This window comes from Setaria viridis, chromosome 3 (assembly GCF_005286985.2).
Source record: "Setaria viridis chromosome 3, Setaria_viridis_v4.0, whole genome shotgun sequence".
NCBI lineage: Eukaryota > Viridiplantae > Streptophyta > Magnoliopsida > Poales > Poaceae > Setaria > Setaria viridis.
Genome location: NC_048265.2, coordinates 11,309,147 through 11,371,838, shown reverse-complemented (window position 1 = coordinate 11,371,838; position 62,692 = coordinate 11,309,147). Strand labels below are relative to the sequence as shown.

The following is a 62,692-nucleotide window of genomic DNA, read 5'->3' as shown; positions in this document are numbered from 1 at the left end:
TCCTTTGTTAGGCTGTGGTAAATCTTGTGGTTAGCTGACCTCGAGCTGTCCTTTAAGAGAACAAAGAGAACGATGAACATGGTGTGGAAGATATAGAAACACAGAGCAATCTAGGAGCACCCGGCTCGGTCTCTCTTCGTGGTTCCTTTTGCCTCTTACAAGTTGCCATCGTTTGTGTGTAAGGTGCGATGCTGTATTAGCGCACTGGTATGGTACCGGTGGAAGTAAGAGGCCATGGCAATGGGACAGAGTATACAAAAGGATCTGAATAAACAGCAAGCTAGGAGCTGTTCATCGCTGCAGTACTGGTGGAAATAAGAATCCATGGCAATGAGACAGAGTATGCAAGACGAACTTAATAAACAGCAAGTGACATGGATGTGACTGTAACCTATAAGTTTTGGGTAATGTTTACCCCTGCTTGTGGGGTTTGTACAGCTGAATAATGTTGAGATTGTTGTTTTGCTTTGTACTGTAAGATGTATCTGTATGTATGCATTGGGATTGTGAACAGACTGGATCAGTACAAATTGTTGCTTGTATCATTATTATATATATGCCAGACAAACTCAAGGCTCTAACTCTATGAGCAGCCAGCTGGAACATAATTTTGTTCAGCGATATCACCATGCTGCTCATACAGTGGGCACGGACAGCGATGGCGGGAAGCCGAAGTACTGCCAGCAACACTACCCAGCGCACTGTGCCTGGCAGATCTTCTCCAGCTGGAAGCTTTTGACGTCGATTTTGAACAGCTCGGCGTCCCTGACACGGTAGCTCGCCATGAACGCCGGCTTCTCCTCGCTGACCTCGAGGATTAAGCACCCGTTGGTGGTTGGCCGTGCCCCGGAGGCAGAACGGCCGGTGGTACGCCGCCAGCCACGACAGCGGGATCGTGTTCTCCAGCCACCACCACGGCCTGTCGGCGTCCTGCACGATCGTGTAGTAGTGGAGATCGGCTTTGCCGCCGGGGTGGTGGAAGTCATGCGCGAACACGCCGACGTACCCGTCGGGGGCCTCAACGACGGCAACGTGCTCCTCCAGTAGCCGGTCGACAAGGGGATGATGGAGAGGGCGAGCTCCATAGCACGCGTGTCGAGCACGAGCCACCGATTGGTGAGGCAGTCCACCCAGTAGAAGCGGTCGTGCGTGTAGTGTCGCCGGTTCCAGACGGTGTGCATCGGGCAGCCGAACGGTGACCTGTGCCGGCGCCAGATGAAGCAGTTCGGCGACGGGAGCGCGCGCCACCGCCCGTCGCTCGAGGAGAAGGCGAAGGCGGCGACCTTCCACTGGCATCGGGCCGACCAGAACACGGTGAAGGGCGGCGCCGCGTCGGGGTCGTCATAGCAGGCCTCGGCGAGGGCGAGGAAAGGCTCGCACGCACGCCGACCGCCGAAGACGTTTAGCACATCGTCGACGATCGCGGCGAGGTCCTCAGAGATGGGCGGGAGCAGGGCGTAGCGGCGGGAGAGGGGGTCGCAGACGGCGAGCTCGGTGAACACGGTGCCCCTCTCGGTCCCTGACGCCACGCGGTCGAGGAGAAAGCGGCCGTCGCGGTAGTCCCGGACCATCCACCCCTCGGCTTCGGCTTCGGCTCCATCTCCGTCCGCGGCGGAGGGATTCGCCGGGAGGAACCCGAAGGAGAAGTCCGTGGCGCCGGCGATGGTGGGTGCGACAGCTCCGCGGGGTGGAAGCCCGTGCCGTTGCCACCGTCGCTGCTGAGGGAGAAGGTGAAGACCCCGAGGAGCGCGCCGGGGTCCCGTTGCAGCGCGCGGTGGTGGCGGAGGAAGCGCGGGGAGGCGACGAGCGCGCGGAAGTCGCCGCTTGCGGCGGCGGCGCGCGCCAGCGCGGAGCGGGAGGGCAGGCGGAGCAGGATCTCGTCCATGATCTCGTCAGGGATCTCGCGGCGGGCACGAGGAGCGCCGAACAGAGGAGTGGAGCACTGCCACCGATGCCTTCTTCCCCCGCCTGCCCGCTCGACCCCGCCCCACCGACGCCGGCGAGCGCCGCCTACCCCCTCCCCATCCCCCTCCTCCTTTCTCTCCGACCTCCGCCCCCGCCGTCGGCTGCTCCCACCGACCATGCTCGGCGGCGACTTCGCCGCCGACCACATCGCCCACCGATCGCCCCACCGCCTCCACGCCGCTCTTCCTGTCAACTCCGGCGTCCTCCACCTCCCCTGCCAGCTGCTCTCACCGCCCAAGCCTTAGCGGCCCCACCCTCCTCCCCTTCTCCACGGCCGTGATCGAGCCCAAGACGCCGGTCGTCCAAGATTTTCCCCCTTTAACCCCCTCTCTTCTCTCCTTTTTCCACCCGAGCTCCCCTTTCTTCAAAAGTTGGACTGCGGGTTGATTACCAAAACCTTGAGGGGCTTTTTTGCAAAAAAACCACGACGGTTGAAGGATTGAAAGAAACATCCTCTCTTTAATATTAGGTATAGATAGATTCGTCTCGCGAATTAGACTCCATCTGTGCAATTAGTTTTGTAATTAACCTATGTTTAATACTCCTATTTAGCATTCAAACATCCGATGTGACATGTGCTAAATTTTAGTGGGGTGTATCCAAACACCCCCTAAAGGGAGCAATTTCGAAGTAAAGCTTCTCCGAGACTTTCTCCGTCACTTACTTAAATGGGCAATTTCAAGACGGCTCCATCACCGAAGCTAGGAAGAAGCCGCGCCAATTTCTCCTCCCTCTCCAAGCATTAAACTGACTGTAAAATTACTCATATTGTCATTAATAAGCCATTTTACCAATACATTTTCAAAATAGCTTTAGCTCCACTAGATAAGCCGCTCCATCGGAGAAGAGCTAACCTAAGATTTGACTGTCTTTGTTACTGCAAAATCGCGTACTCCAATTTTCAGATGATTTTCTTATTGGAATCATCATCAGTAACAATCCTCGTCGTCCTCCTACTTTCGGAGCAGGTCCAGGCCTTCTAAATTTTGGCCCAAGAGTAGCAGGCCTTGTTGGGCCAAATTGATTTCGCAACGGTTCGGGAATTCGGCCCATCCAAACAAATCCTCGACCTGAATTTTTTCCTTCTTCCACCAAAGTATGCATTTCCAAAAAAAGAACAAAGCTTGCATTGCATACATGTCCATTTTCTCAATAAAATAAAAGGAAAGGAAAAGGAAGCTTGGATACATATCTATTATTTTGTCAAAGTTGTTTCTTTATGCAACTGAAAATTGAAGTTTTAGGCTCCTGATTCGTGAGCCACCGTTCTTGAATTTCTTTTGAGGGCCACTCTTAAGTATGGAACACTGATAATTTTGTCTGCGTTCGGTGCCTGACGCGGGTGAAACAAATTAAAATCGGCAGTTCCTAATCAGAACTTTGGTAATTTTAACTTTGGTTCGTACTTTCTAATCAGAACTTTGGTATGGAAGTGCGAACCAAATTAAGCATTGCACTTTGGTTCGCTAACACGGCATAAGCACGCCACAAAGAAAGGCCACCCAAATGTGAGCCCCATGAGTGATGAGCCCATGGACTCTAATAGCCACAGTGAACCCAGAGCCAGCGAGTCCGTGTTGCCCCCTTGCCCAACCCAGCACCTGACGGTTGAATTGACTCGTTTGCACATCCACGCGGCCAGTCAGTCTCTAATAGCATCTCACCAACGATCACTTGTCTCTAATATTCGTCGGTCCATAACGCACGAGCTTATAGTATACCATCTTCCTAACATGCGTTCGTTACGTTCGTTGCCTGTGTGGCTGTGTGGCGCAGAATGGTCTGAAGTCTGAACCCGTCTCTCGCAGTCCATAATTAAAAAGAGCACAGTCACGGCATCTCGTTTTGCCTTGCTCGCTCGTCAGGAACAGTCAGTCCGCCGTTCAACCTTCGCCGGCGGAGCCTCACCCGCTGATCCGCACCCGCACCTGCCGAGAATGACTTGGAAAGTTCTGAAACGAGAAGGGATTGACTCGGAAAGCTGCCAAAGGAGGAGACGGCCACGGGCGACGAAGACGACACGCACCTGCAGCAGCAGGCACCCGGCTTCTTCTTCTTGTGCGTCACGGCCAGCGTCAACTGCAGGGATGCTAGTTAACCGCTGACGACGCACCAGTCACGCAGGGAAAATACGGGACCTCCATGCCGTGGTTCCAAGAACTCTCGCCCGGGCTGACCTGAAAACTTGCTGACCTCGCATGGTGACGCGACGCCTGACGCAGGTCTTACGACTGATTGGCCTGATGGTTCAGATTCCGGGGACTCAACCACCTTCTAAAAAGTCAGATTACATTAGGTGATAATCTTCGTCAACCAGGGCAAAGAGCATCGTTTGCGACTGCAGCGTGGCGCCTACATGGGACCATGGATGCGGTTGCAAATATTTGCACGCTGTGGATACAGTTTGTTTGGTGGCCCTGCGCTGGTGCCTTTTGTCTGTCTGGTCCCTCTGGGATCGTTGTACACCTGGACAGGTCTCTAGATGCAGCAAGGCCACGGCCACCATTGCTAGCTCCCAAAAAAAGAGAGGGACTCCGATCTCCCTTGAGGAGCAAGGAACTGGTTCACACGAAAAGCTCTTTCCAAGAATTCAAGCGCAAGGCAGGCGGATCGATCAAAGCGCAAAGGCGACGAGGGGAAGTGACACTGACACATGCATGCCAAGGTTGTTGACAGTTCGACCTGGCACTCTTGACTTGCTCCATAAGAAGCACTCGTTCCTTGAGGTCCACTCTGGAACGGCACATGAGCAGTGCCAATGGGAATGTGTGCGATGTGAACGCAAGACTTGAACTGCTCCCGTCTAGCCGGTGCGTTTTCTAACATTTACCCCGGCAGGTCAACTGACCTCTCGAAAAACGTTGGGTTTACTAGTAAATGGCATCTAGATACTACGGTATACAACACATTGTCATCAGTAAACGGTTAGTCCAAGATCGTAGAAAGTTAAACGGTGCCAACAAAAAGGAGATCACTGGCTCGACAGAAATCGGTCTAGAAACGAGCACATACAGAAGCTCCAGACAACAAAGACCTTTGTTTTCACACACATGTCACGCGTGAGCTCATCCAGAGCACATGGACAAGTGTCGCCGTGGATCACACACACAGCTAGCTTTCCTGCTTCCAAGTTCCAACAACCTAGCAAACGTGTACGACTGCTGCCGTGTTCCTGGGCTAATCCCCACTCTCGCCGTCTCGTTGCAGGCTATAGGGGAGTGCCCACCATCACACGAGCGCGCGCCACTTGGACGGCGTCGCGCGAAGACAGGTCGTCACGCGGCCCCGCGCGTCCACAGCGCCGGCGTTTTCTTGCCGTGGGAAAAAGAAGAATCTCTAGAAGCTGGGCCGGGCACCGATCGAGCGACGACGCCATGTCGCCACATGACACGATGGCCAGGGGTTCGTTCGAGCGAGCGTGTTTCTGGAGCTGATGGATGGATCATGGATGGATGGAGCTGTGGTTGCAGCGTACACCTGTGATGAGATGATGAGGGCCGCGAGCGTGTGTTTGCTTGCCACATTTGTCGGCAACGCCCAAAGTTGCCGCGAGATTGTCCAAACTCTTTGGGTGTTGCTTTGGGTTTGGGATATGAGACTGGATTAGATGTGTGGTTGGGTTGGATTTCTGAGTTGTCGAGCTGGGTGTTGATCGGGGTCACGGTTGCTGTCACTTCGTGTGTTTCAGAGGATAGGACGTTTCATGGTTTTCACTCAAACGGTTACTACTGCATGGAGGGCTCATCGTTCTTCTACTGGACAGTGATGCCGCATCAAGTTCACGACACGAATCTTTGGTTCAATTTCACGTGGCTACGAAATTGTTAGATTCTCGCGGGATTCAATGAAAAGCTCCTGTACTCAATCTCAATGGTTCCTAGGGGGTGTTTGATCTTTAGCCCGGATTAAAATTCATGTCGCATCGAATATTTGGAGGCTAATTAGGAGAACTAAATATGAGCTAATTATAAATCTAATTACACAGATGGAGGCTAATTCACGATATGAATCTATTAAGTCTAATTAATCCATCATTAGCGCATGTTTACTGTAGCACCATATTATCAAATCAGGGACTAATTAGGTTTAATAAATTTGTCTCGCAAATTAGCTTCCATCTGTTCAATTGGTTTTGTAATTAGTGTATGTTTAATACTCTCAATTAGTATTTAAACATTCGATGTGATAGAAATTTTAGGAGCTCCTAAAGAAACAAACAAGTCTTAACTCTGTCAGTTTGGAGTTAGTAGGGGGCAAAATTAGAAGACGAAAGGAGGAGAAAAGGGGGCAATTTGACCATGAAAAGGACTTTTTCCTATTTCTTCATCAGAAATATCAGAGTGAAGTAGTACAACTGAATCACTTGCGAAATTCGCATACACATCTTGCTGTTGCCGATGAGCATAAGCATCTGCAGCTCCTACATTGTGCACAGGACCATCGCCGACATCCAAGTCAGCGTCAACAAGCTCGGCCTCCAGTTCTGCTTCCGGTTCTTCCCCCCAGAAATTTTCGTAGCTCCTCGTCTCCGCTTCCGGGGCAGCCATGGGTGGAAGAACATCAGGAACTTCACTGCGCAACTGCTCCGATGATGCCGCCACCGCCGTGCTAGGAATTTTGCATTCCGTGGCCGGAAAGTTCACTTCTTGGGCAGCGGCCGCTGTGTCCGAAACTTCAGAGCAACCGCCGCACACTTCGATCCAATCGTCGTCGGATTCCCACTCCGGCAAGGCCGAGCATGGACCTGCCAATGCCCTGATCCTGTCGGCTGCGCTCTCTGGCATCTCGTCGTCCTCGTCGTCGGCGTCAGACTCCCAGAATGCGGCATCCAGCGTGCTCTTGGGGGACACCCACATGGGCTTTGCATCCTCTGCTTTGACGCCGCAGCCGGCGGTTGCCAGGAACGGGTGCTCCAGAAGCTGAGCCGCCGTCCACCGCTCGCTGGCGTCACGCCTCAGGCACTTGTCCAGGAAATCCTTCGCCTCCGCCGATAGCCACGCCGGCGCCTCCGGCACGGCGTCCGTGTACCCGATCAGGTGCACCACCGCGACCACGTCGTCGAGGTCCAGGTCGGTCCACGGGGCGCGGCCGGTGGCCATCTCGATGACGGTGCACCCCAGCGCCCAGACATCGGCCGCGGGGCCCTGCTCCTCCCCGCGCGACACCTCCGGCGCCATGAACGCCGGCGTGCCGCCGATCGGGCCCTTGGATCCCACGCGCCTCGCGCACCCGAAGTCGGCGAGCTTGGCGCGCCCGTCGGCCCCGATCACCACGTTCCTCGCCTTGACGTCCCCGTGCACCACGGACTCCTCCCCGTGGAGGTACGCGATGCCCCGGGCCACGTCCGCCGCGTACGCCCGCACGGCGGCCTCCCCCAGGCGGCCGCCATTCCTCCCCACCTCGTCGGCCAGCGAGCCGCCGGGCGCGAACTCGAGGAGCAGCTGGAACTCCCCGCCCGCGGTGGCGCGGAAGCCCAGACAGGGGAGCACGTGCGGCGAGCGGAGGGAGGCCATGATCCCGCCCTCGCGCAGAAGCTGCGCCGCCCCCGCGGCGCCGCCCGCCGACTTGACGGCCAGGAGCTCGCCCTCCTCGCCCACCGCGAAGAGCGACACGACGGCGCCCGACGCGCCGCGGCCGAGCGTCCGGAGCCGCGTCAGGCGGCGGCCGCCGATCTCCGCATCCATCGCCATCATCGGTGAACTCGTGATCCCACTGGATTTCTTTCGGTTTCGTTGGGGGGCTAGGTCTCGGGAATTCGCTTCCGATCTGCGTGGCGCGATGCCTTGCCGCCGATCCGGCCGCGGCCGCGTATTTATAGGCGTGGGTGGGAGGAGGAGGTCGAGACGAGTTCGGTGGCGTGCCCGACTCGGTGGCGGGTTCTGGTTCGGTGGCGCGCTCGCGAGAGCACGTGAGGAATGCGGTGACGCGGGGGTGGGGGAAGCGTCGGGCGGCTCGGGCGCTCCGCTTCCCTAGCCTGTGGGCCGCGCGGGGCGGGTCCCGATCGGTCGAGATATTTGGCCACGTGGGGCGCACGGAACGTGGGTTTTGCGGGCAGGGCAAGTGGAAAACGAGGGCTGAATGCCTATTTCGGACTGGATGCGGTGACTATTCGTGTCGATTTGGAAAGGAAGCTTCATGGGTTCTATTTCCGGATGGCGTCAATCCGAGAATGAAAAAAAATATTTCTTGAAATAAAAAACCGAACTATGAAGATGCTACAATATTTATTTAATTTTAATTTTATGGATGATGCTACAACATTTAGTTCGATAGCTATAAGATTTTGTTAGTTGATAAGATGAGACTAGTAAGGCACTGCCAAAGACGTAGAGGGTGCTGGCTGTAGAGATAAGTTAATAGCTATAAGATTTGTGGTCACGACTTACAAGAGAAGATGTCGTGCACTCTAGTACCCGGTATCATCGGCTTTTCTCTAAGAGCAACAATTGACGTGTAAATTATTCATAGGAAAAACAATGTACTAGTTGTTTTTTCTTTATATGGAGCATGAAATGCCAAAATAATTGTTAAGTAGATGACGTTGTACAACCAGTTTTACAAACTCTTATGTAACGTCGCTTGTTGTGTAATTGTTCACGCTAAAAGCATATTCAAATAGATACAATCAGCATCAGAATCCTTTACCAGTGTTGTTCATATTCGGAATATACTTTAATTAAGAAATTCCAAAGTAATCTTATTTTTAGTAAACATAAGGTGTTGAAGTTATCTGTCGGCATAAGATAAAAGTCTAGTCATCAAATTATATTCCTCCACAGTTAGTAAGGAATCAATATTCACATAGAAGTATAAAACTTAAGACGATCACGATTGGTTAAACGTGCACAAAATACTGGAGACACACCGAAACATGTACGAGGATATGATTTGGTCAAGTCCCACCACCGTCTCGATCATGCTACGGAAGGAGAAGCAAAACCATGGCAGAGTCGTGTATCGAAATTTCTGAAGATGAGCTGATCTGGACGCCGTGTTAGGCAGCCGCGTGATGATCAGCTCTCATCAGACTGTATGCTACTATGCTTTACCACGAACTCGATCTCACCAGTCGCCACGTCTATTAGGTGATGCAAGCCATGCCCGCAGCAGCCAGCACCCGTGGTCGATCCAACCTCGCTACCGCTCAGCCCCTGCAGCCTCGCTCTCTAGTCTCTAGCATCTCTCGGCTGCAGCCGGCCGGGCGTGGTGCCATCTGTTGGCGCACCTGGTACCCGAAGAGTTGGCCGAGTACAGGTTGGGTAGGTTCATCCGGACAGTGGCGTGCTTGCCGGTTTGACAGGTGTGAAGCGGAGCCAGTGTTTGTTGCCGCTCGCTCTCCTCCTTTCTTGTTGTGGAAAGCACACTTGTCCCTCTCTCAGATCGTTGCGTCGTTGGTGAGCTGGTGAACGTGTGAACAGCGGTATTGCCATGGGATCGCAGCCCACCCTACTCTGCATTCGTATGTTGTCAGCTTGACTCAGAAGCTGTGAATGCTTTGTTTATGAACGCATCGCTGGAAACTGGAACTCTGGAAGCGAGTTCAGGACCGGCAAGGTACTCAGCACGCCTCAGAGCAGGAAGTGGGGGGAATGGATGAATAACGTTGACTGATCGAGTCCACGCGACTCGACCGAGTACGGCTGTTGCTAACTGCAATAGCAGGTAAGAGTATATCTGCAAAATGTTATTAAACAGTCGTCGGTGTGTGATCTTCGCTGACGTCTGGTGGCCTTTTTGATCTTTTGACCAAACTAATGAAGTGGGCATTAAGTTTTGCGTGCCAAATCGATGCCGCGGCCCGTGGCAATCCCTACTACGCACGGCACCACCACCACCTCTTCTCTGCTCAAGCGAATGCGAGGTGATGAAGTCAGCTGGTGTCGGTCGTTGTTTATCCCCGTGCAGGTCCATCCCCCAACAAACAGCCAAAACAATACAGCAACAACAACAAAAAAAACATGTGGGCAGCGCGACGCGCAGCCATGTGGCTCACGAGCCGAACCGGAGCGAAGCGGAGACGTGGTGCGGAACACGTAAACCGAGCAGCAGGCGACGCCTATCCAGTTGGCACGGCGCCGGTGGCCTAACGATACGATATCGGGGGCGATCCAGGAGATACGGCACACGCCAAAAAAATAAAACAAATGCGCGGTTCGGTCTCGGTGGGCTGCACGCCACCGCAGCACATGCTGCGGCGTGCCGAACGGTTCGCCGCCTCATGATTGGCAGCGCGAGACCTCGTTGGGGTACGGTGTGGTCGATACGGCAGCCGCAGCCGCAGGCTTGTTTTGACGCCAACCGGTCGAGGCCCGCTGAGGTGGTCAATCTCTCGCAGGATCCAAGCCCCCGTCGGTAAGCAGCAGGAGTACGCGATTAGTTGCTTGTTTTGTTTATTCGAGCTCATCACTAGCTATAATATCGGCTTGGGATCATGGGTCCTCATGATTGTCCTGCATGGGACGTTCATTTGGTATGGACTCGCTGGGTATTTTTATCGGGGTCAACTGTTGTTGTAAGGGGAAGCATTCAGATGTTCAGATGCCCTGTTCTTCAACAACACATAAACTAGCTTAATTTTTGAACAGTAGCTTTACTTAACTGGCTGCAAGATTTTTTTTAAAAGTTATCTGGCTGCAAGATTCATTGCAAGTTATGGTATGATGATGAAAGTTAATTTCTGCGACTCTTACACAAAAGCCTTATTACTAGTACGTACAGGCGCTTGACTGGCTATTAGTTACTAGTAGTACGGCGTTAACTCGTTAAGTAAGCTGCACCCTTCTATACTGGTCCTGAAGTTCGCCTATCACGTACCACCAGGTGTACTTGGCCTTGCTTGGCTCGCAAGAAGCATTCAGTTTAGCCGCACTCTATCTAGAACACAAAAATATCTGAACTAGTACTATTCCTAATCACGTCATGTCACGGGATCCGAGACTGCACACACTCTCTCCATGATCGCCGACGACGGGTGTTCTAAACGCGGCATCAGGGGTTCGAATTTCGATCAGGACACGCCGTGACAGCGATGCGGATTTAAGTTTTAACCGTCCGGATCTCTCCGGCCCTTGAAGATTCCTTCACCCGGCGGCCCCGTTGCTTGGAAGGGAGGGGAAAGGCGGCGAAAGCAACAGAAAGCACCCGGGGAAAGGCTCGGCGGAGTCAGCCTGGGGAGCACTCGAAGGAAGCCGAAAGCCGCGGGCTCTACTACTCCTCGGGGGATAGGACAATTCAGATCGGATGACAAGGAACGAACGAGGCGGCGGTGGCGGCCGATGCATATCAGCATATCGCCCCGGCCCGGGTCAGTCGTGGACGGTGGTGGACCGTGGATTCGCTTCGTGCTCCTTCCGGCCTGCCCGCCCACCGGTGCTGCTGCGGCTTGGCGACCATATCCAAACCCACCGTCCTCGCACGCTTTTGCCTAACTGTTTGGGGGTACGGTCCAGCGTGACGCAAGCTGAACACCTGGATCGCGTCGCTAATTTGTGTCTTGAGAGGAAGATCCGGGTAAGATTTCGCGAGGGAGAGTGAGGTGTCGAGGAGGAGGCGCAGAGGCAGAGCATATGGTTCCCTTGCGTGATGATCAGACGCGGCTGGCGACGCACTGTACGTGCCGTGTGGACCAAACCGAGCAGCGGATAACCTATGAGCCCTCTTTCACAGTCTGGAAACGTTGGAAAGCGCAGACAGCGGTGAACCTACAGCGCGGACCAGAGCCAGCCGGGCCAAGGTCCAGCTCCTCGTCATCCCGCACCGACACGCTACCGTTCCAGAAGGAAGCGCGCGCGACGAGTCCGTGGCCGGGTGGAAATGGAATGGAAGAGCCGGGCGCCCACGGCAGGATAATGGATATCCCTCGGCTCCTCCTCCCATCCCCTGGCGCCTGGCGGATCCCCACCGGAGGAAGCAACCGGAGGACCTCCGCTATGCTATACTAGCTCTTTTTTCTATCGCCGTCGCCCGTCGGGGCGGGCTCGCACGTGGCCTTTCCTGGCCCCCCGAGTTACGGAGTTTTAGACAGCGGGAGCGGGCGAAGTAAGTAAACTCCGGAATGGCAGAAACCCCTTTCTGCGTCCGCGCTGACGCTGCGCTTTTCCGTGTCGACGCGAGTGACTCGCTCCCTCCGCGTTGGAACCTTCGGCGCGTGCCGTGGCGGGGAAGCTCAAAGCTGGGCCGGGGATTGGCCGCTAGGTTCCTGCGCGCTTTTTTTCCTCGTCAGAGTCACAATCACGGCTGCGCGGGCGGCGCAACGTGCTGTCCAAAGCGAAGCAAGCGGCGAATTTTACAGCGCTCTGGAATTTAGGTGTGAACTCGTTCATGTGAGCGCTCCGAAGCGAGAAACAGAGCGCATTCGAAAGAACAGGAATTTCTGCATGTGGGAATGGGGATGAACAGAGCAAGATTTGGGCGAAAGCAAATTTCATTGTATTGTTTGTGTCGCGAAGTAATTTACATGGGACATCGTCATCATCACAGCCTGAATTCACACACGGATGACGCCTCTCGTGCTCAGCTGAAGAGTCAGCTTCTCCTACATTGTGGGCGCCGGCGCCGCTGTCCGCATCAATGTCGTGGGGCACGGCCTCCGCGCTCGCTTCCTCTTCGCTCCCGACACCGCCGTCGAGGCAAGTGGCCTCCACGGCGTCCGCTGCGGTCGCTGCCTCGGACGCTTCGGTTGGCGTGGAGAGCACATCGATCCAGCCCTCGTCGGAGTCCCAGTCCGGCAAGGCCGAAGCGGGGCAGGCCAACGCCCCGATCCTCTCGGCGGTGCTCTGCGACGACACGTCGTGGTCCTCGTCGTCGCTGTCGGACTCCCAGAATGCAGCGTCCAGCGTGCTCTTGGGCGACACCCATTCGCCCTTGGTGGCTTCGCAGCCGCCGGCGGAGGCGAGGAACGGGTGCTCGAGCAGCTGCGCCGCCGTGGGCCGGTCGCCCGGGCGCCGCTCCAGGCACCTGCCCAGGAAGTCCCTGGCCTCCGCGGACAACCACCGGGGCACCTCGGGCGCGGCGTCCGTGTACCCGATCAGGCGCACCGCGGCGAGCACGTCGCCGACCACGCCGCTCCACGGCGCGCGGCCCGTGGCCATCTCGATGACGGTGCACCCGAGCGCCCAGACGTCGGCGGCCGGGCCCTGATCCTCCCCGCGCGCCACCTCCGGCGCCATGAACACGGGCGTGCCGCCGATCGGCCGCGCGGCGGCGGCGGCGGCGCTGGCCCTCCGCGCGCACCCGAAGTCCGCGAGCTTGGCCCGGCCGTCCCCGCCGATCACGACGTTCCGCGGCTTGACGTCCCCGTGCACGAGGCCGGCCCCGTGGACGTAGGCCAGGCCCCTGGCGACGTCGGCCGCGTACGCGCGGACGTCGCGCTCCCCGAGCCGCCCGCCGCTCCTCGCCGCCGCGTCGGCGAGCGTCCCGCCCGGCGCGAACTCGAGGAAGAGCTGGTACGAGCCGTCCCGCCCGGCGCGGCCGCCGATGCAGGGGACGACGTGCGGCGAGCGGAGGCCCGCCATGACCCCCTGCTCCCGCTGTAGCGTGTCCGCGGCCGACGCCGGCGCGGCCTTCACCGCGAAGAGCTCCCCGGACGCCTCGTCGGCGGCCAGGAAGACCTCGGCCCCTGACGCGCCGCGGCCCAGCGTCCGCACCCGCGTCCACCTCCCGCTCACGGCCATCGCCGTCGCCGCCATGCCTTCCGCTTCTCCTTTCTTGCTGTTGCTTTGATGGTGGTGGTTTCTGTTGGGCCCGATGGCTCTTGACTTGTCCCGAGCTGGCTTTGCGTTGCTCTCGTGCTGAGTCTTTTTGTGGCGGGTGCCAGGTGAGGCGCGCGTTTATATATACACACTCCTGCTATAGGCGGGAGGGGAGGGAGGACGGCTTGTGCTTGGGGCCCGCGGGATTAGGGAGGATTGCAAGTTTAAAACATGGAAGGTGTTTGGCGTGTGGCAAAAGCGCAGGATCGATTAATTAGGAAATGGATGGCCAAAAGGCGTGGGAAGCAAGTCTTTTTTAGAGATTCCCTGCGTGGCACTCCATAATAAACTGATTCTCTATATTAGAAATTTTTGTCACCCTTATTTACCACCGGAATTTATTTTTCATTCTTTTTTAACACTTATATTCCTTATTTGGTACTAGGATTTATCTATTTTTATCTCCCTTATTTGACACCGAAATTTATTTTCCATTCTTTTTTAACACTTATATTCCTTATTTGGTACTAGGATTTATCTTTCGTTCCTTTCATGACACTTCGGTGCCATGACCATGAACTTTCATTAGAAACGGAACAGTTATTTAAGGAAACTTAACGGACAGTTATTGGAGGACTCGATTCGACATGTGAAATGGCACTTTTGCCTCTCAATCTACTTATCTGACGGGCCCACTTCGCGCGACCTTATCTTGATCGGCCGCGGCTCCCGTCGCTTTGGCCTGGCGGGGCACCGCTCTTCCGCATCGCAGGGCCGAGGGACAGCGCGCCCGCACCAGCCTGCTGGGAGCCCGCCTCCCCTTACTTAGAATTATTTCCATCTCCATTTATTTTGCTACGATATGAATCTGAAATGGCATGCAAGGAAAAATAGCCAAAAATTTGATGGCACACAAGAAAGTGATCTAAATTTCAATGGCACTAAGAGGATTGGCTCTATATCATTAGATAAGATGAGGGGTAAAAATGTCTTTTTAGGTGGACCTTACCATTCAAACTAATAGAAGTGCTAATAAAGGAATGAAAAATAAATCTTGATATCAAATAAGGAATAAATGTTAAGAAAGGAACGAAAAATAAATCCCAGTGTTAAATAAGGAAGGTATTTTGTTCGGTTTGCTTCAGCTTATCAGCCGGTTTATCAGCTATCGAACAGTATTTTTCTCTCACAACAAATCAGTCATTCCAATTTTTCCAGCGTCTGTCATCCATATTATTTTTCCGCCGCGTGCCGGGCACACCACGCGCTCGCTCGTGTGTTAATGCGGCGGGCCTGCGCCTCTGCGTCTCAGCGTCTGTGGTGTGGACGCCTGGACGGATAGGCGTAGACTTCTCCGTTCTCTCCTCGCGCGGTGGGAAGACGCGGGGGTCTGCCGGTCTGCGCTGCGGGTAATCAACGGAGGAACCTTCAGAGCCCGCGTCCGTCAACTCCCCTGCCCCAGATCAGGGCGGACGGCACTTTCACCGCCCGTTCCCCGCGCCGTCCTCGCCCTCGCGGACAAGTTCAGGCCAAGTTCTTGGATGCAGTCTGCTAGTGTGTAGAGGAGACACCGCGACAGTTCTACGAAACCGAGTAGCGGCATGCACAGTGCCGGGGCAGGTTTGGGTACTTGGGTGTACTTTGGACGGGCGAGCGATCAGCGTCGTCGTGCAGGAAAGAATCGATCGATGGTCGAGGTCAGCGCGGGCGCACCTGAAAGGGGCTGTGCCTGCCTGTGCGCTTTGGGGGGCCACGGTTGGTCCATCGACACTCTCTTGTCTGTAGCGTTGTAGAAGTCCACAGCAGAATTATGGTGTGTAGCCACCAAATCCTCTGTTACACCTACACATTCAAAGGGGGAAAAGGAGGCATTTTCGAAAGAAAAAAAATGACTCTCGCGTCTGGACTGGAGTGGACGACCTGTTCGCGGTCGTGTAACGCAAGCTCAGACGCAGCGCCGGCGTCAGCAGCAGCAGCAGCAGCCGCCCTGATGTGGAATGCGGATGGCGCGCGGTTGCTCCTGGTCCAAGCTCCAGTCGTGGTCAAATCCCCAATTGTACGGTGTCGTTCACGAACCCTACCCAAAACCCGTCGCGTGCATGCACTGGTGCATGTGGTCGTGAATCATGCCAGTCGTTCGGTCCACCTGAAACTTGCCGCCGATCCGGATCCATTCATCGGGTGGATAGCGCAACGCGGGCGGCCGTCGACGGCAGCGTCTCCTCCTCGGATTAAAAAGAAAAGGAAAAAAAAGACAGGAATCCGTTCCGATCGGATAGAATATCCCGTGGCCGTGGGTCTCATCGGCGTCAGGGGGCGACACGCATCCGCGCCGTCCCGTTCCGTCCCGCGGCGGAATATTCCCGTGCATATGCAGGATGCAGCGCGCCGCGGCGGCACGTTCGCCAGCGGCTGCATATGCTGCTGCTGCGCGCACCGGCGGGCCGCGCGCGTCTCGGCGGCGCGAAGCCTGCAGTGGCACGCGACGCGGGCGACGTGCGGCCGGCGCAGGCCACGCCGTGACGCCGAGGCCGAGCCGGCCGGCGCAACAAGTGGGGTCGCGTGAGGGCGCGGCCAGGAGTGTGCGGTGTGCGACGTGCGAGGGGCCCATGCCCCTGCGCCGACCGAAAGCGGCGAGGCGGATGCGTGCGCTTTGCGGCGCGGGCGGCCGAACCGGGTGGTCCTACCTGAAAAAACGGTGGATGGATCATGGATGGATGGCCGGCTCTCGTCGCGTGCGATGCGGTCGCGTCGAGTGCGTTGCTTCCTTGGCCAGCGTGGGCGCAGCTCCACTCGTCCGCCGGCCCCCGGCTGCCAGTGCGGCGTCGGCCCGCCCTCTCCCTCCCCCGGCCCCGCTTCGGTTCCGCCGGGTTGATTCTACGTCACTTCACGTACTCCCCCATTTCACCACTCACCCAAGTAAGAATCCGAGCTTTACTTCCAGTCTCGCATGGTAGGGGCTGTGCCGTTCCTGCCGTCTCGTCCATCAGATGAGACAACTCGGACGACCATTTTAAAGCGGACGGCACAGCAATAATGCTCGGGGATCGTACAATCATATACGTGCACGGCGAGTGATGGGATCCAACGGAAGGCATCGGTGTGTATCACGGCACACGGATTATGGCAGCACACTGGTTAATGGTTATGATGCTTCGCTTGAACTCGATTTCACCACGAGCTGGCGCTGCAGTGCCACTGAAGCCCGTGACGGTGCCCCGGCCGTGCCAGCCTCTGAACGACTGTAAACGCGTCGGTGAGATCTGGCGACGGCGGGGTTCAGGCGGCTTGTGCACATGAACTCGACCTTTTTGGAGATCCGGAAAACCTGCCTTTGCAACGCCGGACTCGTGATCCCGAAGGTCCACTCCTCTAATAAGTCAGACAGCCGGGATGCACACATACACAATGTCAACCGTAAGGTTCTCTTTAGGGTTTATAAGGCTTAGGAATGCCACCACCTCACCTAATGATTGCACTAACAAAGAATCTTCCATCATTGAGCTCTATACCGCTGTTCCATTGCACATTCCATTTCTTAATCCCTTTCGCACCAATTGGAATCAGGGCATCGCAAGGTGAAATAACACGGCGCCTTTTCGTTGCACCGGCTCCAGTTGTGAGGAGGCTGCTGCAGCAGGTCAACTGTTTTGACACCTCTCAATTGGTCTCTGTCCCAGAAAAGATGGCCATGTACTTGCAAAGTTTTAATTTGCCGGTTGACCGGAATCGCTGTTGACGATGTGCGAGCATGAAGGCGATGCGGTTGACGGAGCGACGCGGATATGGCGATACGGGGATCCGAGGTCGTGCGTCCGGTCCGATCTCGCCGGACCGATCGAGAAGATCTCTCCGTGCGAGCAGATAAGAAAGTGACGGACACGAACTCGGGGGGGGGGGGGGGGGGGGGGGGGGGGGGGGAATGCGTGCGTGCGTACGGACAGCGCGATAGAGTTGCATGAAGCCTACCTGGAAGCGTAGTGCTCGCAGAGTGCCCGTTTCGGTCGACGGATGCATCAGTGTCGTTTGACTTGGCGCGCCGTTGCGCCCAGCACCCAACTTGAAGCGACCGTCCTCTGTGACCTGCACTGCTGATTGGTCTCGTAGTCGCTTGCAGAGCAAGAGCACAAGTTCAGTGGATGCATCCATGTCGTTCGACACTGCATCCGAGTATTGAACGCGTAGATGTACTAGTATTCTCTGCACCTGTGGCCAATCTCCTAGTTGCTTGCAATAATTCGTGCATCATTTTGGGCTCAGATTTGATTTCTTTTCTTTGTTTGTATGGCTTTCAACAGCAGGAAGTATGAGGATTGTGCTGCACTCCAGTATTCGCCAAAGGTGAGGTGGAGCTGATCGGTGATGCTTTTCAGAGCTTCAGGAATGTCAACGTTGTTGTTGCTTGTGAATGGCGCAGCGCAGTCGACGAAAACTGTCCGCGTGCTTTACTTTGTGTTGCAGATACATAATAAGGTCAGCGGCCAAATTATTCTTCTAAAAGAAAGGGAGGTCAACGTCCTTACAAAAGTAGGAGGGGGTACAGAAAAGGGAGACTGGACTTTAGGCCTTTAGCCGAAGGATGTTGACTTGCTGAGGCTTGACGAATACTACTAGTTTATTCGATGAAGGGGTTGACGAACTGAAAAGGATGCCAATTTTTTTGTTGTTGTTAATTTCGTCGTCTCCTTTTAGTGACGAGCACTGTGTCGTCATCTATCTACAAGATGGAGGATATCTTCTTTGTGAAATGGTTAGAAATGAGACGGAGAGAAGTACAGCCTTTTTGGCCAACTCCACCGGAGCACATCCCAGTCTGAACCCTGAATTCGATTCCCTGCAATTGGCAGCTTGCCACTGGCCTTTGGCGCCGCGAACTGGTGTGTTGGATAAGGCTCATGGCAGGCAGTTAGCTAACCACTCGGGCATCTCAGCCTCGGGTGATCGAATAACGGGCCAGTGAGATGAGGCTTTTGTTTAGTTCCCGATTTGGGAGTGGCAAAGTTTGCATTTTGCTATAAATGCGCAACTGTAGCATTTCGTTTGTATTTGTAAATTATTATTCAAACATTGACTAATTAGGCTCAAAAGCTTCGTCTCGCAAAGTACAACAAAACTGTGCAATTAGTTTTTGATTTCGTCTACATTTAGTACTCCATACATGTACCGTAAGTTTGATGTGATGGAGAATCTTCTTTTTGCATAGTGCTAAAGTTGGAAATTTGGAGGAAAAGGGCCGAGGACTAAGCACTGGAGCGTCGCTGGTGGAGGCAGTTGTTGTCTGCACTGCACGGTCCTGGTCTAGACTCTATATGCTATTAGACTACAGTTGAGAACTCGCTTGACAAATCGATAAAAGGGGTGCTACATCCATTCCTCCAACAAATCTCTACGGGCACAATCTTCTTTCTTTTGAAACAAGACACCATGTTTTCTTTTTCTGTTTTTGGAAAACTCCATCTTTGCAGTTAGCAGTAACACCCCATAATTGCAATGTGTTGAGCTGGCAGTTTCAAACTTTTTTCTTGGGGTGTGAGTTTCAGTCGAACCACACCACCAAACAACAGAACCGAAAATGCCCGGTGAGGTCGTCGGTTCGATGAAAAGCCCAGCACGATGAATGGTCCAGACCTGGCTCACTCATAATTGGACCGCAATTAGGCCACATTTGAGCTTTAATTTGGTTTATGGGCCTTTCCTGTGGCATGGAGGTGGCCCATTTCTCTACTGTTGTGTTGGTGTGTTTGCAGTTGCAGTTGCTGAAGCGATCCGAGATGCACATGCGTTTGGACATCTCAGACAAACAGCGCATTGACCTTGCAGTGAGAACTGCAAGCACAGCTGAACGGTTCGATGTTTTAACTGAACCTCAACCCAAGGTTGCTGTATGTTTCTTACGAAAGTGACGACTGACGAGTTACTAGTTTACACAGGTACACTGTTCCTTTGCTTCGTGTGCAATTCTCCACTTGGATGACCATCATTTGGTATTGACTGATGTTGGTCAATACAATGGAGGTCCTTGTATAACTGGTATCGCATCAGTTGACTTTGTAACCCAATACCCTCAGGTCCTGACGAGAGCTGCATGCTTGTCGCTTCTCCTGTCAAATGCATGGTTGCAGCCTCGCGGACTCATGAAATTCCCGACAAATAGAGGTTCCAACAACTTTGAGAGCGCATACAAAAGAAAATAGGAAGACGCATGGATGATTGGATGTTGGTTGCAGGTGTACGGATGCGTGATAGGGTATTTGGATATCAGGTGCTAAATTTTAGCAGTGTCGTATCGTATGTTCGGATGCTAATTAGGAGCACTAAACATGAGCTAATTATAAAACCAATTGCAGAACTCCTGTGCTAATTCGCGAAACGAATCTATTAAGCCTAATTAATACATCATTAGCAAATGGTTACTGTAGCACCATATTGTCAAATTATGGACTAATTAGGCTTAATAGATTCGCCTCGCGAATTAGACTCTATATGTGCAATTAGTTTTATAATTAGCCTATGTTTAATACTTCTAATTAGCATCCAAACATCCGATATAACAGGTGGTAACTTTAGCAAGGGGTATCCAAACGGGGTCTAATTTAACAAAAATGGTTCTTGCAGACTGCATTGTACTGATTTAAGTAGTGGTTCTTGCAGTCTTGGTTGTCAGTAGTATCGAACGGAGCCCGTCGAGAATGAAGAGTTGACTTGCCCACTGGCCGTCTTGCCGTCCTGTCCGCGTACAACCAAAGTAAGTAGGGGTACCGCTAAAAGGTAGCGGATACAGTTTGGACTTAACGATCGCTATTGTCCACTATTGTATGCTATTGCGGCCCCTTTTGCTCATATTAGTCTGCTATTCACTACATTTATGATTAAGTGACATATAAATATGAATCAAATGGTAATAATAATGTTCAAAATGATTATTTAGGTAGAGGCAAAGGATTATGGGATGAAAAATGATTTTTTTATTTATTGATATGAGAATTTAATGTTAATATATATCCATACATCTTAATTATATCTATTTATTTATGATTCTTACCCTGAAATGTAATGGCTAACTTAAAATTTAACTTTTTTTTAAGTAAACTTGATGTTAATATTCATATATGCTCTAAAATTATGAATATTTTTAAATTCCGCTATTTGGACGTAGCGTCCGCTATCCGCAATCCGCTACACTGACATTAATCCGCTACCATACCGCTAAACGCTATTGAGTACCTTGCATACAACCACTAATCCAGTGTATACATAAGCGCGCTACGCTGTCTGCAGGCACTCCTCAGAGCTCAGACCACAGCCAAGAAGTTCGCAAGAGAGATCATCCCTGCCATCAGCACCCCATCTCGGGCTCTCGCCCGCCAATCCGCCATAGAGAGACCATCCCAGTCAACGCCTCTTCTCACTCTCGTGCTCGTGCTGCTCCTGCTCGCACCGCTGTAGCATGAGAGCTCGGTGCGGGTACATGCACGCTGCAACCGTCCGTACGTTTTGCATATTTTTGTTTGATTACTCACTAACGAAATTATGTTTTCTTCTCTTGATCGCCAGGTTACGAGTTGCACGTCCGCACGCCGTTGATGTTGCCGAGTGTCGCCGACGGTGCGGTCGACCCTCCAGAGCTCGACGCGCTGCCCGACGGCGTGGGCAGGCCGGGAGGGCGCGCACCGCCGGCACCGAAGCCACTGAAGTTCCAGTTCTAGAGTTTTCAACTCGTCTCCACAAGACTAAAGCGGTTTCATAAAGCCACGACCACATCATTAGTCATTTTTACTCAAAAAGCACAAGTCGGACAAGTACTCAAGCTTAATCGCATCCTTTGCATTAACGAAACTCCAAAGAGTTACATTCGACTACCCAATAAAATCAGGATATACAAAATACAACACAATTGCACAACAACGACTGCAAGCAACTACCTACTAGCAGTTAGAACAGAAGTCCCAGGCTTTTTCTATATCACAAGGATACACAGGCCTGGCAACTGTCTGACTACCACAGTGCAAGCAGTGTCAAAAGGCAGGACCTGCACACGAGAAAACTGCGCAATACGTAGGCTTACCCTGGTCCTTTTCCCTTGATAGCACCACATACTCCTTCACCATCGCAACAATGAATCCTCGACACAGTATCTGGACGAAAAGTACCAGGAAGACAAAGTGCACTACCCAAGCTGTTCCCTGGACAGTTTCAGTGCATAGATCCTTACCGTACGCCACACCTCCACCTCTAATCAGGGAGCCGGATAAAGACCGCGGCACTCATCACCCCGCACCCGCGAGTTCCAACGCGTACCCAGTTGGATCGCGACTTGTAGGACAAAGCACGCGACAAATCCTCCTACAAGGATTCTTCTAGCATCGCGGCTATCCCTACGAGCGCTAGAGTCTGTGGAGGGAAGGTGTCTCTCATCTACGAGGAATCATCTAGCATCGGGGCACTCATTGAAAACTCTCTACTATCAAACAACAACAATATGAAGCAAGCCATCGCTATACTGAAGGGCATGCTCCTGGTCGAGTACCCAGGAGCCTATTTATAAGCCGAAGGGCTGCAACTACCAACCACTAGAAATTATTGCTTGCTTGTGACACAACTTGAAACACTGACAAGGGTCAGACAGATGTCTTTGACTCCACCTACGTGACGGTATTGAAGCACAACAGATAAAAGTACATAGTTCACCCGTGAGCCTTCTCAGAGTTCAAGGCAATAACAGTAGTAACAACAACAACACCAATGATTGACGACCGCAATAGATACTACGACTACTCGGTTACTTGGACTTGTTCTTCCCGACTACAAAGATCAGCCAGATAAGAGATCACCGATCACAATTCAGACTTCAATAAGTATAATTTACATAGAATTGTTTGAGTACTCCCATGAGTACTCGATAGATTACAACTCGAGTTCAACAAAACTAGGGTTCTTCTAAAGACATGAACTCGATCATCTTTGCGGCAATAGGTTCAGCCTCCTTAAGATACTGCGCATAAGCATCTTCCGTGCAGTTCCGGGCAACCCCATCACCAGCCACCGACAAGTCTGCCCTCGGGTAATATGATTTGATTACTGCAAGGATTTTCTTGTAGACAATCTTACAAAGTCCAGCAATTCTACCCAGGACAAATCTTAGTCTCTCACTAACGTGCGTGGCTCAGCATCGCCTTCGAGTGGAGCAAGGGCGTTTACTGCATCCTGGGCGGCACTAGTCAACTCTTGGAGCTCACCTTGAAGTCTCCCTATAGTTATACCGTGATCCCTACATGCCACCATTGCCATAGCAAACATTACTCCATCCTGATTCCTCCTGCTCCTCTGATGCTCATAGGCAGCCTGAGCCTCAGCCAGTGACGCCCTGAGATGGGCAGCCTCATCAGCTATCCGGTCATGAGCGTTTCTCCAATCAAGCAGTTGGCTACTCGCAGCAGCCTCTTTTCTCTTGAGCTCTGCGCCAAGCATCACAGATCAGAACCTATGACTACAGTCAAACATACTCAAAAGATCATGAGTACTCACCCTGATATATCCTATTCAAAGATTTATAGCGATTCTTCCAATTGCTCCTGGAGGACTTCATGATCATTCCGCTCAACTGCAAAAAACTTTGCAGCCTCCTCATGAACTCTCAAGGACTCTATATGGCGGCTATATTCTTGCTCCAGTTGCGCCACCTGTTGCATGGTTTCACTGCGCTCCTGGAGAGTTCGAGTATTTCTTTGGGCTTTGTCATACAGGTCCTGCAAGCAACACAAAACAAGTCATCAAGACTTATCAAAACATAATTAGTCAAAGAAAACAGCTCATACACATCTGAAAGCTTAGGATAGCTCTTCGAAACTTTGACTCTGATGCGAGTACCGAACCTTCAGTACTCTTATCAACTTGAGGCTCCAGATTTTCACCCACAACAACCCCTGATAACAAAAACTCATGGGTAAATATTGGATGCAAAGGAATTTCCCTTCAAAAGCATTCATACTCCAGCAACATACTTGATGCGCCGACTTCACCCACTTCAGTCGCATCAACCAAAGCCAAGGTGCCACCAGCAGTCGTTGAAGACGGCACATCTCCAGAACTCGAGGGAACCGATGGGCCCTCCACTGAGTGGATGACCTCTTGTAGCATGGATATAGTGGCACCAAGACGATTTGAGTCTTCAACCTCAGGTGCATCATCCATTGACAAATCGACTAACGGGCCAAAGAGCGTAGTCGGTAGACTAGCCTCCACCGTTGTCTTCATGGGAATAGTATCTTCAGCATCCCTGGATCAAAACATGAGATCATCATCTGTTTTCAGAATTCAAAAACAATCAAAAGGAAAGATTATATAAAATCTCACCAAGATGATCGCGGCGGCAATCGAACATGTTTTTTCTCGACTACCGCCGGTTGGATACTCGGCACTACAGGAGCCATGGGAGGAACGACCTCCACTCCTTCGCCGAGTCCTGAAAGAACCAAGGTTGAGACTATGTACGCATGACTACCAGAATGGATCGAGTACTCACCACTGGCGATAACATCAGACAACAAGGCACCAACAGCCACCACCGGTGTCTTCACGACATTTGCCAGCTTAGAAGACGTAACCTTATCAACTGATGACTCAGTAACCTGCTCGAGGGCTGCCGGCACAGACACTGCCGGAACGGGGGCTACTGACTTGGGGGCTGCCGACGCCGACGCTACCTGCTCGGAGGCTGTTGTTTTCGAGTTCAAAAATGGCACCCCCACAGGCAGCTCTTCAACAGCCGTGACATTGACAACTGCGTCTTTAGCAATCGCGACTACTTCATCAGAAGTAGCCTTATCGTCACCAAAAGTTAAGTCCGGGCCTTTTCAACACAGAGACTAATATCATCAGTATTCTGCAAAGTAATACGACTGTTAACAAGAAACTCAAGAGTACTTGATTGCAACGTGCAACTACGCACCTTGGTACCCTGTGACCCCTCAGGGGTCAAGCCCGAAGAAGTTACAACCTGGTGAGTAGTGGGTTTCTTCCGCACTGCTCGGCGTTTCTTAGCCGGAGGAGCAGAAGGAGAATCGTTAGCAGCAACTATGGCCGCCTCCTTACCCCCGGCAGTCGGGGGTAGGAAACCAAACAACACCCGAGACTACAATCCACAAAGACAACACCATTAGTCAGAAGGCAGTACTATATCTTCGACTACTCAAAATGTGCAAAGAGAAGCAAAAGTACCTCTGCTGGTGAATACCAACTATCAAACTGACGGAGGACTCCTAGGAGTATTGGTACTCCTTGATAGTTTCTGAACAACTTACCCAGCAATGCCTCCATATCACCATCAGATATGTCCTCAAGAGCCATACGCGACGGGTCATTAAAACCCGTATACTCGGAGCCTGAGTGAGCACACCGCTGCAGAGGCTGGACTCTGCGCTTAAGGAAACTGGCGGCCACATTAATCCCAGTCAAGCCCAAAGATCTTAACTCAAAAATCTGCGTCAGCAAATTCGTGATCTCAGGAGTATCCTCAGGTTCAGTCACCCAGTTATCAGTATGTTTGGGAGCATGGCCAGTGACTACAGGCAAGACAGGATCATGATTGCTAATGTAAAACCACCTCTTCTTTCAATCACCGTGGGAATCTGGCAAGTCATACTCGAGATATGCACTCGAGTTCCTCAATTGAAAACCGGCCCCCCAAAGACTTCTGTCCTAGTCGTGCTGGGTTGCAGTTTACAGCGAAATAGCTTCCTAAACAAATCCAGACTAGGCAAAACACCTAAGTACACCTCGCACAAGTGTACAAAGATAGACATGTGCAGCACGCCATTCGAATTCAAGTGGACTAACTGAAGATTATAGTACTCGAGGATACCTCTGAAGAAGTCAGAAGTAGGCACCGCCAGTCCTTTCTCAACAAAATGAGCAAGGATCACTGCCTCTTTAGGGTGCTCTTCAAATTGCCATGCATTCCCGTATGCGGGCCTCCACTCAAGTACAAGCCTTGGTTGAAGAAGCTTCGCGTCAACCAAAGCCTGTACCGCTGGTGCCATCATCACATAATGCTGCCAGGTAATCCCAGGCGGTGGCGGCGCAGTCTGATTTGTCGGCCCACATTTGGGTGCCGGCAACTCAGGCTCCTGACATTTCTTGGATCTGGATCTTAACTTGCTAGTAGCCACGGGCTCCCCTTGGATCTTCTCAGGCTTTTTGCCCATCTTCTTCACACGCATCAACAGATCTCGAAGAAAAGGGGGGGGAGGAAGAGGCCGCAGCAAATCCCTCTCCTAACGATTAGGAAGGGCAACAAGGGCGGCGACGGAGCAAGCAGGAGCAGTGGAGCTAGAGATGTGCTTAAACAAACGTATCAGTAATTAGCGCTGACCCCCCTATTATATCAGCAATATCTTCGGATTTCCTCCCGGTAATTAAGCAACGGTCAGATACGACTCAGATTTACCACAACAATATCCAACGGTTACCCCGACTAGACGATTGACCCCTTCATCGACTACAAGTAGTTGCCCAAGTGATCGGGAGCTACGTACACCGTACCCATTGGATAAAGTTTTCTTTTTTCTGAAAGATCAAGTTGAAGCCAAATTACAAGTCTAACCCTCAGCCCGATTCTTCAATTCAACCTAAGGCTCAGGGGCTACTCCATATGGAGTCCGATTGTCATCGCACTACCATATAGTCTTAAAGCAAAGATTACTCGAAGCAAACATCAGGGACTGCTAAGAGTACCTTTCAGTCATGCGACAACACCAGTACTCGAGGGTTCGTCGCATCGAGGAGCACTCAAGGAGCACCAAGAGGAACTCGGACGGCATCCTCAAGTACTCGGAGCTGTTTCTCTCGACTACAAAGTACTCGGGGGCTTGTCGGCTAGGCACCCCTCGGCCCACCAGAAGACTTTACAGATCCTCTCAAAGGGGACGTACCCGAAACCTACTCGGACATGAAGACTACTCTATAGGGCGTGTAGGCTTCATGGTTTTTCCTCGACTACTAGTCGGATAGGAAGGGGATTACTCTGCCGAGTAGGAGTAGGACTCTGTAATCGTGTTCGACTAGGACTCCACCATGTAATCCTGCTCCCCCGAGTATATAAGGACGGGCAGGGACCCCCTCCAAACAACGAAGTACAACTCAATACAATCTACACATAGGACGTAGGGTATTACATGATCTAGTGGTCCGAACCTATCTAAATCGTGTTCCTTGCATCACCATTGACTCCTTGATTCTCGACGACACCCACCGCACAAAAGACCACCTAGGGTACCCCCTAGGTAGGTTGCCGGTCTAAAACACCGACAACATCACCGTCGCACGGCCTCCGCTCGTCCCCTAGGCCTTGCTACGTGTCCAGCAGGCTGAGACACAAATTTACGTGGAAATTCCTTTGGAAGCAAGACATAGATACACAAAAGTGATCTTCATTATTCAATATATCTGGAGGTCTACAAATGCTAGGAATCTACAATGAGTGGATAACTTACAATAGGATTAGAAATGTGGAATGACTCTGCTAATTGTGTTACTCTCTATCGTACGACATTCAACTGGTTTATATAGGCCGGAGCATGCAGACAATCCAAATAACGAATGGCTGAAAAAGCTCATGCATGCAAGCATGCTACCACAAAATACCTCCCTAATTTAGCACAAGCTAAGTTAGATGTCCAACGGTTGGTGCATGTAGAAGGCTTTAGCAATTCGGAGCATATTCCAACAAACTCCACCTTGAGATGAATTTCCTTCTGCAATTGAGTGAAGTAACATTAATATAATGCCTTTAACGACAACGATAACCATACACCAAAAATTCATGGATTATAGACGGTAACACCAATCAAGTTTAAACAACTTAGTAGCAGAAACTGACTTTGTCATCATGTCTGTGGGATTGTCATGAGTACTAATCTTGCAAACTTGAGCATCTTAATAGTAGGAATTGACTTTGTCATCATGTCTGTGGGATTGTCATAAGTACTAATCTTGCAAACTTGAGCATCTTAATAGCAGGAACTAACTTTGTCATCATGTCTGTGGGATTGTCATGAGTACTAATCTTGCATACTTGATATCACCTTGAGCAATAACTCCTCGAATACAGTGATATCTAACATCAATATACTTTGTTCTCTCATGTAACATTTGATATTTTGTAAGGTATATAGCACTATGACTATCACAAAATATAGTGATACAAGAACTATCGCTACATAGTTCATTATATAAACCTCTCAACCAAACAGATTCTTTGCATGCAAACTTGCTTTTCAACTAACAGGGCATCCATCAATGGTGAATACGTAACATGTGAGTGATCTTCTTTTATCTAAATCACCAGCATAATTAGAGTCCACATAACCAACAAGTCCAATTTTAAACTTTCCAAATTGTAAATATGCATTTGAAGTTCCTCGCAGATATATGAAAATCCATTGGACCGCTTTCCAATGTTCTTTACCTGAATTAGCCATGTATCTACTGACAACACTCAATGCATGAGATAAATCAGGACGCGAACAGACCATGGCATACATAAGATAACCAACTGCGCTTGAATTGGAACTTTAGACATGTACTTGACATCTTCATCTAAAATGTACAGCTAATGGTGTACTCACTGGCTTAGCTTCATGCATGCTAAAACAACGAAGAACCTTTTTAATACACCCTTGTTGACTAATGTATGATTTTCCAGCATGTCTTTCTCTAATAATTTCCATACCTAGAATTTTGTTTACTACACCTAAGTCCTTCATCTCAAACTCACTACTCAATTGTGCTTTTAGTTTTGCTATTTCCTCTTTATCTTTTGCAGCAATCATCATGTCACCGACATACAAAAGCAAATAAATGGTTGGGCCTTTGATAGTTTTTAAATAAACGCAACTATCATAAAAAATCTCTTAAAGCTGTGAGAGATCATGAATGAGTCGAATCTTTTATACCACTATCTAGGAGTCTGTTTTAAACCATAAAGAGATTTCTTTAACCTGCAAACAAGGCCCTCTTTTCCATGAATAACAAAACCTTCTGGTTGATCCATATAGATGTCTTCTTCCAATTCCCCATGTAAGAATGCAGTTTTAACATCCAACTGCTCAAGCTCATAGTCATGCATGGCAACAATACTGAGCAATGTTCGAATAGAACTATGCTTAACAACAGGGGAAAATACATCATTGTAATCAATTCTTGGAATTTAGCTATAACTTTTAGCAACCAACCTCGCCTTGTATCTCACTTTGTCACTTGGAGAAATGCCTTCTTTCCTTTTGTAAATTCAGTTGCAGCGGATAGGCTTCTTTTCTTTTAGTAATTTTACCAAGTCCCAAGTGCCATTCTTTTCAAGTGACTCCATTTCATCATGCATGGCAGTCACCCAATTGTTGCAGTTGGTTGAATTAATAACCTCAGAGTAAGTTGAAGGTTCTGTATTACCTTCAATTTCTTCTGCCACACTCAAAGCATAAGCGGCAATATTGGTTTCATTAATCAATCTCTTTGGTTCTATAATTTGCATCCTAGGCCTATCAACGGCAATGAAACGCTGTCGCGGTGGTGGCTATGGTGAAACAATGGGAACATCCTCGATAGTAGAGGAATCCTCAACAATAGGTTCAACTGGAACACTATCAATTACTTTTCATGGTGCATCAACAAAATGCTCCACATGCACACTTGACTTCTGTTGATTCTCAACAGGAACATCAATAGGACTGTCATGTAGCATAGCAGATTTATTAAAGATAACATTTATAATGATCAAAACCTTTCTAGTTTCTGGATTCCACAATTTATATCCTTTGACTCCAGATTTATATCCTACAAAGATACACTTAACAGCTCTAGGCTCCAATTTTTCCATTATCGGAAAACTCTCAATTCTGAATAGTTTGTTGGGCATCCAGACCAAATCTTTATTGGAGTTTTCTTATTAATCGGAATGGAGGCTGATAGATTAATAAGATAGCAAGTGGTGGAAGCAGCTTCTGTCAAAAATGTCTATGCAATCCTGCATTAGACAACATGCAACGTGCCTTCGAGATGATTGTTCTGTTCATACGCTCAACTACACCATTTTACTGGGGTGTGTAAAGAATGGTGTAGTCTCTAACAATGCCTTCTGACTTGCAATATGATATGAATTCGTGAGAACATAATTCCATCCCATTATCAGTGTGAAGCTTCTTTACCTTCTTTTCGGTTTGCCTTTCAACCATTACCTTCCGCTCTTTAAAGGCTAAAAATACTTCTGATTTATGCTTCAAGAAATAAGGCCAAAATTTTCTAGAATAATCATCAATAATTGTCAACATATAACGAGTACCACCTAGTGATGTCTTATAAGATGCCCCCCATAAATCATAATGGACATAGTCTAGAATACCTTGAGTTGTATGTGTTGAGGTATTGAACTTCACCCTCCTGTATTTGCCAAACACACAATGCTCACAAAACTGCAGCTTATTGATGTTATGTCCATCAAGAAATCCTCTCTTGCTTAACTCTGCCAAACCAAGTTCACTCATATGGCCAAGACGCATATGCCAAAGCTTTGTAGCATCAAAATTTGATAATGCCTTTGAAATTACAGCGGCATTACATATAATTGTAGTACCTCACAAGAGATACAAATTGGCAGATTTCAAATCACCTTTCATGACAACAAGAGAACCTTTGGATATCTTCATAACTCCCACCTTCAGCAGAGTATTTATATCCTTTCAAATCTAAAGTACTCAACGAGATGAGATTTCTCATCATAGTTGGAATGTACTTCACATCAGTTAAGGTCTTGATAATACCATCAAACATCTTAGTTCGAATGGATCCAATGCCTACAATCTTACGTGGTGTGTTATCACCCATGAACACAGAACCACCATCTTGCACTAACTCATAAGTGCTAAACCATTCTTTATGAATGCATATATAAAAAGTGCAAGCAGAATCCAGAATCCATTCATGAAGCGTCCTCACATAAGCAGAGACTAAATATGATACAAATATCAGTTCCAGGAGGCTGATAACACATTTATTCAACAGATGGTTCATAAACCGTACAACTCCTAAGGCAGTGGGCGCGAAAGCCATGTCGAAATAATAAGTAAATAAACAACAATAGCTAGCCAAGCCACTGTCAAGAGATAACACTCAGGACTACACGACAGCGAAAGCATTCTGAAAAGGTCAACACCACAGACAGTGTTAGGTGCGGAAGCGACCTCCTACTCAAAATCCTCGATGACGAAGTTCGGGTCTTCCTCTGAAGCAACAAAACAAGGGTGAGTACAAAAGTACTCAACAAGTCCAACCCCATCCACGGAGGGGGATACAATCAAGAATATGCACAGGATATATCACTGATAAGGCTAAGGTTTATTTGCAATAATGCTATATTTTCAACATATCCAAGGGTTCATTTTCAAAAGAGTTTTTTTGCAAAGCATTTCTTTAGTAACCGAATCATTAGGTGGGGTTGATCCTACACAAAGGATCCAAGTTTTAATGCTACCAGACTCCCCATCCACAGTAGCTTACGGCACAACTGCCGGACACTTCCAAAATCCAACACACGCCATGAAAACCATCCATCTCCAAGCACTAGTTATGTGGCAGAGCCGTAACTTGTCGAATACCGTGGACATGGCTATTTGAATAGATTTTAACTCTGTAGAGGTGTACACTTTACCCACAAGTAGGGTACCGTAGCACGATCACCTTGGTGTCAGTGCAGATCTTATCAAAGCCATTACCCACCTTAGCTAAGACTAACAGACAGGGGTTAATGGCCTACCAACAAGACCTTAACTGGGATCTAAGTCACAAAGATCTTACTCCTCCTCCGTGGTCTCCCGTTGCTCACTAGCTCTCCTGCTGACTAACAGACTAACTAGTGGGATTTATGCTAAGCCGTTGCCGCATGCAACAGTCGAGTGGTTGCACGATAAATTGGGTTAGGCAAGATGACACATCAACTTGGTCATTAACCATGACAAGATGGATATCTCCCAACCTTCTCAACCACAAAGGTACGAGCCCAACTTGGTATTTCACACAAGAAACACCCATCCATCTCATCTAAGCATTTTCTTTCCTTTATTTCCCGAAAGCCTATTTTTCTCTTTTAAAACACTCACACATCTATTCTTTGATAAAACACAATGTAATCATGATTGAAGTGAAATAAAATGAGTAACAAGGTTCTAAGCATTCTAGCAATAATCATCATCGAAAAAAAGCATATCATATTTAGAGATAATTATAGGACATCAAGGAATAATCATAACAATCAAGGGGTGGCTATCCAACCATGTTTCAGCAATAAAACAATATGCAATTTTATAAAACAGGCTAATAGATTATGTTTGAAAAATTAGGATAAATATGCATCAAAAGGTGAGATTGGACTTGTCGTCCTCAAAGTCGGATGGGAGTTCTTGCTCGCAGTACTGGTCTTCGAGCTCCGGCTCACGGTACTGGGCTTCAAGCTACTCTTCGGGCTCCTCCGCGGTCACTGCATGATCTACGGCACACACAAGCAAGCACACAATAAATAAAAGAAAATAAAGTTTTACCTGTTGAGCTCGAAGGGAGGGAGTATTCTAAAAATAGGAAATGAGGAGTATTTTTAGGGATTTTGTAGATGACTCCGCAGAAATATATTTGACAATGATGTGGTTGAATTTGGGGTCCATTAGAGAGAATTTGGCGCATAAAATGATGAGGTAAAGGTGATTTTAGGGGCTAATGAGAGGATCAGGGGCTTATTTGTAAGGAGTCAGGAACTTTTCTGTAATTATTTTTGGAGGTGGGAGGGTCTCTGATGAAAAAGAGAAAGAGGGAGGTGGGAGGGTCTGGATGCAAAAAGGAATAAACGGATGGGTGAAAATGCAGAACTGCCCTTTCTTCCTCCTCCAGACAAAATCACGCACGGGAAGAAACTAAAGGGGCGGCATGGTTGGGAAGAGGTCGCGTTGGGGCACGACAACGGCTGGGAAGAGGGGCAAAATGGAGAGGAGGCCGAGGGGGTTCCATTCCTCTCCTTACCTCGGGCTGGGATGGCTCAAGGAGGCGGCTCCGCGGCGGCGAGCGGGAGACGGCGGGAGCGCATTGGAAGCTCGGGAGTGAGGGGGAGTTGTCTAGGAAGCTCGGTGGTGGAGTGGAGAGCGGAGCGGAGGCCCTTTTATAGGCTGGAGGCGATGAGTAGGGGGCTGCCGATGGGCAGCGCACAGGAACGGTGAAGTTAATGGCGGCCGGGATGCTCGGGCACAGGAGGCGCACAGGACGGTGGCGTGGCGAGGTGGAGCTCCATGTGCGCGGCGTGGTGGGGCCGGTCTTGCACGGCGAGGCGAACAAGGACGCGGTAGCGTGATCGAGCGGTGATGCGCGTGGATGGCATGGTCAGGGTGCTGTCGTGGTGCGGTGTCGGTGCGGCATGGCGGAGGGCGCAGTGACCGCGGCTAGAGGGGCGGTGTCGGGCGGCGAGCGGCGTAGTACGGCGCGGCGGTGCACGCGTTGGGCGGGCGCGCGGTGTCCAGGGGGTGCGGCGTTGCGCGGGAGGCAAGTGCAGGCACTGAAGGGCGGGCCGGGGCGCGGCGTCACTGGGCGGGACGGGCGTGGCATCATGCGGCGCGGTGGTGTTGGCGGGTGGGCACGGGGCAGCGGCGCTACGCGGCGCATGGCCAAAGGCGAGCGGGGCCAAGGCGAGGCGCTGGCGTGGAGCGGAGCTAGGGAGGGAGCAGCGTGGGTCCAGGCACCAGGCCGTGGGAGCGGGTGCAAGGGCGCGTGGGGGTGCGGTGGCGCGAGGGGGGGGGCGGGCAGGGGCACGCTAGCGGTGGGGTGGGCGCGCGCTGGTGGGCCCAAGGAGCAGGCGCCATGCACAGGTGGTGGCGTGCGCGGGCCTAGGTGGGGCCGGCATGCGGCAGGAGAGGCTCTGGTGTGTGGTGTGCGGCTAGGGAAGAAGAAAGGAAAACGAGAAAGGAAGAGAGGAGGTAAAAGAAAAGGAGAAAAAGGAAGGGAAAAAAGGGAAGGAAAACAAGAAGGAAAAGAGAGAGACGACGGTGATTGCGGGAACGGTCACGGGCATGCACGGCGGTCTTCCGTCAGGCACGCGGTGTGACGCGCGGAGAGGGAAAAAGGAGAAAATGGAGGGTGGTCAGCTTTGGTGCCGGGATGGCGGAATCGCCGAGAAGATGGGATTTTTGAGAGCTCAAACGGTGAAAGATTTTGAAAAAGATTTTTAGCGAGTGATTTTGGTTGGTAAATTTTATGGGTGTTACAATTCATCATTAATCTTTGCATATCCAGCAAAAGCAACAAGCACATCACCTTCATTGCCACTTTTAACAGCAACTGAAGCATTACCTTCATCTCCAGTTTTACCTTTAGGCTTAAATGTGCCATTTTGCATTTCCTTAATTTTCAATTTATAATACTCAGATATATAATGAGTGGTTTTCTTGCAGTAATTGCAGAACTTTTTGCCTTTGCCTCTAAACTGTGAATGACCCCTATAGCCATTTGAACTGTTACCTCTAGATCCACTAGAGGATCTTCTCTCCATAATCCTACCACGAACAAACAAGCCGTCTGCTTGTGATTTTGAACTTTAAGCAGATACCATTTGTTTCATCTTTTCTTTAGCTTGCAAGGCTCCATAAACTTCATTAAAAGTGAGAGTATCACGACTATATAATATTGGATCTCTAAAGTTCGAATATGAACTAGGCAGGGAACACAAAAGGATTAGATCCAAATCCTCTTCATCGTACTTTACCTCTATTGACTCAAGATCAACAACGATCTCTTTAAATTCAGAAAGATGATCCAACACCTTTCCTCCATCTTGCAACTTATGCAAAAATAACTTTTGCTTAAGGTGCATCTTACTAATGGGATCCTTTGTCATGTATAGTTGCTCCAACTTTAACCAAAGTGCAGTAGTCGTCGTCTCCTTTAACACTTCCTGCAAAATACTATTTGACAAATGCACGTGAATTTGAGACAAGGCCTTACGATCTTTTCTCTTTTCCTCGTCAGACCAATCAGTGGCATTCTTCCCACCAAAATGCTCCAGCGCATCATCTAGATCAGTATGCGCTAGAATCGTTTGCATCTTAACTTGCCATAGAGAAAAACTGGTGTCTCGATCCAAAAATGGAAGATCATACTTCAAGGATGCCATGTTGAAGAAACCTAGCAATGAACTTAGCTCTAATACCACTTGTTAGAAATTAACTGGCGAAACAAGTATGATTACAACAACAAGAGACACAAATTTATGTGGAAACTCCTTTGGAAGCAAGACACGGATACACAAAAATGATCTTCACTGTTGAATATATCTGGAGGTCTACAAATGTTAGGGATTTATAATGAGTGGTTAACTCAACCCAAACGGATTACAAGAGGAATAGAAACGCAGAATGACTCTGCTAATTGTGTTACCCTCTATCGTATGACATTCAATTGGTTTATATAGGCCGGAGCATGTAGTCAATTCAAACAATAAATGGCTGAAAAAACTCATGCATGCAACATATAAACATGCATGCAAGCATGCTACCACAAAATGCATCCCAAATTAGATGTCTAATGGTTGGTGTATACAGAAACCTTTAAAAATTCGGAGTATATTCCAACAGGCAGTAGCTCGCACCGCCGTCGCCGGGGAACCCGCCGCTTCACTACCGCCGCTCGGGTCCGGCCGCGGGCGTGCTCGGCGCGCTTCGCGCGTTCCTGGACGCCCTCGTCCGGTACGTGGTTGACGCATGAACTGATGACACGTTTTTTTTAATGAACAGGATGAACTGATGACACGTTGCTGGCACGCTGGCGGTGCGCAGGAGGTAGGCACGTGCGACGCGCGTGGCAGGAGCTTCCTTAGCGTTAGGTTTGTAACGTACTGTTACGGTAGTGGTGTTGCAAGTGGTATCCTTGTAATAAGATCAGCTACTGCTCCTAGTCAGTTTCGTCTTTCGTGACAGCGTGCATATATATACTCGAACTCCTAGTTTAATTTGCCGGGCAGTCAGGAACTCGTGAATGTTTCCCGTGTTCATAACCGACCACGATTAGCTTCGATTTCGACCATTTATTTGGATCAGACAGGATTATTCAGTTGCAACCATTTTCGCTCCGGAAATGCTGCCGTTAAATTTATGTGCACACAGTGTGACAAGTGACAACTCGCACATAGCGTATGCAGATATGCTTTGTGTTGCAGGATGCAGCTGTGCCGTCTCATGCGCGCTTCACCGCGTGCGCCTCTATGGGCGCCGGTTCACGACGGCGTCCAGCATTGTTGCAATATATTTGCAGGTAACTTTCCGAGGACTGGAGCCTAAACATGTTCACTGGCTAGCACTCCATTCATTTGTATAACGTATTTGTTTTTTTTAAAAAAATCTGGCAACGAATTAGCCACCGCTTATAACCATGAGTCATCACCATGTCCATCAAGGTCAGCAGTGCCCAGTGCCTTGTCGCCTGGGAAACAGCATGTCAACCGAAGGAGCAAGGGGGACTCGGTCTCAAAAATCTCCCCCTACAAAACAGGAGCCTCTACTCAAACATATTCACAGGTTGCATCACCCTGCCGGCTCCTCCTGGGCTCTATGGGTGCGTGAGCATGTGAATATCAGCAATCTGCAAGGGGATGTCCTGGGATCACACTGGCGTGATTTGGATGCCTTACTACCGATCTACCGGGCTCTCACCTGCTCTGTAGTCTCAGACGGAGCGTCCACAAGTTTCTAGCTCGATCGCTGGCTGCCCGGTGGACGGCCGTGTGACCTGTTCCCCCTCCTCCTTTCCCACGCCACCAACACCCAGCTCTCTGTCAAACAAGTGCTGGCTGACGGCTTGCAGATACACCTCGCCCCGCGCTTGTCCTGTCGGGCCGTTGAGGAGCTCTCTGAATTGGAGCCACTGTTGGAACAGGTTGTGCTCCGGGAAGGAGCAGACCTCCGGTCATCCCCCCTGGCCAGAGACACTTCGTACCTCCGGGCGCGAGATGTCTATGGCAAGCTAGTGCAAACTGCTGGATCACCTGCCCCGCCATTCGTCAAGTTCGTCTGGGTGAACCGAGCTCCGCCGAGGGTACAGTTCTTCGTTTGGCTGTTAGTGCAGGAACGAATTCACTGTCACGCCAATCTGCAGAAAAAGAAGATTCTGACGGAAGCATCATGCGAGCTATGCGGCCTGGAGGAAACCTGCGACCATATCATCTTCCAGTGTTCCTTCGCGGCAAACATCTGGAGCTCCTTGGGGATGAATACTAGCGCCTCCTCCGTTAAAAGCTTATGGACTGTACCCCGTCCGGCAATAGCGCTGACAAAACACTACTCCACCTTTCTGATTCTTCTATGCTGGAGCCTGTGGAAACACCAAAATGATGTCATCTTCCAGCGAGCTCCTGCCTCGCAGCAACGTTTCTGGATGGCCTGCCGCGAGGAAGCCCGTCTATGGAGGGAGCGCTTCAAGCCCAGCGACCGAGCGACAGCAGATGCCTGGTGTTCTGTTTTTAGCTCAATGTAACATGCCCCTGTAATGTGCTTTGCTTTACTGCTCCTCCCCCCCCCCTCGTTTTATGCTGAACCTCACATGTATGATGTTTGGCCTCCAAAAGGCCGATGAAAAACTTTAATGAATCAGGTGGGGTGCTTCCCCCCCATTGATCGTCAAAAAAAAATGCTCAAACAAACAATGAATTTCTTATCTAGAAGTCCAGAAAAACTAAGTTTATATGAAAAACTGCAAAACTTAGTTTTATGAGTTTTTTATAACTTTTTAAGCTCAGAAAGCTAAACACATTTTCTAAAAACTAGTGTTGGCTTTTCAGAATCAAAAAATCAGTAAACAGTTTTTTGAAAGGGCTGTCTACGTCTAACTCGAGTGTTTCAAGGGGTCACGACACTTGATTTTTTTTGCCGTTTCTCCCTCTCTTGCGCCTTATCTTTTTACGGGAGGCCAGACATTAACTTGCCTTATCTGTTCACGGGAGGTTTGACGAGTTTCTTCCCGAGGCCTGAGCGATGCGAGCCCCCGCCGCCCCGCCTCCCTTTCCGGCTCCGGTGGTACCCTCGCCGCCACCCTCCACCGTGGCCAAAAAAACTTCTCCGGTGTTTCTCCTCCCGATGTCATCTTCATCATGTTCATCCGAGTTCCCCTCGCCGCTGACCGCCCGCCCGGCTCCAGGGGTGCAACGCCGCTTCCTTCACCGTCCCCGACCGCTACTGACCGAAAGATTGAAGCTCGACGCCTCCGCCTTCGCTCCCCCACCGTCTCGACCGCCACCACCGCCAGCCGGCAAGCCTCCCCAAGCATCCTTCTAGGTTCGGATGCCACAGCTAACCCGAACCCCCGACCCTTAAACCCAAATCCCGAAACCCAACACTAATGTCTCGTCGGCACAATTGCCGGAGGGGGAGAGAAGCAGAGCCGTGGCGTTCATCGATTGGCTGAAAAATCAAGTGCAGGAGCTCCTCAAAATACTCAAGTGTGATGTAGCCTTCTCTTTTGAAAAGCTTAAAAGTTGCAGCTCGAACAAACAGATCATGTTCGTTGCTGGAAAAGTCACACGCTCCTACGATAATGGTACAAGTTTAGGAGCCGTCATCCGCACATCGATCTGAGGACTGAAGACGAATGTGACAGGAAAACCCAAGTATTCCTCTCCATGCTTAAACTATCCCCTTTACGAAAGGACATGCTCCAACTATTGGTTTTTGGCCTAAGCTTGCAAAGTCATCGTGCCGTCTGAACTGAATAAAATGTTTTTGTGCTGTTCAGCTGCGTGGAAGTTGACATGTCACTTGATTACTATTACCGTTACATCAAGACTGGCATCAGGCACAGGATTGGAGGAGGTCATCAAGGTTCAAGAGCGAGACGACCAAGCCCTGTTCTTCGCCGTCCCTAGTGTCACCTGGACGAGAGACCTGAGGACGGCGGCGCAAGCCCAAGGTGTCAATTCAAACACCGTTTGGCTGCTGGGTGCTGGCTGCCGCAGAGACCGAGCTGCCGAAATTCAAAGGAAAGCAACAGGCGAGATCTTTGACTATCTCTCTGGATTCGCGACACTTTCCCGTTTCTTGAGACACGAACGATTAAAGCCGCTGCCGGCAGCAGGCGCCCAGGCGGAGGCGGGGCGGGCCAGGCAGAGACAGCGGAGAGGAGGGAGAGAACCAAAGCCACCACTGGCAGCGCAGACAGTCAGGCAGACCCCGTGCATGCATGCCTGCCTCAAAGACAGGCAAACCGGAAAGAGGAGCTTCTTTCGCTTACATGTGGTCCTCAGATGGACCCAGGGTGGGCCAACGGGCAGGAACGGTCGTGGCCATGCTTGTGAGCTGTTGACTACGCAGGCAATTTTAAGAAATTTCACTGATGGAATGGGATGCTTATGAGCCGCAAATCAATCAACAACGCAAAAAAAAAAACCCTGAGCTGAGAAATCTCAGGACAGCGAAAATTCTCTTATCTCTGGCAGGTGGTCCACATGCTGGGGTAGTGGGGTGGGTCCCGGCGGGGTTCTTCCATCTTGTTAACTTGACAATAGTGTGCTTAGCAGCAGTGCAGTCACTTGATAAGACTGACAGCCGGTCCATCCAATTCCAATCCAGCGTAGTCCAACACTCGCAGTCGCAGACAAAGGAGAGAGAGACCAGAGCTGAGCTGAGCTGCAGCTGCTAGCTGTGTGCTGTGGCACTGGCAGCAGCGACGAGCAGGAGACGACCGCGCTACGCGGGCCGGAGAGAAAAAATGCAGAAATAATAGCTGACAGCCATTGCTCCCTTCCGTTCCTTTGGCTCCTTGTACACAAAGCTACCCTACAACGCAGGACAGCCTCCTCGCTCTCCCCCCGTCCGTCTCTTTTCTCTGCTTCCTCCTCTTGAAGGCGCACACATTTTCTTCTGCCGTGCTCTGCTTCCAACTTGCTCGCTCCTCCCGTCCTCCGCTTCTCCTCGCTCGCAAGCCCAGTGCTACTGCCGCGACAGGGAGAAACGGCAATGGCAACGGCGCAGGCGGCCGCTGGAGGCGAGGCCACCGAGCTGCCCCCGGACATCCATGGCCTCGGCGAGAGCAGGATGAGCAGCAGGTCAGTCCACAAACGTTGCATTACTTCCCCCTTGCTCGCGCTGCTTCCGTTATGCTGTTCCTATTCGCTTATTGGTCGTAGCGTAATCCGTAATGGGAGAAAAGGTGAGGTTGCTTGTGAGATTCTTTAGAAAACGGCAAAGGTTTGCAGTTGCATGTAGTATTGCAGATTTGTAGTGGAATCCATTGCATCTTTTTGTGATAATGTGGCATGCACTAGAGTCAGATACCTTTCCTGCATTGCGTCAACACATTCACAAGTTAGGAGGTGCATGACTAGAGTAGCTAGCTCCTTTGTTGTTTAGAAAAATGCTAAGCGAGTAAAATATCTTCGTGTAGCGATGGTGCATTAGCCGATTTGACCTCCTCTGATTAGTTACCGAATAAACATATTTGATCACTCCAGTTTTGGAGGTAGATTTTGCTGTAGACTGCAAAGGCATTCATGACAGCAACCTTTTGGTGATTCGTGGTTTCGTAGTGCAGTACTCCTATTTTGTTACTAGCACTTTTTGTGGTTTGTGTTTGACAACGGGAATAGTTGAGTTGTAGTGTTTTAGTATGCTAGTGATTGTGAGTTTCACCGCTTAATTTCATCTCAAATCCAGAGGTTATGCAATTGCAGGCCATAAACTCTGTTTGTGCATCTTTTCTTCTTTTTAGTTAACGGAGTGTCTGCATCCTAACATTGCCCAAGTTTTCTTTTCTGAGATGAACATTACACGAGAGCAGGAGTAGAGCACTGCTCGCTACTGTTGCGCTATGCGGGTCTCGCATTGATTTCTCCCTGATGTACAGTGTCCCTAAATCCATTCAATTGTGTGCATGAGTGACCGAACGCCAAAGATTTGCGTGGGCCATTCGATTTCGGCCTTGATGGCAACCAATTGCCTTTGCCTTTTCCCTTTGCACGATCTGCATGTCCTATATATGGGCCTTCCTGCTTGGTCCTTTGCCGTGCAATCAATATTCGCAATCATATCGCAGCAAAGGCAAGTCCAGTGGTACTGCACCTGCACTGCTGCTGCTCGCTTCACTACATTACGTTTGACCACCTTTTGAAACCTCAAGTTTCGTTTGCATTTTTCAGTCGAGAAAATAGCATGGTTTCCGGTTTCCATTACTATGTCGTTTGACGTTAGTGTGTGCGCGCGCTGTGGATAGACTTTAGCCCTCTCATATCATATCGGATGTTCGAATACTAATTAGAAAGACCAAACATAAGCTAATTATAAAACTAATTGCAGAACCCCTAGGCTAAATCGCGAGATGAATCTATAAGCCTAATTAATCCATCATTAGTGAATGGTCACTGTAGCATCACATTGTCAAATCATGGACTAATTAGGCTTAATAGATTCGTCTCGCGATTTAAAGGTTGTGTTATTAGTTTTGTAATTAGTCTAGGTTTAATACTCCACATTAGTGTCCAAATATTCGATGTGAGGGACTAAAATTTAGCCTAGGACGTTTCCAGTGTCGCCCCTTTCGTGTCCATGGTGCACTGTTGCATGACTGCAACGGCCGTTCAGAATTCTTGCATACGCATTGTACCATAAAGGCCCAGCGTTAGATTGGCAGCTATGACAATGCTGAAAAAACACTGCCGTTGTCATCGATACACAACACACGATGTTTGCTGCAGTCACCGGTTTCTTTCTTGTCTAATCTCGGTTTGTGTGTGTGTGTCCCCTGAATTCCAGGTTGCAATTCCATGGTGATCTCTGACAGATCATCCAAGGCATCCGCCCCATCGCGCCGCAAGTCCTGGACTTCCCATTCGGCTTGAGCGCCTGGGTGGAGGTGGAGGTGGAGGTGGAGCCGTGGAGGTGGACGGACGAGGATGCCATGGTCACTGGAGCTGCTAGCGAGCAGGGAATGAAGCCGTACGGTCCGGGAGCTGTATACATAAAATTTTTTCGTGTAGCATTGGAAACCGATTAACAAGGATTCATTATAAACTAGCCATTGATCGAGGTTATGGTATGATCCGCACCTCTGCCTTTGCTGCATTGCATATCTGCACGGGCACGGCTCCGCATTCACTCGTGCCCACCAACACGACACACCAGCCGCGGCGCGTCCCGCGCCGGCCGGGCACGGCAGGGCCGGCGCTCTGGTCGCGCTGACTCGCCGGGACGAGGGGAGCTGTGATCAGCATGCGCGCGGCTGCTTGCGCAGGCGCCCTGCCGGTTCCCGTGGCCTGCGGGGTGGGGGGCGTTGGCGGCACGCGGCGTGGTGGCGCCCGTGCCACTGCTGCATGGCGAGCTGCTGGACCCTGGGCGTGGAATCATGCGGCGTGCGCTTCGAGCGATGCGCCGCGCGGCGCGGCCGGGGATTGGCCCCCGCCCCGTGCCCTCGCCCGTGGCAGTCGTGTGGGGGCGGGCGGCGCGCCGCGGCCCGGCCCGGGAGCCGGATTCAGTGACTTACCTTCGGCAAGTCACGGCGTAACTGGCGGTCCTGTATCCGACGTCCAAACGCGATCTAACGGAAGGCAAGGGATTTAGCGCACGCTGCACGGGGAATCGGGGGACACGGGCGCGCCGACTCCTCTCTGCCGCGCAGCGCCGCCCTGAAGGAGGTGGTGGTCCGCGCCGGCGCCGTCGTCTGCGCCGCCCCGGAGGAGAGGAAGACTGGGACCTGCCCCGACGTTGCGGAGGAGAGGGAGGGACGCCGTCGGTGCCACCAAGCACCAGGAGCTGGACGGCTTCGTTCAGCAGCTCTGCGCAGTCCTCGCATGACTAGCGCCGCCGCCCCAATCAATCGCCACCAATTAACATTTCAGACCAAGCACTAATAAAATCGATGTTTCATGGCCTCATCTTCGATAAATTTTGATATTTGACATTCAATAAGTACACCTTATTAGATTTGACATTCCATTCGCATCCTTTTCAATATTCGACGTTCCGCACGCAAATTGTTTCGATCAAAGAGTTTCTCTTACCTTTTCCTCAATTTCCATCATTTCTTTTCCTTTACCCTTTTTCAGCGCTAGTGAATGGACAACAATGCCCCTACTTTCTAACGCTTTGCAATGCCACCCGTTCTTCTTCCCCTGGCTCTCCTCCAACTTTCACAAACTCAATCATGGTCCATGGAGATGGAGCAATGGAGCTCACCCATGACCTTCATCCGCGACGCAGCTGCCTCCACCTGCAGCCTACGCTGCATGCCCGACGCCGCCTCCGCCGGTCCGCCCGCCCGCCGCACGGCCGCCTGTCCTGCCCATGCCCCAAGACCGCCTCCGCCCACTTCCTGCGCCCGCACGCCACCAGCGCAGGCAGCATCGGTGGCCTGCTGTCTGCGCCCGCATGCCGCCGGAGCAGGCTCTCAAGGAGCGGCGGCGCAGTCGGAATGCGGCAAGGGCCCATGTAGTGTGCGGTCGGAATCCAAACTGCAGCTCAGGTGGGACGTGGGTGGAGCAAGGGCAAGCTTGCCGAGGCGCATGGGAAACGGCCAGCAAGCTGCTGGGCGGCAGGATCCCTCTCTTTCGAATTCATGGCGGGTGATACCTGCTGCTGCTGCTGCTTGCTTTTGGCCGCGGCCACGGGGATGTACGAGCCGGCGGCGACCATCGAGAGACGAAACAATAGTCAACAGAGATGCACGGGAGAGAAGATGATAAGGTTAGGGGGCATTATTGTCCATTAACTAGGGCTGAAAAGAGAAAAGAAAAGGAAAAGATGAAAATTGAGGAAAAGGTGATTCGCGTACGGAGTGTCAGATATTGAAAAGTATGCGAATTGGATCTCAAATCCGCGCGTATTGAGTGTTAAATATCGAAATTTCTCCTCCTCTTCTCCTATGTGCTCTTAGGTAGCGTTTGGTTTTGGGGTCGAAGTGAGTTGGGTCGGAGCCGACCCACTTCGATCCATGTTTGGTTGGAGTAGAGGTGGGTTGGGTTCGTCCCATATGGTGAATATTCCTCTAATATCCGGGTTCAACTCATCCTTTCAAATCGGTGGGATCCCTCCGACCCACTTGAACGGCGTCCGCTCTGTCATCTTGTTCGTGCGCGCGAGGACGGCGGAGCCGTGTGGGTGCGGGCGCAGCGGAGGATGGCGCAGCGGTGGCAGCTAGCGCGGCGGGGGCCAGTGCGACGGCGGTGGCTAGCACGGCCGGGGCGGAGAGGGGCCAGGCGAGGCGGGGTCGTCAGGCGGGTGGGGAGGAGCAGTGCCAGGCTGGGAGGAGCCGGGGCGGGGAGGAGCGGGCCGTGGAGGTGCACCATCGACTAGGGAGGAGCACCACCGGGCCGGGAGGAGCTGGGGCGGGGAGGTGAGCTGCCGGGGCGGGGAGGAGCGGGCCGTGCAGGTGCGCTGCCGGCCGGGGAGGAGCACCGTCAGGCCGGGAGGAGCCGGGGTGGGGAGGAGACGGGGCGGGGAGGAGTCGGCGCGCGGGAGGAGCTAGGAGAGAGGGGGCGCGAGGTAGAGGAGGGAAGGAGGAAAGAAAGAGGGGATGACAGGTGGGCCCCGCAACTGACAGGTGGGGCCCACAACTAATGGTGTTAAAAGGACATACATCCTAACCCTCTCAACCTTCTCAACCAAATACAAGACTGGGTCTAACCCATCCCTCTTCAACCTTCTTATCCAAACAAGAGATGGGTTGGCTCCAACCCGACCCACATGGTCCCAAAACCAAACACTACCTTAATTTTGTTGGTTGGCTGCTGCTGCTTGGTTCCCTTCGCGGCTGAGAGCGTGAGAGCAGGAGACGAACGCGAGGAGTTAGGCCGCTTCTCGCAGGCGCGGGCCGCCTTGCCGTTGCCCAGCAGCCGCTTTCGCCGGCAGGCAGCCGCAGTGCCAACTTCGCGTCGACCATGGTCACGACCGCCATGGCCAGCTCCAGCACGGGGATGGACCATTGAGGCGCGCGCTGGCCGCCGGCCATGCCGCGGCCTGGGTGTGATCTGTAGCCGTGCCGGATAGGCTGGGAGAGGTCGCGATCTCCGTGCGTGGCAGCCTAGCCCTCCTTCCTCCTTGCGGAATGCGGATCCCTGCGGGATAGGCTTGACACCTCCGGCAGCGGAGGGCGGCACGAAGCAGATTCCACGCTCCACCGGCTGTTTCCAGCAGTAACTCGGCGGTCCAATTCATGATTAGCACATATTTACTGTAGCATTACACTGTCAGATCATGAACTAATTAGGCTTAATAGATTCGTCTCGCGAATTAGTCTCCATCTGTGCAATTGATTTTGTAATTAATTTATATTTAATACTCCTAATTAGTAGCTAAACATTCAACGTGACCAGAACTAAACTTTAATCCGTGGAACCGAACACTCCTGGTTGCCTTGCCCATGCTGGAGAGCGAAATTGGCTCGCCTGGCTCAGCAAGGATTTCCTTGCTCCGTCAAGCTAGCTTGCCTAGCAAAGCAAGCTTTTTCATTTGCTACCAAATGCATGTTCTTGCCGAGCAAAACTGGGCAAGCGTGGGCAAGGGATCGAAACGGACCCTAAGTCACTGAATCCAGCTCCGCCGGCCCGGATGCTGCTGCCCGTTGCATGTGGCCGCGGCAGGATGGCGCGGCCGTCAGCCAGCGCAGGGACGCTTGCGTAGCCCGTGGCAGCGCTCGGTACACGCCGACGCCGCGGCCATGGCAGCACGCGCTGCTGCTGCTGCAGGCACGCTGGCAAGGGACATTCCCTGGCCAACGTCGTGCGTACGGGGTACGACGGCGCGCGGTTAGATCCGCGAGGGAAAAATCATAATGGGCGGCTGGGACGTTTCCGGTGAACTTTGACGACCGACTGGCCGGTCGCCCGGTCATTAGCCCGACCCACACAGCCGGATGCCCGGATCACCAACTGAAGCTCTGAATAGGAGAAAGGTGATAAGCTCAGCGCTCAGAGCGCACATGCATAACCCCCATCTCCATGGATGCATAGCACACTGTGGATGACATGTCGTTTTTGTCGCGAGCAACTGCAACGCAACCAAAATTACGATACTGTGCGGCGGCACCACATAGCACAGGAAGAACTCGACCACAACAATACGAGGCTGGGTCGACAGGGTAGGAGCGGATACAGACACCCATTAGGCCATTAATGCCGTAACTTAGGAAGAAGAACAAAGTGTTTCTGGGATAAACACAGCCAATATCGACCGTCCTCAATGGGCACACCAATAAGACTTGGATCATATACAACCACAGATCCATGGAATAATCTACCAAGTTTTCATGGCTGATGATGGTCGCCCCAGATCATCGTTTTTAAGCAAACAGTTCAGTGCCGCTATTGATCCATCACCAGCGCATCATACAATAGCAGGAAGCGGGTCACATCTAATCGTCGTCGTCAAGGACACTTCGACGCCTCTGAATCTGTAAGGCAAACAAGAGCCAACAAGATGCTTAACTAACTTGTTCTGATAATGAATGCAGTTTTGTAGAGTTACTGTAGAATGTTTCCGCTTTTACAACCTATACATACTGGTTTCCTTTTTCTTTCAGTAAGTCGTTACAATCAATTGCGCTACAATATTCACAAATGCGAGCATTTTTCTGCTACAAAAGTAAATCAGTTTTTATAGAATTAAGTCTACACCAACTGTTGGAAGCAAAGTATCTTTGTTTAACAGGTCAGTTGGGCTGATCTGAGATGAGAGAACAACATGTTCAAAGTTGATAAAATCCATCACGCTTTACATACCGTAACTTTGGTTTGCTTGCTTGTGTGGGTGTTAATTTGCTCCAGAAGTGAGATGAGCCTTTCTTCAGATACCTGCAACCAGAAAAATGCAACAATTTGATATGTCCACTCTTGAGTTCTTGAAGCACCAACAAAGGATACACAAAGGCACAAAGGGATCTGCCATTAACTATTACCTTTTCAGATATTCCACCAGTTTGAGCAGCTCTCAGCAGAACATCCTCCACCCCTCTAGCTTTGTCAGGTTTGACCAAAGCTATGCGGGAGACTGTCAAAATTCATACAAAAATAAGTATTGCAGTTTCTTCCCCCTACTTCAAATGTTTACACTTTATTAGCAAACTTCCCCCTACTTCAAATGTTTACACTTTATTAGCAGATTTATGACTGATTTCTGGACGAACATATTTATTGTTCAGCACATTTATTTCTAACAGTAACAGGAATCTACTTATGGAACAACAAATAGCTTTTCTAAACCTATGCAGAAACATAAATTATTCAATCAAGCAAAATCTGTCATGATATGCTACAACCAAACTCCAACAAACAGTTATGGAACTTAAACAAAGATGATTAATATTTTCATTTTATTCTTAACACTGATGTCACCACAAATACTATAATAATTTTAAATGTTTCTATGAAAGATTTTAGTCAATGCAGCCCATAAGAATTTGTGTTGGTTGTACTAGATTTGCAGCATTTTCATCTCAGACCATATCGCTAGTTACATAAAACATAACAGCATGTCTAAACACATGCTCTAAGAACCCATCTTTTCTAATGAATCAGCAAAATAAGTTGTCTGAAATAACAAACGACATCGATACCAATTCCATGCCATTACCTAGGTTATATTGACAATATACATTTTTATTGGTTACCATAGATAAAACTGAGGAAGCAGATGTAAACATGTAATGATTTATCACATAAATTGATGATGTCCAAGACTCCCAACTGCAACTACGTGGACAGAGCAACTGTACCGATCAGCATGGTGCTTTCAGGAATATATACCCATTGGGCCAGCGCACAACTGATGAAACAGTTAACTGTTCTAGACTCGGCCCTCCTTTATATAAAGCAAAAACAGCATTTGCTGGTGGCACCAGCTTAAAACGTAGCAGCCCATGTCAAAACCTACTGACTTTGCTTAGACTGGAAACCATAACATGATTGGAGCCCAAAACATGGTAACACAGATCTGACAGGGACTCTATCCACATATTGCAGCTAACTTCACTTTAAACATCCGTCTACCAAAGAACCAATCAAAATTCAGGAGAGAAATTAACAGACTCCACTAGTTACAGAGTAAAGGAATTTTCGCAAAGTGTTTCTTCCAACTCCAACAGGTAGACTTGCAGAGTTGCTTTGAAAAATTAAAACACATAAGGATCCAAGCTATAGAGACAATAATAAACTCAATAAAAGATGAAACATACAGGACAAAACTAGTACCTCCAGTAACCGTTTGAGTGTAAATGATTTAAAACAGCAATTAAAACATCAAAAGTGTCATCAATTGAACTTACGCCTTTCTCTGGCTTCAGAAGATAATATCTGGGCAAGCATCATCTGTCGGCGTTCCTCAGCTTCCCTGATTGAGAGTGAGATGCAAAGTCATTTCAGTATTCCCCAGGATTCACAGAACATAACTTTAGATAATGAGCTGTACTCCCTCCGTTCCAAATTGTAGGTCGTTTTGACTTTTCTAGGTTCATAGATATTATTATGCACCTAGACATACACTATATCTAGATGCATAATAATATCTATGAACCTAAAAAAGTTAAAACGACCTACAATTTGAAACGAAGGGAGTAACATTCTGAGGAAGATGGTGGAGAAATGGACCATACTGTTTTGCATCTTCCTGAGCTTTTTGTTGGCCTGCATTTTGCTGATTTGCCTAATTAAAAGATGACAATAGATAAAATTCAGTCCACTGAGGACCACCAAGAACTAGCTCTTGTGTTAGAAAAGGAGATCTAAACGTGACAGCTTCAATTTCAGTCATGCAGCTTGGTATCTTACCCCACCACGTTGTGCCATTAGCTCCTGCATCCTCCTCTGCCTGATAGCTTCCAACTCTGGATCAGCCTGGCAAGCAAAATTATACAGTTTCATCAGAAGTAGTCACCCAACAAAGCATAATGCTGTGAATAGAAGCAAATGGTTCCCACTGGTGCCATAGCTAAGCCAATCAATACACCAAAACAGCTCAGATTCCAATGAATTAAAAGCAATTTTCTCTTTCTAAAAGACTAAATTAAACAGAGATACGAAAGTTTATGGTAAATCAAACAAACTAATAGTGGTTTATTTCAATAGATCCTAAAGTTCGTATACCGTCATGTTTACTGGTACAGTAGGGCAACTGATTGTGAGTTAAAATGATACGGAAGGCTGGCTATCATAAAATAGCCATAGCAGAATCCTTCTAAGGTAAAGGACGAAAAATGGAATAGCATGCTGAATAGCTGATATCCCAAACTACTTTAAGGCACACAATGCACGGCAGAACAGATGGAAGGAACCTCCAACACTAACAAAACAATACCAATCATGAACATATTTTCTTGTTCCTTTGGATGTAGTACATACACAAATACAAGCCATGATGAAGCATATATTAGTATGAGTCTCCAACGTAACTCTAAGCAAGCTCGCAGGAGCACCACAGTACCACACATAACTCCAGCTCATGTCTAAAGCTAGCAAAACCACTAAATTTCCCCGGTTATCCAGTAATTTTCATTCGATGAACAAGAACAATCACAGGATCCAAAACATCAATTGTCGAATCTAAAGTGCTAACAGATTGGGCGCAGTTCTCAGATAACTAAACCAGTACGGACCGAATCCCAGTGAGGCATTAAGCACAAGCAAATAGGGATCAACTCATCAACATGAGCGGCTAATCAAACAGCGCAGCAAAAGGAGGGATCACAAATCGCAGCCCAGATGCTTAATCCTTCCATCCACCAAAGAAAGAACTAAAACCCTAAGATTCAACACGGACAGAAGCAATAGATCCGCGCAACAAAAAAAACCATAGGAATCAAAGCCCAAATCTCACCATCTTGCGCCCCGCAGCAGGGATCGCAAGCCTCTTCACTCCGGACCTCACTTGAGCGGCGACGGCCTCCGCGGCGAGATGTTAGCAGAGAACAGCGAATCGAGCCTTTTCTTCTGCTTCCGCGTGGGTAGAACGCGACCCCGTCTTTGGCTCTCGCCTTTCCACCCTGTGGGCCCATCGCAGCCGTCCGATCTGAAACCACTCCCCTACGCCGTCCGATCTAAACCACTCCCCTACGCCGTCCGATCTGAAACCACTCCCCTACGCCGTCCGATCGGAACATTGGGGATCGCTTTCCTGGCCCCGATATATTCGCGGAGACGCCTCGCCCTTTTCCAGCGCCTTTTCCATTTCTTTTTTCCATTTCCATTTCCACCGTCGCACCGCATCCACCGCGCCGCCGCGAGAGAAGAGAGAGAGAGAGAGGAGGGTTTCCGATGGAGAACGGCGAGGAGACGTTCGCCTCCCCCACCGCCGCCGCCGCCGACTTCGAGTTCGCGGGCAACGGCGGGGACCGCACGCCCAAGCTCCACGACGCTGCGGACGAGATCGAGGCCCTCAGCGCTGCGAAGCGCGACCTGGAGGAGAAGCTCGAGTCCGTGAGCCACCAGAACCGCTTCCTGTCCTCCGAGTCCCGCCGCCTCGAGGCCCTCGTGTCCCAGGCCCGCGACGAGGCCGCCGCCTTCGAGCAGGCCGCCGCCACCAACGAGAGCGAGGCCGCCACGCTCCGCGCCGAGGTCGAGCGCCTCCAGGGCCTCCTCGACGCCGAGAAGGCCGGCCACGAGGAGGAGATGCGCAGGGGTGGGGGGCTCGGGGACCAGCTGCAGACCGCGCACCAGGAGAAGGTCGCCCTCGAGAAGGAGATCGAGGCCCTGAAGGCTTCCGCCACCGCCTCTGAGAGGGGCAAGGGCGAGGAGGAGATGGACTCGGCTGCACCCTCAGCTGGGACGCCTAAGGATGCGGGGCTGGTGCCTGCCGAGCTGTTGGCTGCTGCGGTGGCTGCTGGAGCTGGTATTACTGCCTTCATCGCGACCATCTTGATCCATCGCAAGAGGTAATCTGGTGGTCCGATGCGTGGGAAGTTTTGATCCGCTGCTATGGCCTATATGAGAGTGGATTATCCGTTTTGTCTGGGTACTAGTATTACTGAACTCGTAGTAGTATCGTTGCTATTTTGCTGGGTAATAGATTAGAACGCATATGGCAAGTACTATTACTTTCTGCAGTTTCCTATGCTAATAAGAGTTGTGGACACAAGTGAGAGAGACAATGTAGTTCTGGTCTGTTTTTCTGAAGTTGCACCTAATTCCAGACTTCCAGTTATTACCACCTGGCTAGTTTCAACTGTTATATGGTGTGCATTCCTGGATGGTTTTGTTCTTTGTTTGAAATCTCTGTGGTTGAGATGTTGGTGGCTCAGATCGAGTGAGTTTTAACAAACTGTCATGCATCACTGAGGTTAATGCATTACCTGGTGGGTGTTTAACTCAGCAACTGCGAGCTTGTGGCTACTTAAGGATTGGCTAACCCAGAAATTGCTGCTGTTGATCATGTGATTTTTGTTTGGGATATTTGTTGTCAGTCTTTTCAGGTGGTCTATGAGCAAGGACATTACCTTGGTCATTGAATGCTTGCAGACGTGTTTAATTGCAGATATGTTTGATTGTTTGTATGCCTATTACTGCTTGATGCTTGTAGAGTTGTAGTGATGTTTGATGTTTGTTGAATGCATGTATGCTGACTGCCAGGTTGTTGCTAGTAGTTAAAAATGTGTTAGTATCCATGGATTTTCAGTAAATATGTGTATCCATGAATATGTTTGCCGAGTTATAGTCATGAACTAATGTCCGCCTCTTCTTTACAAGTGAATTTTGTACCTTTATTGGTGATGCACAGCACAACACTGATACTTCCACAATTACACTTTTGTTGAAATGAATTGGTGAGAGAAATGAATCAACAATACAAATCACAAGGTTGAGTTAGACTGAGCTAAGTGCTTATTGTTTAGTTCAAAAAAAAATGTAGGGTTCAGTATATCCAATAACTCTGAAGGTTTGTCACTTTACCTCAGACTTGAAGTTAGCAATTTTTTTATGTGCTCAGGTAATTTGGAGATACTTAGGACAGCCTCTCAATGTTGCATGGGGCTATTGTTTTTTTTAAGCTATCGAGTATCTAGAAACCAGTCCTTGTCTGTTTCTTAATCATGTTAGTGGATTTTTTAGAATCATGTGGCTGCGCTACCCTCTCTCTTTATAATATGAAGTTACTATATTGGAGATGAAAAGCTGTACAGATTTAGCATCTCACATATTTAAGCTAGGCAGCATCATTTTTTTTAAATAATGATTATCTGGTTTGAATATCCCATAGGTATCTGCTTTGATTTAGCATGTTTGTCTAGCCCTGTTCTGTTCATTCCTGTTCCATTGGTATGTTGTCTTTTACTGGTAGGCAAACAGTTATCGTGTAGCTCATGTTCCTAGGTCATTTCTCCATAGTGCTTATTATATTTTTTTTGAGTTAGCAACTGAACTGAGTGCATGCTACTTAGTTATTTTTTAAGAAAAAGGGGAGCTGTATTAAAGGATTTTCTAGTGTCAACACTTTGATGAGCCTTTGAATGATGCCTGTGAAAAAGTGGATTGTGATTATTCATTCTTTTAAGTTATTAAGTAGTGTTCACTGTGTACCATCTTGCAGTTTCTCTTGGTGGCTGAAACAATAAACCATGTGCTTTGTCAGTTTCTTTTATTTATAGGTATAATATGTTTTACAGTATTCTACCGTTCATTCTAGCCAGTGACTTTGGTTGGGTTGTTGCTATGGTTGTGACCAAAAGCTGTACAGATTTATCGTCTCGCAGTGTGAGTTAAGTAAAAGCATATCAGCTGATTTTGAGTTGTTTGGCCAGCTTATCTCAGTGTCAACCGGTTGAGATGTACTAGTAAGTAGGCAAATTTGTTTTGCCTTGCTTTGTTCTGTGCATGCTTTGTCCAATAATATCAATTCCATGAGCATGTTTCATACCATTGGTAACTAGATATGTCTTTTGGATCTGGGTATTATTCTAAGGCCATTTTTCTCACGAGCTGTTTAGCTGTGTGCCTTTTGTTGATTGTAGAAGCTATGTAGTACCAGAAAATTGTACGTTGGTGTCTGCTGGCAGGTTTGTTTGGAGGATTTTACCCATGATTGTCTGGGAATGTCATTCGTTCCTAACAGAATGCCTGGGGGTATCTGTGTTGGCTACTTGGCTTGACAGTTGGCAGGTTGCAGATTGGAAAGTTGGCTTGGAAGCATCATTCGCGGGGTGGCATACTCTTGAATTGCTACCAATTTATATTATATTCCGATTCAAATTGTAGGATGTTTTGGTTTTTCTAGGTGCATAGTTTTTCTATGCACTTAGATATATACTGTCTAGATGCATACAAACACCTATAAATCTAGAAAAGCTAAAACGACCTACATTTTGCAACGGATGGAGTATAATGTATTGACTATTCGGACATTTTTACAAGGCTGGTTGTAGGTTGAGTTTGCCAGGTCATTAGTTCTGATGGTCGATACAGCATTGCAATTTAGTTATCTGGAAAGTGACAAGATGCCCAGGGACAACATTTTCGCGTGCGCAGCTGCTCGCTTAAGCGTCCCGGGTGTCTATGCTTTGTTTTGACGAAGCTTCATGTATTCTACTGCAAATGACTGATTGAGTTTGATGTATGTGAAGTAATAGAGCTTGAAAAGTCATAAGTAACATCAGACACCCTGCATGCGACTTGCGATCTCAGCGGGAACTGCAGAGACTACACAAATGAGGGTACAAGTAACATGGTTACACATCATAATCGCTCATCAGGTCACGCTTTGCTGACTGTTGAGCAAAGGGTAGGTGGTGGTAGTATTTTATTCTGTTTGAAATGCCAGTTTTGGGTTCAAAATTTCGTAAACTGCTTGTTTGAAACGCCAGTGCTGGGTCCAAAACTTTTCTGTTAACTGCTGCAGCACAACTAAGTACCAGTTTTTCCAGAAAGCGGGCCTGAAAGTCTGTTTGGGATAGTGCAAGCCCAACTAAATACCAGTTTGGGCCTTCACCACCTGCACGTCTCGCCCGATCCCCCTCCTGCCTCGTCTAGTCGACGTAGCGAGCGCATGCGCATCGGCCGTGGCGGCGGCAGCAAGTGCATCAACCTCGACGGCGAGATCCCAAGTCGTGGCGCTTCTCTTCGTCGGTGCCCCAGCGTAACTCGGCTGCAACGACCTCCGGATCTCCCACCCTCGAGTCTCCATTGAACAAATTTCTCTCCTGGTTTATATGCTTGGTATGATGCCACGGAATAGTGGAAGGGTTTTGGATCTCAGTGCTCGAGCATTGTTCATGGCCGCACGAAGAGAGCATCGTGGTTTTGCCGGATTATGAATGGGGATTTCGAACTGTTGTTGCTTGCTGCTAGATTGAAATTGGTTAATTTCATTGAGGAATGTTGGATATATGAAGAAAACATCAGATAATCTGCTTGATGTTGTGTACTGATTCTTTGGAATTTGGATGGACCGCAAAACCTGAGAGAATTGGTTCAATTATCTGGTTGATTCACTTGATGACACCGTAGCAGGGCCGCTGCCAGCTGCTTTACATGGTTATCCGAACAGAAGATAAATTTCAGCGTAAAAAGCATGGATTCAACAGAAAACTCCAAAAGGTTGTTTCTTGCGCACAGAAAAAAAAAAGCAGATCCAAACTCTTTAGGGGCATGGATTTGTATCAGTGAATATTTGACAACGGTTGAACCTACGAACAAAGGTGATTTCCATGTTCGGCTACTAAAAAGAACATAACTAAATTGACAGATCAGCTATCACGAAAGGGATGAATGATCCATACTGCTAGGTACGTACAAGGCAATGTTTACAAGGAACACAACAATCCAATCAGTCGAAGAGCAGGTGGGCGTGCTGGTAGAGTTCCCTGTACGCCTGCTTGATGGTGTTGTCGGCGACACCGGTGGCCACGGAGACGTCCCGGATGGACTTTCTGGTCCCGGCGCCGGGAGAGCGGCGCTCCATGGCCATGTAGATGATGGCGGCGGCGGTGGAGTCCGGGTTGTGGCGCACGTCGAGGTGGTCCTGCATCCTCCGCGCCGCCTCCTGCACGGCGCGCACCTCGCCCTCCCCCATCCCGAGCATCGAGCCGAAGCGCTCCATGTAGTCGGCGGCGCGCACGACGCCGATGTCCATGGCCTCCCCGCCGGCCTCGTCCCCGAGTCGCGTCCTGATGAGCGTGATGAGCCTGCCGATGTCCTTCCTCGCCGCCGCGCCGTCGCGCGTCGCCGCCGCGAGCTCCTTGAACGTCCGCGGCGCCCCCGCGGAGCGGCACGCCAGGTAGAGGCACGCGGCGTAGAGCGCGTCGCCGCTCCTGCCGGCGCCCTTGGTGTAGTAGTGGTGCGCACGGCCCTTGACCTCCTCCATCCGGCGGAACATCTCCAGGGCGCGGTCCCGCACCCCGGGCGCGACCCCGAGCCGGGCCGCCATGTCGGCGATGGCCCGGCACCCCTCGGACGCCGCCTTCTTGCCGGTCTGCACGGGCCCGCGCATCATCGTCGCCCCGCACGCCGCGGCCGGCTGCTGCTCCTCCTCCTCGCCCACCGGCGAGGAGGCCGCGGCGGGTTGTTCCCCCGGCGTCTTGAGCGAGAGGGTCACGGTGCCGCGCAACCTCTTGAGGCCGCGGCCGGATGCTGATGGTCCCTCCATTGCCCCCGGCGGCGGCGGGCCTTGCGAAAGAGATGCGGGTTTTCTTCGGTGGCAGTCTGGGTCTGGGTCTTGGTCTGGTCTCTGGGCAGCAGTAGTGGCGCTGGTCGTGTCGTGTGGCGGCGTCGTATAAGACGTGGGGGGTGCTATTTAAAGGCGTCGAGAGGTCGGTGGCGTTTCCGACTCGACTTGGGGTTTGGGTGTCGCGGCGGTTACGCCTCGCAGGATCCGGATCGAACGGGCGCCTGCTGGTGAGAGTTTAACTGGGGCACACGGCATCGGCACGTCATGCCGGATAGGGATCCAACTCGGCTTCCTGCCCCCAACAGGCGCCGGGTATCGTATCGACGCCCGCTCCCGCGATCCCCTGACTGTGGGTGCTATTATGCAACTGACGACACCCCCTTCCGATCCTCACGCGCACCAGCGGCAGCGAATGGCGATCCTGCTCTGCTCTCTGCTCTCTGCTCTCTGCTCCGTCGCTCGCCAGCAAAGTGCCCCAGGTCTTTTGGACGTTTGGAGATGGCTCCCCTTGCTTCCGCCATCCAGGGCGCATCCGGTCTTTGGGCATTTGCAGCGTCGCGCCGTCGCCCTCACGCCCTGCTCTGCCCCATGTCCTCATCGTCCTTGTCCACCGCACGCGGCCCCTCACGCCAAAGCGCGTCGTCGTCCGTCCGTCCAGAGTCTACAGCCCGCGCCACCGTCACCCGATGCCTTGCTGCGGCCTGCAACCGATGCATAGTTAGTTGTTCATGGATACGGATAGGGTTGGTTAATGCTCCGATTCTTGCAATTGGATCCCCCTTATTTCCCATCTTTTTCCTGATAATGTAACAAAGCTGGTTAGTTCAACATACATATGCTCGTGCGGGCGGCAAATCGACCATGGACCATGGTCATGGCAGAGGCAGGGGAAGAAAAAGGAGATGAATGGAAGAGGGAGAGGATGAACACGGCCTCGATCGATCTCGCAAAATGATCTCCCTGTGATCCTTCTCATTTAAGGTTGGTAGGTGTAGAATACAAAATAATTGCTATAATTTCTGTCACTTAAGGTTGCTTGGGGTTATAGTCGAGATTGACTCGGTTGTAGACAAATGATGTGAAGGGTTGTTGTTGCATAGGAACGTAAAGAAGTTGGAACCTTAGTTTTTTAATGAGATAATTCCCTATTTGACATCAGAAGATGAGTTAATTCCCTATTTGACCCTGAAAGATGAACTATGCCTTATTTGACATCAACTTCAACCTTTTATTCCCAATTTGACACTACCGTTAGGTCTGTTAGGCTATGTGGTGAGTATTGTAAGCAGTAAATACAAATGATGTGCATAGTCATCAACCTTTCTATCTTGTTTTTCCTCAGTCGTTTTTATAATTTCTTGTTGTCTATATCCACATGTGGATATAGAGGTTAGATTTCTATCCATTATTTTTTTAGAAAAAAATCCATTCAGCTCGTGATGACAATAATAATTTTGAAAAAAATTAGGTTATTATTCTTTTTCCTTCTCTTCTTCTCCAACAAGGTTAAGGGAGGGGGCATTCTACGACAAGACTATGGCTAGATTGTGATAGGATTTTGGTTAGGTATTTCGGATATGTGAGGAGGTTTTTTGCTGAGAATCCATAAAGTCTCTATACATATTGACGGAAAGGGAGGTACATAGGTCCAGCCTCTATACATATTGATGGAAAGGGAGGTATATAGGTCCAACCTCTATACATATTGATGGAAAGGGAGGTACAAAGATCCAGATGGTGATGGTTTGTGGATCGTGCGGCTATGCCACAATAGGCAGCTGAGGGCATTGCCTTCTAGGGTAGTATAGTCGTATAGGATACATGAAGGGTGGGTTGGGATAGGACATGGAGTGAGTCAGTCTGGCAATGGGGTGCACTAGAGGCTATGGCAGCTAGTTGGCACTCAGTGTGGAGTGTGGAGATGACTGTTATTGCAGAGGGTGAACGAGAATCAAGAAAAGAAAGGATGTTGGAAGTTAGAATATAGATGTTAGCCATCGATCTAAGCATTCGAAAAAAAATTGAGTCCTAGTAACCTTGAGATTAGACAAACCCTAAACTTAATTACTTAACCGACAAGCTGATCTTTATGGATTATCTAGCAGGGTATTACTCTCTGAACCAGTATAAACCCTCGCATTTTCATAAGCAGCCTATACTATCCAGTGGTTGATCTCACTACTGGAAAACTGAGTATTGATCCTAGCCCTTTGTACCGGTTGGTTTTTGATCCGGTACTAATTACCGGATCTAATGGCTAGTTCCCCAGGAGCCTCCTGTGACCCCTTTAGTACCGGTTGGAGCCCTCAACCGGTACTAAAGGAGCTTCCAAACTTATCCACCTCCCCAACCGGCTCTCGTCCCCCGGCCCTTATCTCTCTCTCAACCTTATCTCTCTTCTCCACACTTCTCCACACTTCTCTTCTCCACACTTCCCCCGGCCCCCTCCTGCTCCCTTTCCCACCGCCACCGCCCCCTCCTCCTCCCTCTCCCGCCACCGCCTCTGCTCACCCCTCACTGGCAGTGAGGAGTGGCAGCAGGGCCAGGTGCAGGGCAGCGCTTGGGCGCGCGGGGGAGCGGCGGCCAGCTGGAGGTGACGGGGTGTAGGTATTATTTTTTTTTGCACAGGTGGTGGTGGCGGCGGTGGGGTAGCGGGATGCGGGCGGTAGGAGGGGTGGCGGCAGGGGCCAGGTGGGGGGAGGGGGCGGGATGCAGGGCCGAGCAGCGTGGTGGTGGCAGCGGCGAGGCAGCGGGATGCGAGCGGCGGCGGGGGCCGGGCGGGAGGGCTGCGGCAGGGGCCGGCGGGTTGGGCTCAGGTGGGGTGATTTCTTTTTTTTTAATACTCCTTTAGTACCGGTTATTTCACCCGATACTAAAGCCCCCTTTTAGTATCGAAGTAGCAATACTGGTTGCACAATTAGTACTAAAGGAGGGTTAGGAACCGGTACTGAAGGGGTTTTCCCATCAGCGACTTGATCCCTGGCTTGATCGCAGCCCCCGTGATACCAATCGGTTGACACAAAAGATGATAAACATTTAGTCAAACATGCTCCAGATAAGTTGTGAAATATACCTTTTTATTTTTGGAATAAAAATCTTGATCCAACTTTCAAACGGTTCAACAAGACTTAAATCTTCTCTCACATACATGCAATATGAGACGATAACAATAACATAAAACAATCTCTTGAAGCTTGAATGCTTGATACAACACAAAGATCACATCCTCAAAACCATGTGTACGTAATTACAATTTGGACCTGTAACTCATCTTGACGCGTGTTAAAAATAACTAATGGAAGGCACAAAGCACACGACTCCTAAGGCCCTGAACAGTTGTACGTAATACTCGCGTGGTCGTCAAAACTTAAAACTTGATCTGATTGTGCTTTACCACGAAATTACAGCTTCTCTCCATGAAGCGTTAAAGCCTTGATCTCAGCTATTGTTCTGTCTTCACTTTTCTGGTATCGAACAATTTCATCAAAATACCATTTTCTCGACGGGTACCTTAATTCCTTCCAACAGAAAAGCCACACAATAGCCTCACCATCTTCTACTCTAGCACCATTTTGCTCCAACGGAAAGCTTCTAGAAGTGTCGTCTCTTGTGCCATCTTGACTTGGCATGCACCGTGCCTCTCCTTGACAACTCTAACAGTCATAACTTCTTTCATTCAAGTACCTGCACATCATGGTCTAGAAAAATATAAAAGAACATAAAGCCCAGATTCAGACATAACTTTATTATGTTAGTCAAAAGTCAAAACATGAAATACTTAACATCAAGTCATCAACCATGCTTCATCTTTTCTTAGGAAAAAGAAATCATCACTGCATCAGTCCCATGGGTGCTTATACTACTAACTACTTCCATAGCGTTATAACAACGGAAGTAATCAAATGAGCCTACTTAACAGGTACATACTCTAGTGCATGAATTTCTGAATAAAAAGAATAAAATCTAGTGCCCAGAATTTGGATTAAAAAGGTTTTCAAAGTCTTTTCAAGCTACTTTACATTGAACAGAACCTTATAAAATTTATAATATATGTTTTAATGCCGGGCCTGGGTTGGGTACACTTAGCCCAGCATAACTAAGGTAAAGATTTATTTTAAATGTTTTAAAATATATTCTTTATCCTGAAATATAAAGTAAATATATTTCCTTTTATTTCAGGTATATTAGGGGTCCAGTCTGGGGCTTGAGCAGGGCCATCAAATACCACTGTGAATGAGTTATCAATTCATCACAGGCACTATAATGACAGCCAGGCTAACAATGCAGCAGCAGTCCCCAACTACCATGGCTGAATATATAACATCAGCACAGCAACCCCTGCCAGTTTCTTTCAATGGATAGATACGTTCAAGTGATTCGGTATATATACACTTGTACTAATCGATCCATTTCCTTCAATGCCACCGGCAGACTCTGAACACTAATGTGTCAGATTCTCGCAAGAACAAACTTTGCGTTTCATCCATGGACCTGCCACATCCATGGACCTGCCACCAAGCCATGTGTTTGGATGGAGGGACGGGACGGGATCATCCCACTTCTACATGTGTTTGGTTGGCGGTCAGGTGGGATGAGGATGGCATCTAAGTGGAATATTCCTTGAAAAACTGGGACAGATCCGTCCCTCCAAAAAGATCGAACCGATCCATCCCTCGCGGATGTCGTTTCTCTCCGTCCCCCTCAAGCGCTCCTCCCACGCACCACACGCGCTCGTCTCGCCGCCACCCCTGCCGCAGGTCCCTGCCACCCCTCACCAGGATCCTCCCATGCGCTGGCGAGCGGGGCAGGGTGAGGCGAATGGCTGGGGTTGCCGAGGCGGGCGGCACAGGGAGATCCAGAGGGAGCAGCCGGGGGAGCAGGGGAGCACGACGAGGCGGGACGGGACCAGGACAAGCACGTCGAGCGGCGGGCGGAGCAGGCCAGGACGAGCCGCGGGGAAGGGCTCATCCGCCGGCGTACCGCGGGGAGGGCTCATCCGCTGGTAGGAGCAGACCAAGGCCGAGCGACGGAGCAGGCCTTGGCGACGGGGGGCGGAGCTGCCAGGGCTGCCGGGGTAGATGCTTTTGAGCAGCTGACAGTGGGCCCCGTAGTTTTTGAGTGAATGACAATTGGGACCCACAGTTAACGGCACGAAAACGCCGTTCATCTCGTCCCTCATCCGTCCCTCCAACCAAATACTAAAGCAAGGACGTTCCCATTCCTCTAATCAAACATCAAGTGGGATCATCTCATCCCAAAAAGGAGGGATGACCCTATCCTAAACGCACCCCAGGATGCGAGCTATGTACATCACGGAGTCATTCATGGCTCGTGATCACTTATCATACAGCAAACATCTCGATGGACCGGTCCATGAATTTGGAAACAATCGAATCAAGCACGGATTCACGAATGAACAGTACTTGGAATCGAAGTCCAACAGAAACTTTGATCCACATGTCCTAGTTTGCTAGGAACACGGACATGTCAAAGACATGCCATGAATCAAGAACACGGGACGGGACACGACGGCCGACATGCCAATGCATGATCGCCGAGAAACGCATCCAGGAGCTAGGACAAGCCCGTTAGGCGAAGAGCATCTCAGCGTGCGGGGCGAGGTCCTTGTGCGCCTCCTTGATGGTGACCTCGGCAACGCCGGTGGCCATGGACACGTCCTTGGCGGTCTTGCTGGCGCCGGCGCGCTGCACGACCATGTAGCTGATGGCGGCTGCGATGGACTCGGGGTTGCGCCGCACGTCGAGGCCAGCCTCCAGCCTCCGCGCCGCCTCCTGCGCGGCGCGCATCTCCTGGTTGCCCATCCCGAGCCGGGAGCAGAAGCGGCGCAGGTAGTCGGTGGCGCTCACGACGCCGATGTCCAGAACCTGCTGCCCGGCCTCCTCCCCGAGCACCTTCTTGATGAGCGTGGTCATCCGGCCGATCTCCTTCTTTGCGGAGGCGCCGGCGCGCGTCACCGTGGCGAGCTCCTTGTACGTGCGCGGCTTGCCGTCGTTGCGGCACGCGATGTAGAGGCAGGCGGCGTAGAAAACGTCCCGCTTCTTCCCCCGGGGGCATGCCTTGGCCTCGTCCAGCTTCTTGTACACGTCCTTGGCGCCGTCCCTGATGGTGGCGACGAGGCCGAGGCGGTCGGCCATGTCGGCGATGGCCTGGAACGCCTCGACCAGCGACTGCTCGGGGTCCGCCCCGCCGACGTTGACCCGCATCCTCGGCAGCGCGTGGCCGCCATCGGCCTGCGCCTTCTGCGGGCCGGAGTAGGCGATGCGGGTGACGAGCGGCGCGTTGGAGAGGAAGGGGTCGTTGGGCCCGCCGACGCGGCTGGGGTCGCGGTCCTCGCCGCCGCCGTCGTCGGCGAAGTTGCGCCACTCGGAGCCCTCGTCGATGTAGTGCGCCTCGAGGACGAGCGCGCACTCGGTGCACACGGTGTCGCCGGTGGCGTGGTCCAGAACAACCTCCGTGGAGCGGTGGCAGTCCGGGCAGTAGAGCGACTCCTCAGCCATGGTTGCCGCTGCCTACTGATGCGACGGAGCGAGAAAAGGCTTTGGGTGCGCGGCGCGAGGCTCCTGCAGATAGATGGGATTTGCAGCGGCGGCGCGGCGGAGTTGGGGATTGATTTCTGGGAGGGGTCGGCTGATATTTATAGACGGGTTAGTTCGGCTGCGGAGCCTGGGGTTGGGCCGTTGGGGCCGCGTCAAGTCGGTGTCGGAAAGCGAACCGGTTCTCGTGTTTTGACTCGAATCCCTTGCGTTTCCTTCTTTTTTTCCTTTTGATTTAGGACTTCCTGTTCCCTTTTCTTTTTAGTACGCTCGTGTGCTAAACTAATAACCCCATTAGGGAAAAACCGCAAGTATTCCCCAGATATTTGAACAAAAAGAAAACACTCTTCCCTAGGTACAACTAGGCACTGGGTACGAAGTATGAACCACTTTAAATTCTAAAGAGGTCACAATAATAGAAGTAAATACAAACACCGAACCATTATTCTTTTTTTTCCTTCATCCGATCACAAATGTGTGTCACTTTCACTAATTGCTAAATGCATTCTGTTCTACGATTTTTTAGGCAATTTACCACATTTATTCCAGTATTGCAATTAATTTTACCATCAATTGACCTTGTTCTCATGTCTCATTTCCCGGTGCATTTTGGAAATTTAGATGTGTAAATTGAATCTAAAATGGTTTCAACCTACCACCTTACTCTGTACTACTCCCTCCGTTCTTTTTTGATAGACTTCGGTATACACGCACCTCGGTATGGATGTCATCATATACATGCACCAATTATTTTTCTAGAGACGTTACTCAACACGAGAATCGAAAAGTCATTTGTGTCAAACCTGAAATGACAACTTAAATATAAGACTATCAAAAGAGAGAAAAT

The 62,692-nt window shown here is 50.3% G+C and overlaps 6 protein-coding genes, 1 long non-coding RNA gene and 1 pseudogene across 7 annotated transcripts; 2 read left to right on the top strand and 6 right to left on the bottom strand.

Moving 5' to 3' along the window:
* Positions 1–635: 635 nt before the first annotated feature.
* On the bottom strand, positions 636–2,113 carry LOC117849033 (uncharacterized; annotated as a pseudogene).
* Positions 2,114–6,067: 3,954 nt separating this feature from the next.
* LOC117847508 (mitogen-activated protein kinase kinase kinase 18) lies at positions 6,068–7,767 on the bottom strand. The gene has a single exon (XM_034728723.2). It carries the CDS (start codon positions 7,656–7,658, stop codon positions 6,225–6,227), a length of 1,434 nt encoding a protein of 477 aa, XP_034584614.1. The 5' UTR covers positions 7,659–7,767; the 3' UTR covers positions 6,068–6,224.
* Positions 7,768–12,155: 4,388 nt separating this feature from the next.
* On the bottom strand, positions 12,156–13,778 carry LOC117847507 (mitogen-activated protein kinase kinase kinase 18). Its single transcript, XM_034728722.2, has one exon. The coding sequence runs from the start codon at positions 13,650–13,652 to the stop codon at positions 12,156–12,158; it is 1,497 nt and encodes a 498-aa protein (XP_034584613.1). The 5' UTR covers positions 13,653–13,778.
* Positions 13,779–39,195: 25,417 nt separating this feature from the next.
* LOC117847542 (uncharacterized) lies at positions 39,196–41,750 on the top strand. Its single transcript, XR_004638661.2, has 2 exons — positions 39,196–39,765; positions 41,468–41,750. It is a non-coding gene; the product is annotated as an uncharacterized lncRNA (long non-coding RNA).
* A 4,058-nt stretch (positions 41,751–45,808) lies between these two features.
* On the bottom strand, positions 45,809–49,670 carry LOC117849513 (uncharacterized). The gene is made up of 7 exons (XM_034731082.2): positions 49,514–49,670; positions 48,469–48,534; positions 48,294–48,343; positions 47,967–48,031; positions 46,602–46,693; positions 46,426–46,497; positions 45,809–46,097 (listed from the first exon to the last, which is right to left on the bottom strand). The coding sequence occupies exons 1-7, from the start codon at positions 49,514–49,516 to the stop codon at positions 46,059–46,061; spliced, it is 387 nt and encodes a 128-aa protein (XP_034586973.1). The 5' UTR covers positions 49,517–49,670; the 3' UTR covers positions 45,809–46,058.
* A 169-nt stretch (positions 49,671–49,839) lies between these two features.
* LOC117849512 (uncharacterized) lies at positions 49,840–50,863 on the top strand. Its single transcript, XM_034731081.2, has one exon. It carries the CDS (start codon positions 49,951–49,953, stop codon positions 50,569–50,571), a length of 621 nt encoding a protein of 206 aa, XP_034586972.1. The 5' UTR covers positions 49,840–49,950; the 3' UTR covers positions 50,572–50,863.
* A 3,431-nt stretch (positions 50,864–54,294) lies between these two features.
* On the bottom strand, positions 54,295–55,476 carry LOC117849511 (transcription initiation factor IIB). Its single transcript, XM_034731080.2, has one exon. It carries the CDS (start codon positions 55,268–55,270, stop codon positions 54,452–54,454), a length of 819 nt encoding a protein of 272 aa, XP_034586971.1. The 5' UTR covers positions 55,271–55,476; the 3' UTR covers positions 54,295–54,451.
* A 4,712-nt stretch (positions 55,477–60,188) lies between these two features.
* Positions 60,189–61,972, bottom strand: LOC117850681 (transcription initiation factor IIB). The gene has a single exon (XM_034732542.2). The coding sequence runs from the start codon at positions 61,807–61,809 to the stop codon at positions 60,880–60,882; it is 930 nt and encodes a 309-aa protein (XP_034588433.1). The 5' UTR covers positions 61,810–61,972; the 3' UTR covers positions 60,189–60,879.
* Between the last annotated feature and the right edge of the window lie 720 nt (positions 61,973–62,692).

What these genes read in the sequence shown, in the direction of transcription:
- LOC117847508 (XM_034728723.2), bottom strand. Translation starts at nt 7,658, where the DNA reads ATGATGGCGATGGATGCGGAGATCGGCGGCCGCCGCCTGACGCGGCTC.
- LOC117847507 (XM_034728722.2), bottom strand. Translation starts at nt 13,652, where the DNA reads ATGGCGGCGACGGCGATGGCCGTGAGCGGGAGGTGGACGCGGGTGCGG.
- LOC117849513 (XM_034731082.2), bottom strand. An exon ending in CTGGTGGAATATCTGAAAAG is followed by an intron (nt 46,498 to 46,601) that starts GTAATAGTTAAT and finishes TTCTGGTTGCAG; the next exon opens with GTATCTGAAGAAAGGCTCAT. An exon ending in GCAAGCAAACCAAAGTTACG is followed by an intron (nt 46,098 to 46,425) that starts GTATGTAAAGCG and finishes TTTGCCTTACAG; the next exon opens with ATTCAGAGGCGTCGAAGTGT.
- LOC117849512 (XM_034731081.2), top strand. Translation starts at nt 49,951, where the DNA reads ATGGAGAACGGCGAGGAGACGTTCGCCTCCCCCACCGCCGCCGCCGCC.
- LOC117849511 (XM_034731080.2), bottom strand. Translation starts at nt 55,270, where the DNA reads ATGGAGGGACCATCAGCATCCGGCCGCGGCCTCAAGAGGTTGCGCGGC.
- LOC117850681 (XM_034732542.2), bottom strand. Translation starts at nt 61,809, where the DNA reads ATGGCTGAGGAGTCGCTCTACTGCCCGGACTGCCACCGCTCCACGGAG.